The sequence below is a fragment of the Symphodus melops genome, assembly GCF_947650265.1.
Source record: "Symphodus melops genome assembly, chromosome: 1".
Taxonomy (NCBI): Eukaryota; Metazoa; Chordata; class Actinopteri; order Labriformes; family Labridae; genus Symphodus; species Symphodus melops.
Genome location: NC_136691.1, coordinates 2,542,769 through 2,612,367, shown reverse-complemented (window position 1 = coordinate 2,612,367; position 69,599 = coordinate 2,542,769). Strand labels below are relative to the sequence as shown.

Here is a 69,599-nt window from a genome sequence, read left to right as displayed (position 1 = left end):
GCTTTTCTAAATGATTTTCTTTCTCTTTAGGTCTCTTGGTGGAACAGGTTTAAAAACTGTAAGTATAAAGTAATCATGAACTTACTCAGATCAGTATTTTTCCAGCCTTTGTTGTTTAAAGGTCTCATATTATCCAGTGATTATATCAGTCTTCCAGGATGTCGCCATGTTGCGTTCGCGAATCTCAGTAATCGTGTGTTAAACAAGTTTTATTCTCATCACATCAACACAAACATATTTTAACATTGTTTAAGTTTTGTAAGATATCAGAAAACATATTGATCTGGTTTTTTTTTTTCTTTTCGCAGGGGTGACGAACAAGATCGCTTATATAATGTTAGGTGTTGGGGTGGTGGTGGGTGTGATTATTCTAGCATCCGTGCTTGGAAGAAAGCACGGAGACGAAGCTCTGGTTCCTCCCAACAATACAAGTGAAGGCCATTACTGAGAGTCAACCATCATGTGTTTCACAATCAAATGAAGGGTTAATGAGTAATGTCATGCATGTAAATCCTATTAAACAGACATAATTACAGCTGGATATAAAAGTGTTAATGTAGTAGTGTGCTTAGTGTGTACAGATGTTTAAGTGCTTCAGCTTTTTATCACTAATCTTTGATGTACCTGCAGATACAGGCCTTCATAAGAAAGCAAGCACGCAAAGATAGATAGATAGATAGATAGATAGATAGATACTTTATTGATCCCGAGGGAAATTCAAGGTTCAACTAATCTATAATCATGATATGTTCATTAATGAGGTTTTTGTTGGTTCCAATAGAAGTAGATAATGATAATAAGTTTTATTTGAGGGCGCCTTTCAAAAAAAAAACCACGGTCACCTGACATGCAAGGTTTTAAAAAGACAATAAAACATAAACATTAAAAGTAAAAAAAAAAAAAAAAAAAAAAAAAAAGGAGAGATTGAAAGATTTACATAACAACAATAGAAGAACAGGAGTGAGGTAAGCAGGGGCCAGGTTATGGAGGGCCTTGAAGATTTTGGAGGGCCTTGAAGGTTATGGAGGGCCTTGAAGGTTGTAGAGGGCCTTGAAGGTTATGGAGGGCCTTGAAGGTTGTAGAGGGCCTTGAAGGTTATGGAGGGCCTTGAAGTTTAGGAGCCATGTGTAAAACCATTGTTATGTTTCAATACTTGTAGGCTTTTGTTGAGCCACTAACAATGAAGTATTTTTCACCATGCAAGTGTTGAAATTAGTTTGTTTTTTTTGCTCTGAGTTTTACCTTAATGAAAAATAAACAACTATACACCAAGAAGAAGTTGATTCTGTTCATTTGTGTCGTCGCCCATCTGCGGCTTTGAGTGAAACACGATTTGACTGAAGTGTCTCGAGCCTGTGCCACTTTCTAACGTGAGGGGAAAAATAACAGGATGGCAAATGTAGAAATATACAGTAAAAAAAAGTAACTGCAGCTGATGACACCGTGCTTCGACTTCCTGAACGAAAGCAACGTGAGATATTCCAGCTGGTCTCTGTTGACGGAGCAGGAAACATCTCAACGTCAACAGGATGGTTGATTGAGAGTCCAACTAGCAAATACAGAAACAGAAACCTTAAAGTTTTCAACCAATCTCTCTTTAATGTCATTTCAACCAAAAACAAAGTGAATACATTTTGTCCATCCAAGAGTGTGACGCTACATTAGACAAGTGAGAATACAAAATTAAGAATTAAGAAGTAGGAATTGGACCAAGATGCACCTGAGACCAGAGTGCTCAGATACCAAAACATCCAGGGTTCAAGAGCGAGACAAGAACAAGAACATAAATAGAAAAAATGAAAAATCCTCACCGTGTGTGCAGTTGATTCTGAGATGAGACCTTGAAGAAGTAGTCTGGAGACCGGTGTATTTAAAATAATAGACAAAAAGGTGGTTATACATAGTTTAATGAGTAGCAAAGCAAAGGCCTTTGAAAAACAGTACAATCATTTATTTTTAGTTAAATGTTAGTGTACCTGCACTGTCGTTCGTTTGCTGCTCTGTGTGCCGTTGCGTTCCCCCCGGGAACAAATAAAGTTTTTTTGAATTGAATCAGGTAAAGTTGTAAATGCATTAAGGGACATTTTTGAACCATGACTAAATGTTCACATCACAGACGGTATATATTAAGATGGACAGAGAAACAGTCGCCCAAGAGGGAAGCCAAAATAATCAGAGCGCCCCCTGCAGACTGGTCCCTGTATCCCTCCATGTTAACAGATGGGACAAAATACAGGATATCCGTCACTGGTTTATGTCAAGTGTTTATTTAGAGTGAGTAGTTTTACTTAAATGTGTTATTAAATACAAAGAAGTCTGGAGGTAACATCATGATTGACAGCTCTGCAGCCTCTTAGTAGTTTAGCTTCACTGCCAGCTGTTGCTCCGTCCATCTTAATAAACAGTATTTAATCCCAATTTGATTTTACTTGGTGGACTTGATTTCGACCTTCCCTCTCTCTCTCTCTCTCTCTCTCTCTCTCCTCTTGATGACAGCTCTGCTCCGAGCAGAGGAGTTCTGCAGGGGTGGTGGGGGGGGGGATTAGTTGACATGAGGGGGGTGCTGGGGGGACGTGGTGTTAAGGTCACGCCTCTGGCCTAAAAAGGCGAAGCAGAATACCAGCAGCAGCGGGCTGCTCTAAGAATAACTCAGGGCCTGGGGCTCAGAAACATGGCATGAATGCAACATTTCCTATTTAGTTCTACAGTTTATTCAAACCTTTCCAATTTTTTTTTTTTGAAAATAGACTTATTGATACAATTTCATTTAGTTTGAAAGATTTTTAGCTGTGTGAAACTTGTCCACGCTGTCGTCACGTGAGTCCAGCAGCAACATTGGCTGCTGGTATACAGTTACCTTAAAGTTCTCTCTCCCAATCTCTCCTTCCCCTCCGTCAGTCCGTCACTCCCCGTGCTCGATCTAATTCTGTCAGAGCGGGCGCAAGGGGGGGATCCTGCTGCTCTATCTACAACCAGGCAAAGGGCAAAGACACTTTAAAGTGGTCTCTGTCCGTCAGGGTCCGTCTGTCCACCACGGCGGAAGTCAGCTCTCTGGAACACCTCGCACATATTTGGACCTGTACAAATTCTTTCATAGTTCTGAAACAAGGGAGTGAAATGCAGATTTAAGTAATGCGGGTGGAAAAATAAATGTAAGCGTTACCAGTGGTGGACAGATATCCTCAGCACATGCCGTCATATGAGGAGGCTGGATTGGAATTAAACGCTGGGATTAAATCGCTCGGAGGAGTTGAGGATCTACTGTAAAATTTTTACTTTTATGGGAACTTAATCTGCACAAAGGATTTTTACCTTCTTTAAACTATGACCGAAGCAGTTGAAGGTAAAGTATCTGCTGCCACTAAAGCACCTGGTTTCACTGTGTATATGAGGCTCTTGTCTTGTTTTGTTTTGCACACAGCCCCTCTCTCTCTCTCTCTCTCTCACGCTTTCTGATGTGTTGGGGGAATTTCATGATTGGAAGTTTCTAAAAATATGCTGCTATCATGTAGCGGCTATTTGTAATGCAGCTTTAGGACCTCTGTGGCATCAACCGAGCTGTGAAGGATCAATCAGCTCCAACATTGTGCTTCCTGTTGCATTGAAATCACCTCCTTGATTTTTAATCCTTTTCCTAAGTGCGATAAATGAAACCAGCTAAGGAGCCTAGAGCACAGTGTTGTCGTTTGCATGAACGCTATGCCCATCTTTGGACTTCACAGGAGAGCTTATCAACCAGTCTGGCTGGATGTTTAAAGATATGACTTTATTGATCCCCAATGGGGAAATTCGGGCCTTTAATTGGGAAAACAAGATGGCCGTTTCCAGACATTTCTGAATGGTCAAAACCCAATATTTTATGGAAGGAAGTCTTACTTCTCCAACGATTTGAAACATGTCCCAAGTAGTTTATCATTAGATTTGAGCTGCCAACAACAACAACTTCACCAACTCCACGCTTGTTGAAGCTCTGGATGGAGGATTTAATTTGTGGAACATCTAAAAGAAACATCCAACAACAAATAGCGTCCTCTTGTGATGTTTCCGGGATGTTTTCCACATTCTTTATCTCCAACAGCTAGCTCATCGCCTTTTGTTATTTCCTTCGTGCAAAAATCAGGCAAAAATCAGCATCAGAAACGTTAAGAATTTTATCAGACAATTACTTTGCAACCAAATGGAAAACTTATCAATAACAGCACAAAATAAAATATAAATAATAGAGTCCAATCAGTCAAGCCAGGGTGACATCGTTTACAAGATGATCAAGATCTTTTCTGCATTTTGGCTTGCATATTAAACTTGGCTGATACGCACCAATGAATCTAACTCTAAAAAGTTTTCAGACTTGCTATAATACCTCGCTGGATTTTCTCTGAAAATGTTCAATTTGCTGTTTATGGCTTTTGCATTTTCAGTTTTCTGTGAAGCTTTTGGCAGCAAACGTTCTTCAGAGAGTTTGTGGCAGTTTTGTGAATTAGCAGCTTGGCCAGAGTTTGTCGTCGAGTGATATTGGAGGATTTTCCTGGGAAACAGTCCATACTTGGTGATGTGGTTGTCCATAAGCAGACGGGTAGATCAATGGATAACTATAACTTTAAGAAATCAAGTAGAAAATGTTAAGATAATCCTACTTAAGATGTTTTCATACTGCTAGTTTTATCTCCAAGCCCAGTTTGCATGCATGAAAAAAATGTGTGATGCGTGAGGAAAATGCTCTCTGATTGGTCGGAATTTCTCGCGGGTTAAATACATAAAGACCAGTCGACTCCTGCCCGGCCTGTGGCTGCTCCAAAAGCACCTTCAAACTGCAAACTGAACAGACAACTACAGGGAATTATGTCGGCTTTGGTTATGGATTTTTATATTGTTTGCATTTATCATTGCAGGCAACCGATAGGCTACAGCGAATCCACGACTTGAAAATAATACGTTGATGTACCCACACCAGAGTTTGAAACAAAGCGAACCAAGACCCAACTTTTTAAGTGGTCTCTTTACGGTTGTTTGGTCTGCACAAGGCTTTGATTGACAGCTGTCACACCAGCGCAAACCAAACCAAATGGGTTGGGTGTAAAAATGCAGATAAAAGATTAGAGACTATATTCATAATTACAATACCTGTTTTCCATTTTCTCACATGAATATTTGCATCCAAACTGTTTAAGATACTAAACAAAACGTCATTAAAACATTTTCGCAGGTGCACAAGACTCATTTTAATAAACAAAAAAAAAATGCTTGAACGCAGCTGCAAACATGTCCGAACAGCTGAATCCTCGGGGTCTCTGCTGCACGTAGTTCAGCTCTGTGAACATTTGAAGTAACTGTTATGACTACACTTCTCTGTTTTCTGACCGAATAGGCAACAACTGGCCCCAAATGACTCCTCTGAGCTGAGCTGCCATGGATACCCAGTGAGGGTAACAACAGAAAAGTCATCCTCAGTGTGCAGACAGGTCAGCCATAAAAGGAGGAATCATGCAGGGATGGATGGTCAAACCCATTTAGAGATGGGCTTTATACCCCGTTGGCCAAAAAGATTAAGAAGTTATTATGTCTCACTAAAATGTACCATCGTTTCACAGTCAGTGAAATGTTCCTGTGGAAGACCCAACTTTGTTTTATATCAACTTAAATTGAGGAAAAACATGATTTATTCACAATCTCAGGGTAAAAAAACTACAATTCACCAGTTTTGAAGTGGCACAGAAAATGTATGCCTAAGAAGCCTCTTGTGTCTGCACACACTCCTGATAATTCCTTCATCTAAACACACCTAAGATCTTTTTTTTTTAAGAAGTGTTGTTCACATAAACAGCCACCGTCAGTGCCATGACAATAGTCTCACACCAGCCACTGGGAGGTTTCGTCTGGGTCACTCTTATTTTGAACTGACCTGGAATCACAGTGATGACGTTAGACAGAGATGTGTAAGTGTGGTGTGTGTGTGTGTGTGTGTGTGTGTGTGTGTTAGGAGTGCTGTTTGAGTCAGCAGTAACAGAGTAACCTACAGTAGCTGCCAACAGTGAGCTGAGGGGAGTCAACAGGTGGCCTGAGCTTTCCCAACACACCCACCCAAGACATGAGCAAAAACACTGCAGCTGATTTTAAAAGACAAAACTAAACCACTACGTATCTTCATTTAATCAAGTGAGAAATAAAAGGTGATAAAATTGGTCAACAAAACAGTTTGTACAGGACGCCTACAAGATAGCTGAAGCAACAGACAATACCACTTTTCTTCTGATTGATTAAGTAACAGTAGGCAGGCAGGGCTGAGTTATCATAGATATCATGATGGGACCAAGCAGCAACCTCCAGTGTTGAAAAAACGAAGCCAATGTGAAGGTGCAAAAATCCTGCAGTTCCTCGAGTGTCCACTTGAGGCTGCAGGAACACTGGATGTCACAAGTTAACATGTTTACAGTAAAAAAAAAAAAAAAAAAAAAAATTGTTATTGTCATCACTGGCACAAACTGTACTGGGCGATTTTATTTTATTTTTTTAAAAACTGCTCCATTTTGATTTTAAGAACAATACATCCATAGTTAGAAATGTAGCTTGGATGATTGACAGGTGGGCGTGGTTCATCAAGAGGCTTAAAACCCGCCTCATCTCCAGCTCTCAGTTTGCCGTTCGGTTCGACTGAAAGTTGCATCTCCAGCATGGCGCCCCCTGCAGGAACAGATTGGTGACATCACTCAGGAGTCAGCCATTAATATTTACAGTCTATGGTTGGGACATATTCAAATAGTATAAAACGTATTGTTTGACACTTTCTTTGGGCCATGTTCAACTTTAGAGTGATCTTTTTGGCTTATTGAATTATTAATTAAAGTGCTTTGAATGTACCCTGCAGTAGAGAACAGTAGGCTGTGATGTGTAGCTGATGTATCTAAGCTAATTTCAGATTTGATGTTTGGTCTAATCACAGTGTTTTTGCCTCTCAGCTCGGTCGTCGACCACCACGATGGTCATTGACGGTAAAAGTGGCGACGCCGGTTCGCAGCCGGCGCGAATCAACAAGAAAACTTTCACAGAGGACCTCCACTCCACCTTCAGCTCTCCTCTGGCCTGGATCTTGGTGCTGGCTCTCCTCATTACGTGGACATGTGTTTTCGTAATCATGTTTGACCTGACAGACTACAAGACCATTTCAGGTAAGAAGAGGTCGTCCGCTGTTCATTTGCAATTCTTCCCATCGTCTGCTCTAGTTTTGCAGGCTCTGATTCAGGTGATTTCATGAGGATTTAAAACTAAAAACGAGCTGTTAAGGATTTGAACGTGTATGTAAATCTACTGTATAATTTCTTACAGGTGGTGTTCATACAGGGACAACTAGCGTTAGCAGATTGTAGCGTGGCGTTAGCAGATCTGTTCTGGCCCCTGTGGTCCAATGATGGCTGCTTCTGGTTCATTCATGGCGGTCAGATTTACTCAGTTTTAAGCACTTTGACGTTGGGTGAAATTGATATCAAATTTAGCATCATCAACTGCACTTAAGTTGCCAGTGTTTCTCTGCTGCTGCTCCAGCCATTGGGTTTGCAAATACAGATCATTGCTTGTGCCACACTCAGCGTTCGGTCACTCTGGACACCAGGTTCAGGTTACGTTCGTTGTACCTGTAGGTACAAATAAAGTATATATATATATATATATATATATATATATATATAGGTATATTTGGTTGCAGGGAGAGTCACTCAACACAACACAGACCAAACATGAAACATGCAAAGTGTAAATGCACGGTACACGGGTAGAAGTGTGGAGGTTCCAGTCGTATGATTGATAAAACAAGTTGATCTGTAAAAGTTACATAAAACACCAAAATGAAATATAAAAACATGAATTAATGCATATCACACAAGACGTACAAATGTCTCTTAATAATCTGTGTAAATATATGTTGTTTACTTCCAGGTAGAATGATTGATGTGATATGGTGCAGATTTAAAAGGTCTGGTTTTAAAGTGCATACTCATGTTTAAGGATGCAGGTTAGAAAGAGATTACTTGTCCTTTCAACAGTGGTAGTACAGCTCTCTGGTGCTCAACTTTTAATGATGTCAATGATGATCCCTGTTGGACGATAGCAACTTTTAAAAATACTTCAAAGTTAAGCTCTTTGTGTGCAGGTTTCCCCACATCCAGCCCAGACAACCTTCACCGAGAAATCAGGCCTTCCAAAGCTGGGGAAACCAACTTTTAAGGAATCAGTGACGGAAATGTTGACGTTGACATTTCCAGAGCAACTTTCCCAAACACTCTTCAGTGTTACGTTTTAGATCTGTACATGTACTCATTAAAGGGTGTTGGGTTGCGGAGTTAGACTCTGTAATACGTGCACAGGCGTGGGGCTGTCGGATCTAAAAGAAAAAGGAGTGTAAAGGATTTCCTCCACTGTGGGCTTAAATCTCTCTTTTGTCCCCATTCTCCTTTAATGTTAACCTGATTTCATTTGCAAACAGTCCAACTGTACGAAATGCCATTTTTTCTCGATTAAGTATGATTGCATGTCTTCTTGTTTATTTCTTTTGTGGCAGTGATTTACAGTCATATGAATCTGTATTGTACCTGCTCATAAGTTTCTCTTCAACAGTGATGTAACTTGCAAGCATTGATTCCATTTGTCTTCACAACACTAAAACAAACAATGCTTCCAACACGTCATTCATAGCCGCTCATTTCTATTTTACTTATTTTTCTAACCATAACATGAACATCTTCCTTTTAATTTCTCTTTCATTACTTACTTTATTAAAACAAAAATACAACTGCAATGTTGTTTACGATTAAAGGCAGGGTTGGTCATTTCCTCCAGATCCACTTTTTTCAGATTTTGGTAGAAACTGTCTTTAGGTCCAGACAGAAATTAATAACTCAGGTGCTCTGAAAATGAAAATCCGTCATCTGAAGCAGTTTGTAAGTCTGCAAAAAATTCGACCAATGTCTGTTACGAGGTACCGATCTGATGAACCAATCGTGAACCTCCCTGTCTTCCTGCTTGTTCTCCACCCCACGCATGCCCGAGCCCACACTCAAAGTGTGTCACCGATGATGGAGTTTATACTGCGAGTTTGTCATTGGCTGTTGTGACGGTAAAAAAGTCTTGTTTTTTAAAAATCTATTATGAGACTTGAGCGTTAACAAACCAATGAATGAGAAACGAGATGACGTAGTTTTTACACGATGCAGCAATGAGCTAAGAGGGGGCGTGGCTTTAGAGGGAGCACAGAGGGGAGGGGGCGGGTGCAGACGGAGAACTGAGGGAATGCTACTTTCAAAATCATGCTACTTTTCGAAAACTACCAACCCTGCCTTTAAGTCATGCTAGAACCAGCAGAACCAAAGACATCATTCTAATCTTTTATATTCACAACTTTACCTTAGAAAAAAAGGTGAAATTTAATATTAATAGAAAAAGCAACTTCTCCTTTACACTTCCTGACAAAGAGTTCTTTAAACATCATATTTAGTTATGAACTCACATGGAGTAAAAAAAGCTTGTCACATCTTTATCTTCGTCATGCCATTGCAGTGTGAAACACATCTCTTACTTACTTTCTGCTCCACCTCCATGCTGAATCTCTTTTGCTTACTGTGTTTCTCATCCAACCAGGTCGTCCTCCTCCTGCTGTCAGGAAGGTTTTAAAGGACTCAGGCCGTAGAGGCAAGACACTTTATCTGCTACTAACCCGTCAGACAACCAGCTACTGCTAATGCCGCTGATAAAAAAACACTAATCAGCTAACATTGAGAGCTAACTTCAGCCATCAATGTTAGAGAGGCTTTTAGCAAAGTCTGATGCTTGAAAATAAGGTTTCAATTTAGATAAAGTTTAAACTTTAGAAATTAGTTTGTAGTTCAAACAGTGTAGAAGAGGTATTTATGAAGTGACATTAGCATGTTTGTCAAATTTTGGGGTTCCTGCAGTATAATAATGAGGTAAGTTTTTTCAGGAATTTCCTCTTTAAGTAGAATTTTTTTTCATGAATGTATTTCTCGATGGACTTAAGTTCAGCTTGATTGGCAAAAATCTCAGCCTCAAAAGGTCACATATTGTTCTCAATAAACAAACCATGTCTATCAAACACTAATATGTCAGTCTGTCAACAAACCCCCCAATGATGAGATAAGTCCATCCTCTCCATTATAAAATACGTGCTTAAACAGGCCGTTTGGAGATTTTCCCTTTATGACATCACAAAGGGCAGTAGCCCCTCCCCCAGGTGGGTTACACTCCCACAGCTAGGTGTTTGTTCTGCCCTCCGAGTCTGCCTTCTCACCGTAAACAATAGGCCATGGAGCGAGAAAGCACCAAGTACACCCGAGCCCTTTCAGAGAGGGGGCGTGGTCAGACACCGCTCATTTACATATTTAAAGCTACAGACACAGAAACAGGCTGTTCTGAGCAGGAGGGCTGAAATAGAGGGGTTTATAGACATGATCAAATACAGGATCAGTTGATTTACAGCAAAGCACTTCACACACAAGTTTTGGGGAGGTCTGAGACTTTTTACACTGGTTGTAAATGGGAATACAGTATGTGACCTTTAAAATGCATTTTTTCATGACATTTGTTTCCTTTTCTGTACATTTTTTTTCTGTGTTAATTTTGTTGCTTTGTGTAGATTTGGTGTCATTTAGGGATGGAAGTATGCAAAACTATTCTCTGTGGAGAACCTCATCCAACATTGTTTTTACTTATAGTTTGATTATGTCTCTTCTGTTTCAAAAATGAACCATTTTACAACATATTGTTTCTGGCTGAACACAGCTCCTCTTTCATCAAACTGTGGCGGAAACACTGGAAGACCATATTGTTTTTATTCCGGCACAAAATTCCCACATATGATTAAAAAACAATTGAGTGACGTAGACTAAGATGACTAAGTCCACTTCTCTTCCAGTGATTAAAATTAAAAAATACCACAGCTTGATGAAGGAGGATTTCAAAAGCTTTTTGCAGAATATTATGTCATGTTGGTGTTTTGCTGTGGTTAAACTGAAAGGTGGGTGATCTGTGTTTGAAAGATTGAGCTCTTGGTAAAATCCAGACTTCAGCTCTTTTAGCCCCACCTCAGTTTAACCCTCTGCTCTGGAGTTTATGTTCTGTTTTTGGACATTCCCTCAGTGATGAGAGCTGGTCTGCACTGAGTCTGCAATGTAAGAGAGTAAGAGTTGAGGAGCTCTTACTGAATGTTTGGCTTGATCAAGAACAATGCAGAAAACAACAACCTGAGTCAAACTGAAAGTGTCTGTCCCTGCTCCACCAGGAGGCCTCAGTAAGATCGGCTCAGACCCCATGAAGGCTGTGAACGACGCAGTGGATGAATCGACAAACGTGATAAGTGCGGTGTTCAAATTTGCTGCAAACCTGATCGCTCCTGAAGAAGATGAAGGTACAGTCATTGCACACATGGTAGGAAAACAAAAGTGACGTCCTGTGAAGCTACAAAAAGCTATTTAATTTTTATTGACAAGGCGGGTACTCTGGAACTTTTTTTGTGACTGTCCAATCAGTGCTGATGTAAAACGTAGACGAGTTAGGCAGATCTTGCATGCTGACGAGGAAAGATGAGGCTCCTCCTTGCTAATGCACGCCTACATGTACCATGATGCATTGCGCACAATAAGTCCAAGTCCATCAAGCGAAGAACAACACTAAAAGGAGAATCCTCTTTTTTTTATACGTCTGCTACCCCAATATTTTAGGTTACGATTGAGTCCATTAATGATGTTGTTTTGTTGCAATACATTTAAAAAGTAGGGACTTGAAAGCAGAATTTGCATTTTGTTTTCCCTGTTGCTTAACGACAGAGGTTAAAAAATGTAGATATCTCTCTTTAAGTAGATGAAACATACATCCTTGGTTATGACTCTCTCTTATCAATTCCTGAAATTGCTTTGCATTCACTGATTTTCCTCTCTTCCTCTGCAGGAAATCTTTACGCAGTGAGAAAAAAAGGTTTGTATTAAAGCATTTTGTCAAAATGTTCTATTGCAAGTACAACTCTGCTGCAGAAATAAAGATGAAGAAGCATCGCTCACTGCTATGAGTGTCTTGTTCATGCTGCACTGTTGTTCATGAAGGATAAATTGAAAGGTAGAAATGTATTTGCCACATGTTTTTAGGGCCTGAAATGTGTCTTTGTGTTCATTAAACCTTTTTTAAAATGTATGTTATGCATAGAATATAAGCATCATTTTGCTTTTATTCAATGCACTCACTGAACTGCAACTTGCATAAAGCATTGTCTTTGCAAACTTAGCAACAATCAGCTAATTAAATGAAAATCCCAAAGATGCCACTGCAGCAAGCTTCTTTCTAAATCTACATACAGGCTATCTTATGATGATCATTTTGATCACAGATATCACATACAATGAGGGAAAAACATATTTGTAATAAAAAATGACAGTTTCAAGCTGACCTGATCTATGAACCGTCTCAAAGATTCAAGATGGGTGGAAGAGGAGAAAGAGGAAGTGGTGAAGAATAATAAAGAAAAAGGTATATCTTATGGTTGTTCTGCAAACATTTAGATTAACTCTAGATGGATATAACCAATCCTGTCCCTCACCATTTTAACAGAAGGTAATCCCCCTGCACTAGCAACAATTAAAATCACAGATTTCTTTCTCTACTACCACACAACTTTTTCTGCAGAAGCTTCTTCTTCTTTTCCCGCCAAAACATGTTGCGCTAACTGCTAACACTAAGCTACTAAAACTAAACCTGTATGGAAACTGGCACCTATTTATTTAGTTTGTTATAGTGCTCATTTATGTTTCTCTTTCTGTGTTCCAGGAGAATTTCTACCATCCCGAAGTAAAGGTACGCCAGATCCTATGATCTTTTTCATAGCTGCTACAGGAGTGTTAGCCTTCTCTTACATTAAAGATCCTGCATTAAGCACAAATCTAATTAAAGTTGCTAAGGTTTTAAAAAAGTTTTTTTTTTTTTTTACAAGTATCCATTAATACATGTTTAAGATGTTTAAAACTGTGCTATTTTAATGCTAACTCTCTATGTAGCATTGGCTCTGGGTGTAGCTTTATTTTGCTCTGATAAACCGACTGTACAAAAGATACAATAACATCAACCCTCTCTCTAATATCACATCAACAGCAGATCAAATTAGTGACGAACTGGTGTAAAATGAGGCATTTAGAGCTAGAGGTCAGCGTAAATGCTACAGCTAGTTCAGTTAGCTAGGTCGTGGGTGTTTCAAAGAATGGAGGCTGCTCAGTGGCGCATAAAGAAAAAAAAAATCTCTTAAAAAAAGGGGGGGGAGGGGACGATGACCTGTAGCAAAGAGCTGAGCTTGGTTTTAAAACCTCAGCTGCTGCGATGTGGATTATAACCCTCCGTACATGAGGCTGTCCAGCACCCCTGGTTGTGTCAATAGGTTAGTATAAGCTGTAGGAATGTATTAACTCAAAAGATATGAAGAGAATTAACAGCGTCTAGTTACCCACTACAATAAAAAAAAAGCATCAATCTTTTGGCTGATTTTAATAATTATCGGCACATTATTGTGCACAAACAGTTTCCATGACGGGTCAAAAGGTGAAATATTAACAGAGACACGTTTATAAATTGCACTTACTCATAAGAACATTAATAACTGAAAATCAAACACTATGTTTGTGTTTGTTACAGTTCTAGGAATGCAAGCAGAGTCCCAACTACCAGCCGTCGAGGTTGTGGAGGAGGAAGAGGTGGGAGAAGAAGGAGCTGAAATGGAGGATGCTGATGAGGAGGAGGAGGAGGAGGAGGAGGAGGATTATTACGAAGAGGAGGACGAGGAGTATGACGATTATGAAGACTATGAGGAGGAGGAAGAAGAGGAGGAATATGAGGAAGAGGAGGAGGGAGAGGAAGATGAGGAGGGGGAAGAAGTATTGGAGGAGGAGGAAGAAGAGGGCGCTGAAGCTGTGGATGAGGAAGAGGAGGGAGCTGATGAGGAAGAGGAGGGAGCTGATGAGGAAGAGGAGGGAGCTGAAGCTGTGGATGAGGAAGAGGAGGGAGCTGATGATGAAGAGGAGGGAGCTGAAGCTGTGGATGAGGAAGAGGAGGGAGCTGAAGCTATGGATGAGGAAGAGGAGGGAGCTGATGAAGAAGAGGAGGGAGCTGAAGCTGTGGATGAGGAAGATGAGGGAGCTGATGATGAAGAGGAGGGAGCTGAAGCTGTGGATGAGGAAGAGGAGGGAGCTGAAGCAGAAGAGGAGGAGGAGGCTGAGGAGGAGGAAGACGTGGATGAGGCAGAGGGGGAGGAGGAAGAGGAGGGACAAGAGGAAGCAGCAGACACTTCGGAGGAGGAAGAGGAGGAGGAGGCTGAAGAGGGCCCTGCAGAGGCAGTTGAAGCAGCTGCTGATGAAGACGAGAAGGAACCTGCAGCAGCTGATGTTGACGAGGAGGAGGATGATGATGATGAAGAAGAAGAAGAGAAGGCAGATGCTGCTGATGAAGAAGAAGATGATGAAGAAGACGATGACGCCGATGAAGTTTCTCCTGAACCCGCCTCCACCTCCGAGGACGACGAGTCAGCTGTGTCGCCTGATTCCGATGAAGACGACAAAAAGGACGATGAAGATGACACCAGTGACGATGCGTTCACTGGCTCCTCAGAAGTCAGTGAATCTGCACTTCTTTCCAGTGACGAGGAGGAGGAGGACATAGATGATGACGATGATGATGAAGATGACAAATTAGCTGAGGGTGCCACGACCTCTGACAGCGATGACATCATCACCGCTGACAGGGATGAAGACCTGGAGCTCGACCTTCTTCCTCTTCCTGCTGCTATTGAAGATGAAGAGGAAGAGGAAGATTTCAAACTCGATGAAGAGGACGATGATGAACACCTGGAAGAAGACGCCAAAGTTGCTGAAGAGACTCATGATGATGATGATGATGATGATGATCTGGACCAATCAGACGAGGACGTCTCTGTCGCCTCCTCCGACCACTTTGCAGATGATGAAGATGACGATGATGATGAGGAGGAGGACAGTACCCTCAAGGACCTCGACGTAGACGTCCATATTGATCTCGATGACGACGACGATCTCGAGAAAGTCGATGATGTCACCAAAGAGGACATCCATGACGAAGATGACGACGACAAAGAGGAGGAGGAGGAGGATGACCTCCCTCCCTTTGAGAGTACAGACAGCGGAGTCTTAGGCGATGAAGACGAAGATGACGACCTCGATCTTAAAACAGATGGCGAGGAATCTGTCGCAGAAACTGTCCTCAGTGAGGATCTTTCATATGAAACATTAGATGATGATGATGATGATGATGATGATGAGAAAGACGATGAAGATATCGACACCAGCTCGTTTGAGTTCACCTTTGACTTCGAGGAGGGAAAAGAAATCGCAGACACAATTATTGATGTAAAAGACGAAGATGAGCACGCAGCGGAGTCATCAGCTGGTGGCGATGATGACGACGAAGATGAAGATGAAGATGAGGACGATGAAGACGATGTTGACGACTTCCTGTTGGCAGGTACACTCCAGCATTATTTATTATTCTCCCTTTGATGACAGTGTACAGTGACTGATTGTTTCTGGCCTCGCTGGTGTCCATTCAAATTAACTTTATCGACAACAAAACCTGAAAAACAAAACAAAAGAAACGTGACATCATCTCTGTGCTCTGTGTGCTCGTCAGCCTCGGCTGCAGCTACGCTCACTGTCCAGCAGGAGGCAGCAAAGACCGAGGCAGGCGCAGACGAGGACCATGATGATGACGATGATGATGATGATGACATCACACAGGCTGCTGATGAAGATCAGTCTGAGGAGGACGACACAGAAACCATCGGTGGGTTAAAGTCATCCATTATAAGAAGATGGAGTTCTCTGAATGTTTTTTTATCCAGCAGGAGAAGCAGGCGGTTATAAACAGCAACATGTGAGACAACATTGATTTAGTGTGCAGTAGCCAATAAGAGGAGGAGGGTCATCATACTGGCTGCTGTCAGTCAACCAATAGTGTGAATCAGAGGAGATGTACAGTTTAGGGAGACAGAAAAATAAACTGTATTTCTGTGTATGAAAAGAAAAAAACAAAAATATCTTAAACATCACAAAACTTTATTCAAAATAAAATCCTGACTATCGAATAAAGTACATTTTATTTTAGTGTTTGGGACTCGTAAAGAAACTGTTGAAATTTGTTGTCACAAATACACAGACGAGGCTCTTTTACTCTCTGTTTATTTACCTTCAGTCGGCCGGTCTGCTGCTCCCGAAGACGAGGATGAGGACGAAGTGCCGGCCGCCGACGTGAAGAAAACCGTGGACGAACCAGAGGATAGGAAAGAGGAGTATGACGAAGACGACGACGACGAGGAGAAGGCCTCTGTGGATGTGAGCAAACCTGTCGCTGAGCCGGAGGAGAAGGCGGCGAAGAGTGAGCCCGCAGGTCAGACAGCGGCGTGAATAACACGCAGAGCGTTTGTTATATCTTCAGACTGAAGCTTCACCTTGACTCTCTGTGCTCTCAGTGTGTCCCTGCATGAACTCGGCCAAGACCGACGAGTCGGCGACCAAGACTGACCAGAAGAAAGGTTTGTGTTTTATTATTATTATTATAAACTGTTTGTTTGAATTTAAAACCTGTTTGGTATTTAGTTTCCTCTTATTTAAATCACGGCTGCAGTGGCGCTTTCACACCTCTCACAGCCAGGAGGTTCCTGGTTCAAATCCCAGTCTGACAGGAGCCTCTCAGTGTGCAGTTTGCATGTTCTCCCCATGCATGCGTGGATCCTCTCCGGCTTCCTCCCACGGTCCAAACACACGCTCGTGAATCAGCTCCAGCCCCCCCCCCAACCTCAATGGGATGAGTGGTAGATATAATGGATGGATTGAAAAAGACTTAAATCAACTGTGTTCATTGAAGACGAGTTTGTTACACATTTAAAAGTTCTTTGAGATTGAACGGATGATTAAAGCTTCCAAAACATATAAAAACAAAGTAAATAAAAAGCAGTGTGTAGCCAGTGTGTGGCATGTTCATTCATCTCGGCTTGTGCTACTTTTGCAGCTGCTGCTCCTTATTTTTTTTTTTTACGTCTGGAAACTTCCGACCCCAAAAGACTTTTTGTCTGACTTCTCTTGCCCTAAAGTCTGCATCCTGCTCGTAAAGCTAGGGATCTTCGTCGAATGCAGATTAATTACTCATCTTCTCCTGAGCTTTGTAGCAGACGATGCATCACTACGTCTGTGACTGTGTGTTTGTGTTTTTCAGACGCTCCGAGGAGAGTTTCAGCTGTCAGAAGGAGAAAAGGTACAGATAACAACGTGAAGTGTTTCATTAAAGCCAGCGTGCACAAACGTCTTTGCGAGTCTGCAAACAGAAACTATGATGTCAGAGTTGATGAATTAGTGTTTCAATGTCGTCTGCATCTTTTGGCCCGGCGTGCACTTTGATTGATGGAGCCGGGAAAATGCACATTATTACCTGGAGAGTCTCTGAGCGTCTTATTAACCCATCCACATGTGAATACAACATAGTGATAAATACAAGGAAGTGCTTCATATTTAGTTGTACTTTCTGAAATTTGCACGTTAATGATCTTTCCGTTTTGATTTCTCAGACCGTGACGCCGTGACCGTAGAGCCCAAAAGGAAAGGTAAAGATGAGCGCTGTTCTGTGCCAGAGTTAGCAAACACATGCACATCACTTATTCACATGCTGAGTCCTAAAAAAACACTCCTGGATAGGATGCACATGCAACACTGTGGCTCCAAGAGATAAACTCATGTATTTGCTGCATGCATTAATAAACAACGTTTGGAGCATGACCGGGCTCAGGCGCTCGAGAAGAAAAATCTTCAGGAGCCAAAGTGTCTTTGTGCATCATATCGACCATCTATGCCTTCAAATTAACAAAACAGCTTCTTCTACGTGTTTAATATGAAATTAAGTTGTGCGTTTGTGTCGCAGCTTTACCCAGAATTCCCGGCCTGGGGGCCAAAGTCCGGAGGATCAGGAGGACTCCTCTTCTCCTCAGAGGTTACTCAGACTTGACTCTTTCACGTTCTGTTCTTCTTCGGTCAATAACGTAATAATAATAATACAATAACATGTATTATTATTATAAGTAATAACAATAATACATTGCTTGTTCACATCCTCTGTCACAACTTGTATTCAATGGATGTTTGTTTGTTTGTTTGTTTTTTTCATTTTGACTTCCAACTAAAAGCGAAGAAAGCAGAAAAGGCCAAGACTGAAAAACCAGGTAAGAGAAGAAATGAGTCACTGACAGACGACATTTAGAGTCTTTCTCGCTGTCATAAGAGAAGGCAAATGTAAACACTACAGGCTAAGAGATAAATCACACAGCTCAGCTTCTCGCTCTAATGACAAACAAACAGAGGGTGACCGAGGTGTCGTTTTTCAATATGTTGATTTTGTCTCTACAGAGACGGAGGCCAAAAAACAAGAAGAGGCGCCAGAATCTGGAGAAGACGGTAAACCACCTGTTTGTTTTTCAACATTTGAATTGAAATCAATCGAGATACTCAACATTGCTCCAAAAGTAGAAAATAAAGCCGAAAGGGTCATTTCAAAATCCCATATTATATTTTTATCAGTTGTTGAAATCTACAGAGCAGCTTTGGAATGTAACACTCAATGCGAGTTTTTAAAATTGGGATCAGCGACTTTAATGGCGGTACATTTCACAACCCAACATGTTGTCTCTGGTGTGTGCCAGTCGGCCCTTGCAGACCTGCACCCGTCTACTGCCCGTCTCCACCCGGCTGGTACGGTAAGTTTGCAAAAATTCAGATCTGAGCCGATCTCTCCTCCCTTAACCTCAACATGCAAACCTGCAGAAACGACTGACAAACTCTTTGTCCTCCAGTTCACCACGTGGTCACAGACAACCCGTACCCTCCTCCAACAATGCAAGGTAACGCACACTTCAGGTATAATAAGTGGGTTCAATACCTGCAGTGGAAGTGACTGGAATCGTTCCCTTCTCCTTCAGCTCCTTCTGCTCCGGTCCTCACCGCTCACCCCGTCCACCCTGGAGCGCCACCTCTCTATCAGCAGCAACCTCCCCCGCACATGCAGCCCTTCTATACTCACTACCAGCCATATCCGATGCCCATGATGCAGCCTCCGCCTCAGGCAGAACCAGTCCAGCAGGCAGAACCAGTCCAGCAGGCAGCACCAGTCCAGCAGGCAGCACCAGTCCAGCAGGCAGCACCAGTCCAGCAGGCAGCAGCTATCTACTCAAACGTCACTGAAGCAGAAGCTCCATCTCAGCCTGAGATCCAGACTCCACCAGCAGCAGCTCCGGTCCAGGGTGAGGGGACTGGTTCCGTAGTTTAACCAATGTCCAAATGTATTAATGGGAGAAAAAAAAGACAACAGGAGCGCGTCTGATATCCCTCCAACCATTGGTGCTCAGCCGACGCTTATTGGCTTTCAACTTCTTCTGAAGACGCGTTGATCTTATTCAATTCAATATTATTTGTACATTTCATACCAACGTAAACCCATTCTGTGCTTTACAGAAGACAATAACAATAAATACAATAAAAACAACAAAAAAAACAACTATAAATGAGTAAGTGGATTCAAGAGTTCACTTTAAACCAAAAAAATTGGAAAAAAATTGGCATCGTCCTATACAACAAACATACAGTACATACACCTGTTTCTATAGATTACTCACAGGGACCACACACACACACACACACACACACACACACACACACACACACACACACACACACACACACACACACACACACACACACACACACACACACACACACACACACACACACACACACACACACACACACACACACACACACACACACACACACACACAGAGACAGACAGCAGGTAGTTTAATCCACCAAACTGCACCGTAGTGACTAAATGCATCCTAAGTGTCTGGACCTGCCTCCTGTTTCTTAGTCCTGAGTTTTCCTCCATTTTTTCTCTCTCAAGTTTTAACACTAGCAGCAGAATATGTGAATTTTAAAACAGTGTTCGATTTGAATGTGAGATGTAAATTTCACATAAAAACTTATCTCTGTTTTTGAACCAGAAGCTGTCGAAGAAGAAGTGAAAGCTGCTCCCGCCCAAAAAGGTAGAACCTGCGTTTGAAGGTTTTTTCACTTTTAACGGTCATTACTGCGGCGACTTATGAATAACCTGTGATCGTTTGACAGCTGAGAAGAAGAAAGTGAAGGCTGCTGATTCAAAGAAAGGTACTTGACTGCTTTGCTTACCAACAGCTGCATCATTTAACAGTGCTTTAGTGCATTGACAAACAAGGTGCCGCATGAAAGCATTCATTACGGAAAATTAACTCTCCGCTCGGCCGTTTCATTTCACTCTAATTATCTCCTCAGAGCCGACAGCCGCAAAGGAGAAAACAAAGAAAGGTAATTCACTCGTACGGCTCTTTTATTCTGTTTTCTATGGCGCTCACTTGAGTGTTGTTAAATATAATTGAAACACTTGCTCTGCTGCAAATACACAAACTGAATTACATAATACCGTAAGATTTCAATAACATGACTCAGCGCTTTTTGTCCTTTGAAGATGCTGCAGATACAAAAGAAAAAGCCAAAGCTGGAGCGGCAAAGAAAGGTGAAAGTAACCCGGGTTTAATTTAAAGGTCAATCAGGGGCGTGTCCAGACTTTTTTGAGTGGTGTGACGTGTACACAAATAATTATCAACTCTTTCTAACTTACAGACTTTACAGCACGAGATGAAGGGATACGTTAGCTTAATGTTTTAAGACACAAAAAGACAATTTGAGTCAGGACCACTTTGTCAAGAAAAAATCCTTTTATTGCAAATAACGGCTGGAAAGTTGCACTTGAACACACCGCAAAGACTGCAGCCGACGGCCAATCACCACGTACGATCTGAGCACGCATGAGAGGAAATAACTCTCCATGCAGGCAGCGGTAGTCTGTTGTTGTGACACGAGAAGACGGAGGCTGTCGGTCTCCACTCGGAGTATAGGAAGCCGACTAATTGTGAATAATTTGGGGTCTCCAATCCGATTTCACGCCTCTGGACACGCCCCTCTGTGTAATAATAACCTTTTACATATTTTCTGTTTAAGAACCGGCAGCAAAGAAAGAGAAACCCAAAAGTGCTGCAGTGGCTAAGAGAGGTAATGATCCTTCTGAATCCTTCTTTATTTTTTTAAGTTCAAGAACCTCAATTAAACACGAAAACATTCAGCTCCTTAAACACTCTTCAAATTAAGCATGTAATGTTTGAACAGCTGAAGAAAGGCTTCAGGATTTTACTCATTTCACATCTCTGAGTTAATTGAATTGATTTTCCTACAGAGCCAGCTGTGAAAGAGAAAACCAAAACTGCTGCAGCTGCCAAGAAAGGTACAACAACAATTTATCACAGAAACGTTAAAAATATCAGAAAATGATACAAAAACGTGCACAAACACCCTCCCTTCTCCACCTGAGGGAGTTTGTTATAATTCACGGAGAAAACCGACGATTCAGGCCAGTAATCGCGTCTCGTTCCTCGTTATTTTAGAGCCTGCAGCTGCTCGACAGAAAAGGAAATCAGCCTCTGAAAAGACAGGTACCTGCACACGCTGACACCTCCAAGTCAATCATCACACATCAGTGACTTGAAAGATGATTGGACCCTAATTAGCTGTGTCTATTTGAAGCAGCGCCTGTTAAAAGTAAAGCCAAAGCATCTGCAGCCAAGAAAGGTAAAAACGAACATGGACATTTCTTACTTCAGTCTTCTGATTTTTGCTGACTCATGATCCAGTGAAATAAAAACGATATGCTTTTGATCGAAACAGACGCGGATGCAGAGGAACGTCCACAACCGATCCGCCTGAGATCGAGACTTGAAGCTGTAAGGAGGGCGAACGTAACCGCTCAGGCGAAGGAAGAGAAACCTGCTAAATCTGCGTCTGAAGCAGGTGACATGACGTGACGGTGTCTTCAGGATTTCATTCAACTGTGACTTTTATAAAAACACATTTTAACGTCCTTTTAATTTTCAGCCAAAACAAGATCAAAGTTATTGGCAGAGAAGAAAAGTAAGTGTGTTGTTAAACTTGTGCATGTATTAACACGCACATGTAGACTGTATAAAACATGGACGTAGGTTTCTGAAGCAGCGCTATGAAGCCCAGTGATGGCAGCGGCCATGTTGGAAATACTGACTCAAACTAACAAAGGAAAATGAAACAGCTTCAATGCAACCGCCTGTTTAGCTCGACCACGCCCATAATTATGAAAATGATTGCATGACTCCTCCCCCTGGTATAATCGATATGATTAACGAATATGTTAAAAAAGCTGCATATATTAATGCTCAATGTTTTGATGTGATTTGTTTTTGGTTTGGCCTTTCACATCACTTTCTAAATGTGGCCTGTATCAGTCGACTGTAGGAATCTACCTGTGAAAGTCAACCAGATAAAAAAATAAAAAAAATAAAAATCAGATTCAGTCAATCAGAAGCAGTCACGCTAAAAGCATCAACAACTATAGAGTCAGATTTAAAAACATTTTAGCTCCCTGAGCTCCTTTACTTACTCTGCAACAGATTCCAGGCTGAGGGTGCAAAATTCCCAAACGCCCTTTAACCCAAAAAACATGAGCTGTGTCAGAAGGTCAGAATAATTCGACCCGGGTTCTTATCCGACCTGTGGCTTCTTTCCTGCATGACAATCCCCACTCTCCTTTTCCCTGATCTCCAACTATATCCACTGTCCTGTCTGTCCAATAAAGGCACCAAAAATCCCAAAATTAAAATCTAAAAATCCACAATAAAATCCTGTCCTGTGTTTTTCTGTGCAGATAGATAGCAGACCAAGAACTGCCTCACAGAGTTATAAAGAGGTGTACCAGCCAGAGCAGGTCATCGAACCTAAGTGCTCAGATCGCTTCTTTACTGCATATTCAAAGGAACACTATTTTGATTTCATCAATATTCATAAGCCTTCAACCTCGAGACTGGAATCAATTTTCTGCTCATGTTGACAAGAAGAAAACACAAGAATCAATCTTTGGAGGAATAAATTTAAGTCCAGTAGCTGTAGTGTTAAGTCTCTGCTGACATATTTCAGGACAAATCAACCGTGTTGGAAACATAGTCGGAGATTACGAGATTTAATGGGCTGTTTAATGCGCGATAAACACTGTAATTATCGACATGTCAAACTTTATTACTCTGAGAGGGGAATAATTATGCAGGAATATTAAATACACGGCACAGTTATGGAGAGGTTTTTTTGTGGCAGGCTGTAATATGTCTGTCTCTCCTCTTACAGGCAAAGCTGTGAAGGCTGAAAAGAAGTCTGTCAAAGAGGCTCAAGGTTCGTACGGAGTCGCGATTAAAAAAAAAAAAGAGAGATTTTCACATGTGAACGATGAGACGTGATGCTCACCAGTTTCTCTGCTTCTCATATTTCAGATAAAGAGAAACAACCAACACAAGCTAGTAAGTATCAGAGCATCAACATGACTTCACTTCTGTGCCAAAAGTTCTCCGCTAACACTTCTTAATTTATTGAGTAGGTTGTTTTGTTTCTATATGGAAGATGTGTCATTAAAGGCACACGGAGCTAAATAACAAAGCTACACGAAAAATCTACGCTAATTTAACCGTACGTGCACTGCATTCGCAAGCAAATGTTGCAAAGTGAGAAGTACAACCTGAAAGTCATAAATGTCCCTTTAAGATTGAACGTTTTTTTATTTTTTTATTTTCATTGTGCACAACAGCAACGCAAGGAATTTACAACAAACCAGAAAATGTAATGCCACCTCAGCAATTTCCAAAGTATCAACATACACATGCTAGTTGATATATTTGAATGAATTTGGTTTGAGATGAAGTGAAAAAAAACAACCTTAAAAGAAAAATGTGTTACTTTGTTTAAATGCACAGTATTTAAATTCCACCAACAGGGGGCGCTTAATTAAAAAAAAAAGACATCAAGGCTAGCGAGGAATCATGGGAGGGATTCTCTGTCCTGTCCCCTCGCTGAGAAATACAAAGTTGATACGAGGGGGGAAAAAATCTTGCAAGAATGACCACACAAGGATGACACGTGCAATCAGGAAACACGGTGAAAACATGAACCGAAATTAAACTCTCAGGTCAGAGTTATTAAAAAAACTAGACACAGGCGGGAAAAAAATAATCCAGCATAAACACGCTGGTTCAAAGATGTTCAGCTGTGCAGGTCTTCAAAAAAAAATACTCAAGAACCAAACGTTCCAGCTTTTCTCCCACCGTGATCACGACTGACATCTCTGCACATTTTAAACAAAGAAGTGTTTGTTTAAATGGATGTTTGACACCGTATGCTTGTTGTTATAGAGAGAGGAAGTAGAGCCTCCAGTAAAGCCTAAAGGTATTCGTTTATTTCCACTTTTATTTCCTCCTGGTTAACTCACTATGAACAGACGTCTGCGTTAATGACTTTAAGAACATTTAATGAGATGAGCTGATTGAGGCGAGACTCGTGTCCTTTTGAACCGCTCTGAGTCATCGGAAGAGATTACAGCCTTTTGATGAATACAGCAACAAAAACACTGTGCTGGATTGATTCAGTCTGTGAACCAAAACCTATTAAATGAAGGTATTAGTGTTCTGTTCTTAATGAGTCATCCAGCGGAGAGTCATCATTCCCCTTTCCCTTCCCCCTTCCTCACTTCCTCACTTCTTACTGAGACACAGTAGCTCCTGTTTCTAAAGGTGTGCTCAAACAGTTTTCATTTCACATCAACATGAAGAGGAAAGACAAAACTGTACAAATGTGTTTTCTCTTTAAGACGTCACTCCTTTGTGGATGATTTAAGCCAAAGAGTGTTGATAAGAAATGGATCATTTTGTCTCCCCATTGGTCAGTGGACTGCAGAGTTTATACAACTCAGATTTGGACTTTTGGCAGATTTTTCTTTGCCATTGGGGGGAACTTTTTTTTTTTTTTAACAGAATCCAGTTTGAGGTGCAGGAGCTTTGGGAAAAAAAGCTACGTTGGCAACTAGCCTCAGCTTGATTGGCAGCGTGCATCTACAGATTATTAGATGCTAGTTCATAGATTATTTAATTTACTGCTAGTAAAAAAAAATCATTATGAATTTCGTTGTAGGCAAACTATAAAGCATCAGATCAGATGCTTTATTATCCAGATGCCTGCCAAAAATAAATACAAATTTAAAATGACTTAAAATTACATATTTTGACCTTTTATTGTGAAAGGCGCATTTTTATTTTGGGGCTCGCTGGATGAAAAGTTTGAGAACTCCTGTCTTAGTTGGTATGGAAAAAAATTCATTCCAAACTCTCAAAATTGAGCACAGCACAATTTCAAGCTGTCTGCAGTTCAACAATGTAATTTGGCATGCTGAGCGTGGCTAACGTTAGTATTGCTAGTTCTCCCTGCAGATTGACGCCCACGTGCGTTCGTTAAATGTGGTTAATCATCGCTCAGGTCGATGTGCCGGTTTAACCTCACACAGCCTACGTACAACTTCATCTACATTTTATAGATCAAAATAATGCTACACTGTGCTGCAGCTATCAGATCCCACCTGGTCTCTGTGCTTGTTCACATCCCGGTACATCCTGGAGCTACAGCCAGCTAGCATTAAGGGCTAACATATGCAGATATTAATAGCTGGTTCAACTAGCAAGTGTGACTGAATCTTAAATGTCGTCATTCTCGCTGATAAACTTCAACATTTATGAAGATGAGAATAAATCAAAATAGGACATGCGCTTAGATGAGAACACATCTGAGAACACAGCTGTCAGCATGACGGATCTAAATATCTAATGAACTCATTTTCAGCCGAACGTCACATTTTCTGTTTGAATAAAACCTTTGATTTTACTTTCCGAGCTGTCCTTCCTCCTCCCCTCACTCAAATGCATGTTGACACTTTGCTTTTCCTCTCTTCCTCTCTCTCTCTCTCTCTCTCTCTCTCTCACCAACACACATTCAGCCTCATATAACTTTGTGTTTTACTGTGTTTCCTGCAGAAGAGCCCCAGACTGAAGAAAACACCACTGAGAAGAAGAAACCAGGTAAGAGGGGCTGAAATGTCATCAGACATTTACAGTATTGTGTCTCTCCCGTCTACACAAAGCGTCTTCGTCGCCTGCTTTTTTCACTCCGTAATTCTTTCACCCTTTCAGCACGAGTTCACACAGCAGCCTTCAGAGGAAAAAAGAATCCAGTTAGCTCCTCTTGGGATGTCTCATATATTTTAATCTTTCCTTCTTCCCTTTCTGTCTTCACAGGCCAGAGATACTTCCAGTGCGTTTACGTCCCGGGTAAAAACGCTCAGTACCCTTTACGACCTTTCAGCCCCGCCATGTCCCCCGCCATGATGTCGCCCACCATGATGTCGCCCGCGATCCGAGCCATGATGGAGCAGCAGAGAGCGACGAGGGCGGCGGGAAACTAAGACAACCTGAACTCTTTTCACCTCATTTCTAAAGTACTGTATCCTCCAGAACCAGCAGGGGGCGACGTTTTAATCTGTGCAATCCTTAAATCTTTGAGGAAAAACACAGACACACAAATAAGAGTGGACACAACTACTTTGTCTTTAATTTATTTGATGTTTTTTTTTGGATGTGGTCGAGCTCCTGGGTTTTTTTTTTTGTTGTTGATATTTTTCCTTTGAACTGATGCTTTGCTATGATTGCGTCAACGTGTGGTCCATACCATGCATTGTTGTCCACTTGGGTACAATATAAAATCACCAACATCCAAACAAGGACGTATATGTGACTCAGTATGATGTATATAATGTTTTTAACTTAGGCTGAAATAAACAAACACACGTTTGCAGGTTGTCTTCAGCTCACATTTGTAGACTACGTCATCACAAGCGTCCCATGACTTAAAACAAGACGTGCACTTTTTAAGGCGTTTCTTAGAAGTTACTCATCACACACACAACAAATTAACACACAATGGATAATGCACCAATTCAGCTAAAAATATTATTTTCCATCATTATGATGAAGGAAATTACATTTGCGCCATGATGTAGAAATGAACTTCCTTCCTAATGAGTTTGTTTTATATTTCAGATTTTCTCTTTAACTCTAAGAGCTTTTTTCAGCCCAGCATATAATTTCTTAAATACCCTGATGAGCAGCTTAAGCATGTTAAGCTGTCTCTTTTATTGGTAATCATAAATGTAATTCCTCTCTATCCCTCGTACGAGAAAAACGACCTGTTGACTTTTGCTGCTTAGCTGCCGCGTCTGCAAGGGATTAGCATGCTAATATTTGGAGGGTCAAATCCCAGGAGCTCCCACAGTTGATCCAAACAGCCTCCCTGTCTCTGATGGTGAGGGTGATCATCCATCAGTTCTCATCAACAACGATAGAGACTGTTGATGAATAATGATGAGACGTTTTCTTAAACTAGACCCGTGTGAGGACGCGGGTCAGTTCATGTCAGACAAATGATTATCATTTGCCATTTAAGTTAAAAGGTAAAATCCTTTTCTCATGTTGAAATGAGATTCTTTGATATTTAAAACCTAATCAAGGATGTTTTCAATTCCCACACCTGAATAGCTGCATTAAGAAGAAGCTGTTATTTAGATCAGATGTGCTATGCATCAAAGAATAAACTCATGTGTCATCTGCATAACAAATTATCCCGACACCTGTTTTACCTTTTAAACTATGCTGTGACCACTAGTGGCTGTAGGAGGGATTACAAGAGGGGACGTCTAAAGAAATAAAGCAAACAACTCAGAGACGACTCTCACGTGTGAAATGTCAATTGCGTAAAGAAAATCCTGTTGTAGTTACGTTAAAGCTCCTGTGAGGCGTTTTTTTTATTTTTTAACCTGGTCGTAAAACAGATTTTTTTTTCTTTGTTAACTTTTAATGCTTTGAAAGACTTCTTCGGGTAGCTGTCAGACAAAGTGAGCATGGCCTCTCTTTCCTTTTTCGGCGAAGAGATAATAGTTATTACTTTGTCCACAGGGGTCGCCAAAAACATGACAAACCCTGAGTTCTTCACAGGAGCTTTAACAGAAACTGTGTACAAATCAAAAACAAGAAACACAATCTTTCACTTTACCCTCTCGGTCATTTTTAGTAAATCTAAATTTGTTGTTTGGCCGTATGTGTTGTTCTACCTCCTACCAGTAGGGGCGATAAATTTGATGGGTTTTTATTGGACGTTTGGAGGACCCACTACAGTGGGTTACAAAAATTCAAATTTCGATTAAAATGTGTTTTCCTTTTGTGTCTGATCCACACTTTAGAATTCATTAATGGTAGGTCTGCTTTCTTCTTATGAATGGCTTTCAGTTAAAAAAAAATTTTTAAATCGTAAATTTAACCGTTTGAGATCAACACTCCTCGTCAGACGTGATTTTTCAGAGACAGGGAGTCTGTAAAAGGACATATTTGACGTGACCAACTAATGAGACGCTGTGATGTCTGCGACAGACTCAGTGGATAAATGTCATTTTATTTCATGTTGATGATCAGCTCATAGTTTTAGCCTGATGTCGTCACATTTCCAGATACCTCACTTGTTCACAGCTCCAGTTTTGTACTCAACCAAGAAAGTGTGAAGCGGCAAAACTGGTGCTTAGTGTAGTCGACAATTGACTGTTGTCAATTCTTACAGTTCATAAATTACCAGGGGTTCTGGAGTTTTTGGTTCCACAGTGTAAATCACTTGTACAGTTACAATCATCATGCACAGTGAAATACATGCATGCATACTGACTTTTCAACTCTGCTGACACAATGAATGCTGCAGTAGACGGTAACCTTTTGTTGCGTTGTGGCGTTCCTCGACACACCTGATTGTTTTTGGGGGTTTGAAACCACAAAGTTTTGAAAACAGTTTCCCGAAAGCAAACTTTTAAAAATCAGCCCCATCATCCCTGTCGTCGAGTAATCGGACAGTGTGCAGGTCCTCTGACAATAGAGACTTTTTGTTTGAGTACATCAAGCTTAATGTCAAAAACCACGAGTAAGTATAGATGGACTACAGCAACAAAAACAATGGCGGACTCCAGAGCTCTGTGCTGCTCATTCCATTGACGAGACTTAAACATGGCTTCTCCAGCAAAGTGTAGATTTAGAGCAGCATCACTTTGATCAGCGGAGAATTACTTACAAATACTGAATCCGCCTCTATGTCGGCACAGGGAAGCCAAATGGGTAATCAGCAGTCAGCCATTTTTGTATGTTTACACCTCACGGCTCTGTGGGAAGAAGAGCAGGAGTGCACGCCTGTGTTGTTATTACAAAGTCACATCATGGCACGTATACTGCAGCGTTTTTTTAGTTGATTTTGTAGATCCACGGTTATTATGACTGTCGATATCAAAACGTTGTAAAGTTGAACTGTATTGAGAACGCTACAGAAAAAAGATTTACGCCTTCAGTGGATTGTTTTTATGTGAATGTCGAGCAGGTATTTTACCTGTGGAATTATCTTGGAGGTTAAACTTCAGTGTGGAGCTTTAAAACCCTTTTACTAATCCCTAATGTCTGCAGAGTGATCCTGCAGAAGTCTTAAGGCGTGTTCGGATTAAAACAAAAGCTGCATGCAAGTGGAAGAGCGATGAATATGAAGTTTAAGTAAATGAACGATGGCAGATTAAAAGTAGGGGGTAAAAATGCCCTCACACAAACAAACAAAGGATTGATCCTACAGCTCGATGACACCACAGCACAGAGAAAACATTAGCATGCAGAACAGTTGGCATTTCTGTTGACCTGTAAAGACAGGTGAACTTCTTGCACATGCATCATTAGTAACAGTTGCTACAAGCTAACAGCAGAAGCTAGCCCCTGGTGAGTTTGTAATTAGCAGTTTGCTTCCACTAACATGCACAATAAAGTGCTCGCTCTAATTGCACCTTTAACACCTTTGATGGAGCCAAAGCAACGTGATAGCTAGCTGTTAGCAGTCAGTGTAATGAAGCACATCTGGTTTTAATTGTACGATCATTTCACCCTGAGCTGGAATGGTTAGTAAGTCTGAGTGGATGCATTCTGTGGGCCTGCAGGGTTTAGGGCAGCACGCCTGAAAAATGAGATCTGACCTCCACGAGCGGTAGAATCCTGCAGACTGGTTGGTTGTTTTGGCATTTAAAAGACACCTGACAATGAAGTTTACTTTGGGTGTAAACTTTTTACTTTAATGATGAATTACCTTTACGAATGGATTTTATTCCAGGGAGGGGATGCAGCAGCACGTTGCTGCTCTGTGATGTCTGAAGAACTTGAACCTTCAGGTGACAGATATGAACGGAGAAGAATTAGACCGTGCAGCTGCAGCTATTTGCAGTTTTTTTTTAACTCGTCTAATTTTATCTCTGCATCGACATTATCTACAAGAAAGTGTGTCACATGAATATGTGACTCATAAAAATGGTAAACTGGTTGGATTGCTCCAAAATAAGCAGAAAAGTTGTGGCTCTGTAGAGCAACAATGAGGATTTACAACTCAAGTAAATTTTGAAGCTTTTGCTGGATGTGAAACTGAAGGATCAGATCAGGATGTAATAGTTTTGGTTCTGCCCGTCAGTGTTTGGTTACTAAAGTAACTTTGGTTCTCTGAGAGCTGTGCCACATTTTATAAGCTCCTCAGAACGATGTGGCTTGGTCGTCACGTCACCTGATGTTTGGGTCATTATTTGCTAACAAGTGCATCTAAAAAACAAACATGAGTAAAAAAGTCTTCGGGCAAAATGACTCAAGTTTGTGGATGTGGATCAAAGTGAAGAGAACTGAAAGCTAAATGAACAATGATGGTTTTAAGTCCTTCACGTTCGCAGACCTTCCACACTCACATTTGCTTGTATCTGCTGTATTTTTGAGCATGGGATGTTTAAGTTAAACCAGGTTTAAGTCATAACCTGAAGAAGAACTGTGGAAGCTGCAGAGTAAATGTTGAAAACTTGAGAGAACTTCAGAAGTTTTACTGAAGTTCATAAAATCTCTTCTGTTCTCTTTATTTGTTTGTGAAGTTTCTTCACCAAACAGTGCCAGTTATCCTTGGCTTGTGTTATTTTTATTTTTTTGCCTTTTTGCCTTTTTGTAGAAAACAGAATAAGACTGAAAATGTTTCACCGTTTAAATTTGGTGAGGATGGAGATGAGAGGGCTGACATTTAGTACAAAGACCAACCTCGCCAACCAAAACGGATGGAGATTTCTGGGCTTGTGGCCTTCATCGGGGTCATCAAGAAACACATTGCAATCCTCCTTTAAGGGAACCACATCGATGGGTCGAGTTTAAAACGGAGTACTGATGGGAATGCTGCTTCCAAAATCATGCTAGTTTTGGAAAATGACCAACCCTGCCTTGAAATAGTGTTTGCAATGTGTTTCTTCAAATTGGCTGATTTGATCGGTCTTCGTACTTCAGGGTCTTTGACCTCTTGGGCCTTTCGCTCTTCATGCACCGTGGTAGTTGATGAATTTGTGCCAGAAAATCCCACTCTGCTTCCTCGTGTGTGTTGAGAATCCAACGATGAAAGCATCGTTCTTGGAGGAGAATTAGCTGAGCTGTGCAAACTGCACGAATGTTGTTCAACACAGTTTTGTCCCCTGAATAAAAGCGCCCTTAAGGTTACATGTTTTTATGTGTTTGTTTGTTCTTTGACGGTGTGATGATGTTATTCAAGGTACATAACGACAGTAGTATCATTAATGAGTCCTACATGCGTCGTTCTTCAGTCAAACAGTCAGATCCCTTTAAAGTCAATGTTATTTTTTTGTTGCACTCTGGAGCCTTCGAAGGTTGAACAGCAGAGAAGATCTAAATAAATTCACTCAGATAGGAGTTTGCAACGGGGAGGAAAGTTTCCGGTACATTTTCAGAAACTTTACATGGGAAGTTAAGCTTGGGAATTTTAGAAATATTCTAAATTGTAAACTTGGAAACCATGGGAATTAACTGGACATGAAGGTTAATTGTATTGAACTGTATTATATCTAATATATACATTTTGTTTTCTCCTAAGCAGACATTTATGCAAAATAATAATACAATTAAAAAAAACACTTCAACACATTTACATCACATTTTAAAATATATATTATCCCATAATATCATCAAAACCTGATTCCCTTCATGTCGTCCACAGGTATAATATGTGGCTCCAATTGTCTTGTGTTAAAATACATTTTCCCCAACTATATTGAAGATCTCTGTTCAGGGCCAACCAGGTTATTTTGAACAGGGGGCGCTGTAAAAAATCTTTTCTTTTTTGGACAAAAAAACCCCCTATGAGCCTATAGGCCTATTTAGAAGACATTCATAATATATACATTTAAATATTTTTAAAAAATATTAAGATTCACCACGTTATTGTTTTACACTCTTCAGTGAACACAGCCAGGGCCACACACACACACACACACACACACACACACACACACACACACACACACACACACACACACACACACACACACACACACACACACACACACACACCATCAGCTCTCAGAGGAATATCTGTACAATTACTTAAACTTCACAATAACACTTTAACAATGCAACAGGTTTGATCAGCTGACATCAACCTGAGTCACTGCACCGACATTTACGTGACGCGCACGACTCTATCAGCTCCTAAATCCCTTTACGCAGCGCAAAGACATAACCTCAGACAATCTAAGCACATTATTGAATAGCTCTCCACATTCATTACGCAAACACACGCACAAAATCACACTTTTTTTCTCCATCTCCAACCTTTTCACGCAAACCACAAGGAAACACTCTCAGACTATTTATACGTTATTAAACAGTTCTCCAAATCCATTACGCACAGAACACACGATCAAAATAACACTCAATCCATACCACATTGTAAAAATACTATAGCGTGACGTTACACTGCAGAGGTATGAAGGTGCGCGGCGGCACCATGATCTTACTTTGAGCTGCAGACACGGTGCCCTGGTTACAGGTGTCCAAATGTCCAGGTGCGCTCTGGGGACGTGGAAATAAAGTCTGTAATGAGGGGACGGATGTCCAGAGAGTTCATGATGTCTTGTGTGGGCATACATCAATTAATGGTGTGTGAGTCTTTTCTGGGTCTGCGTACCAATGTCTCCACAAGACGCAAGGCTGAGAACGTGCGCTCAGGTGAGGCCACAGAGACGGGCAGGCACAGACGGAACTCAATCAGTGTTTCTGTCTCTGAAAACATGGCTCTTGTTTGTTACTGGAGCTTACTCCAACATGATGCAACATCTTGAACTGTGACACTCGTAGACCGATCATGGAGCGAGCAGGGAACATTTTCACTTCACTCTGTGTCTGCAACCACGAGCCTGCCTGACGTAGACAACGTAACTTCCGTCAACTTGTGTTGATTAGGCCTACAAATAATTCAATCAAAATCAAGAAATACATGTAATAGCCTATGCGTGTCAAAATATTTTCCCATTCATAAAGGAATGGTGCAAAAATATTTTTAATAATTTAATTTAAAAAAAGAAGCTCCCCCTCGCCACTAGGGGTGCTGCAGCACCCCCAACACCCCCACTTCCTGCGGCCAACCTTTAATTTGGTAAATTTCCATTCATTCCCATGATTTACTGTTAATTCCCATGGAAAGTTTCCAACTTTGAAAATTCCCAGAATTTTGCAACCCCAGTCCCATTTTGGATGAGAGGATCATTAAATTATTCCATGATCAGTCAGGATAACCTTAGTTCATGTAAAGCCAGTATTACCACTTGTTGCATGTATAATAAAGCAGAGGATGACATAACGTGTTAAATATTTCAGGAGGTCATGAGAGACGTTTCACTCCGAGTATGTCTGCTGTGATCAAATGTAGAAAACACCAAAAATGCTTTTTTTTTTTTTTTTTGTAGTTATGTCAATAAACGTTTTCAGAACTTTTTGAGGTGATTTCTGTCTTTATTGACGTCTTTTACAAACTGGAATAACCAACAGAAGACACAAATGGGTGAAACCTAAACGAAGGCCGAAGCAGAAATGCCTGCGCTCTACCTCATGACCAGTAGGGGGCGAACAATTTGGTTGCAAAACACAAGCTGGATCTCAATTCGGGAATTGAAGGGCCAACTTGAAGATGGATTACCACGTGCACTGATGATGCCAAAGCACAACAGGTGCAGATTAAGGTCATCTGTGTGTACATGTTGTGAAGTTGACATGTTTCTCTACTATAATTAAAGATGTGCTTCTTTTTGGGGGTAAAACCCACAAAAAAAAGCATTCCAAATATTGTGTGTTTATGTGGATTGAGCTGCAGGGATTAGAGGAATGTTGATTTCAGTGGTTGTTTTTTTTTTAATTCTACAGGGTTTTTGGCTCTACATCAGAGATTATTACTGTTTCAATATTATCGAACCAAATCCCTTGATGTCAAATAAAAACTCCGAAAGTAGATTTGTCTCTCGAGGTCATTTTCTGTCTGAACAATTTTAATCTGGAACTGAGCAAAACCCCATCCAACTTCTCTTTGCCAGGAAACTTTGCAACGACAGAGTTTGGAGGCCTTAAAGGGCCGATCTGTAAAATATCAAACGACTGAAATGATAAACTTGATAAAAATATTTGGGCCTTTTGTTGACGTTGTGTTGTTGCTTCCCCCCTAGACGCCAGGTGAACAGGTGAGTGCAGTAACAAGTCGACCGTAAACACTGAACATAGCGAAGCTTCCTTTAAGGCTCCTTCAGTCGGGGATTCAAAAGTGTTAAGACACAAAAAGGACGCGAGCTGTGAGCAGTGAGAAACCTACATGTGTCCATATTTATTGAGCTCACGTTACATGATGCATTTCAGCAGACGTTCTCCGAGGACGTTTAAATACATTAAAACACCTGCTAACTGAACGCGTGTTGCTCCCATGATAAAGCGGCTCTTCAGACCACAGCTCGGTCTGCAGACAGCTCCTGCGTCACCGTCACGATACAATCAGAGAACAGTGATGTGAAAAATCAATTTATATCTAACAAACAGAGAGCTCTGCGTTCAGTTTCAGGAGGAATAAAACAATAAATAAAATGTCATTCAGTGTCCAAATCCTCAAAAAAATAACATGTTCACAAAGAAATACATTTTTAAAGTTTCGATGGAAGAGGAGGCTTCGGTTGAGATGATAAAAGTCAAAATGAAATGAATATTACAAGCTAGAAAATCAACCTCTTACAGACTGCAGTGCATGGACTGAACTCAGGAGGGAACGTTTTAATCTAATATGATGAATTACCGTGACGACAGCATGGAAATTAATCAATAAATCAGGTTAAGAGATGACAGATTACTTTAATATCCCATGTCTGATATTTGTAAATGAATCACACGGCGCCATGTGAAGATCTAAATTACCGACAGTGTGTCAGGTTTCAAACACAGAACAGAAATGAGACTTTTAAAAGGTCATTTCTTCTCTTTTTTTGGAGTCATCAAGAAGAAGAAGACGACGTTCTGGAAAACCTTGAGTAACCTCCTTATCTATTTATCGATCACTGGTGTCAGTAGAGAAATTCACCCCCCCCCCCCCACACACACACACACACACACACACTTTCATCCAATTTGCAGAAGTCGCGTTGTCTGCTTTTAGCTAGCATGCTAAGCTAGAGGGAGAGCGTGCATCTCGTTTGGGTTCTCCAAAAGTAAAGCTAATCATCATGTTTTCACTGTTTGACATACGAGCTTTCAAGGTCAACCAGAATAGCGGGAATTGGTGAAAGGGGGGGATATCGCCACCTGGTGTCGCAGAGTTGGAATTGGTTTTCTCCTGCAGTGTTTGTTTTCTGGGACAGGGACATTATTCCAGTTAAATGACTAACGTCCTGTGTCCACCTGACGTTTTGTTTTTCAAGGCAGAAAAACGCAGCCTGTGATCTCGGGAGTGTTTGCATGAAGTGTTAGTTCACTATCTCCATGACAACAGTCTGCTGACAAGACAGACAGACACGGCTCTGTTACTTTTTACTGCATGTTTTAGAACTGAGATTTTTTTTAATTTTATTATTATTTCCCGATCAGACGGGGAGCAAAGAGGATGCTGAGGATCGATCAACAGTGCCTTTCTGAAAAGTTTAAAGATTTTTATACTGTACGCTCAGGTTTAGTTGCTTCCACATTAAACAGTTCTGGAGACTTTTTGAAGAGGAATTATCCACTGCAGCACTACACACCATGTGGACTTTTCTTCTGTCTGAATTCACATGGCATGGTGCAGAGAGGAGCTCAAAAGCTTCCTCTATTTATTTATAAAAAGTTCTCAGAACTATAACCAGTAAAAAGCAACAGAGAAAAAGAGAAAAGACTCCTGGGTGGTCAAAACAAGTCTCGGAAATGTTTTCATGAATACTTTGGAGAAGCCGAATCAAGATCATTGAAAAAAATAAAATAAAACAAATACTGAAAAATAAAACAGATTCAAACTTCATAACTCTGTTTACAACACATCTGTCTTATGTGTAAAAGACAAGGTAGATCGCTCTGTTAAGAAAATACTGACCAAAAGAACATTTTAAAAGTCTTAAATGTGTGGCAGCTCTCCATAAACTATCCATAAAGTCTATCTGTAATAAATTAAAATCTGTTTTTCTGTGTGTTTATAGTAAGTTTTTTACAGCAGAGCCGCCTCGCTCGGATTAAAATAAAACCTTTAAGACAGACGAGTGAACCTGCAGGACGCGCCGTGTGAGAGTAAAGACTCAGATATGAAACATATTCAAGCTGTGTACAGATGTTTGCTCCATGTAAACATTGAATCCTAACAACTGGAAGCATCTACAGTGGCTGTGTGTGTGTAGGTGTGTGTGTGTGTGTGTGTGTGTGTGTGTGCGTGTGTGATTTAACTCTCAGACGTCACTAATGCACAGAAAGTCTCTGCGATCAAACCAAACGTGAAACAACTGATGCAATAACAGAAGCTTCGAACGGTTTCTTCATTATTTTACATCGACGGGATGAGTTTAGACAAAAGTTATCTTCATGACTTACTCGGGAATCAGCAGGTTTGAAATAACTTGTTTTAAATTAAAGGTAGCTGAAAGTTGTTCTTTGTCTTGCAAAAAAATGAATATGACTGTACGGGTCATAAGTTCAGCAGCTTCTTACAAATATGAATACTTAAAGTTAGAGTGAGACGGCCTCTTCGGGGAGGCGTCTCTGTTTTCATAGAAGAAGAAGAGGAGGAGAAAGACGGTGATTGCACGTTGCATTTTGGCTGATCTCTGAGTTTTGGGTTCCTGAAAATGCAAAGTTATAAAATCAGGTTTCCAGAGTGCAGACTTGTGAGAGTGGCATGGTCTCCGTCGTGGTGTAAATAGGAGGAGCTATGCCGTCAGCAGAGACTTTTTGCACACGCACATCACAGTTCAAAAGCCAAGCGAGAATAGACCGACAGCGACAACAACAACGGCGGACTCCTGAGTCCTGCCTGTGCTGTTCTGCCACTCTAATGAGTTCGACAATGCTTCTCCAGCAAAGTGTAGGTTTACTGCACCGTCACTACATCATTGCAAAGAATGTACCCTGTAATCAGCGTCAAAAACGAGAAATTAAAAGGTTGTCAAGGCTTATGAATCTGCCCTGAGAGGACAGACGGCTCACATCTAAATAAAGAGAGAAACATTCAAATGCAGCAGATTGGAACATTTAAGCAGCAACGACTGGATCAAACGACGAGCGATGGAAGGAGCCGCCGAGGCCTCGCTCTGCACAGTGTGCCGCCTCCGAGCTGTTGTGAGTGGGGTTGACATGTCATGTACGCTGGTGTGATAGTTTAACATTCCAGCTGTCTGCTCTGGTTGCAGCCGGCCACCTCACACTTCCCGCCCGCCGGCCTTTCTGTGATCTGCTCAGCTGCACGCTTGCCAGTCTGGCGGGGGTTTTTTTTTTCTCCCTGCCCTTTCTGCTGCCTCCGCCCGTCATTATCGCAGTTTTTTCCCCCCGTCTTATTGGCCTGTCGAGACGCTTAACGCTCGCCTGTCGTACCTTCTGCACGCCACCGTATAAACCAGGAGTCAGTGCGGATTTGAAAAAGCCTTAACTGGCGTGTCTGAAACCTTCAGATGGTGCCAGAAGAAGAATTTTTGAAAAGTCAGACAAGCACAAAAGAAAAACAGCAAGAGGAGGAAGCAGAAATAGTGTCATTAAAAAATAATGCTGTTTCTAGGCTGCAGCAGTGGCATTTCTAGGCTGCAGGATTTAATTAAAAATACAATATATCATGAAATACTGACATTATAATAATTGAAATAACACTTTTTTTTTTAAAGAAGACAGACAGAAACAGCTGCACAGAGGGAAACAAAAACTGCAGGTTTAAGGACCTCTGCAAACTGTTCCTGCAAATAAGTTTAAGCACACATACTGACAGTCATGTATTCAATAATACTGCCAAGTTGAAATGGTATATCGCTGTTTGTCGTTGGGATTTGGTTAATCATGTGAGTCGGCGAATGATTTGATTTAAAAAGTCTGCAGGTGTGGTGTGTTCAGGTGCTGTCAGGAAACAGGAGAATTAAAGGTGCCCTGCTGAGTTTCATGTAGTGCTCAGAGATTCAATCATCTCTAAGACTTAAATTCCTTTTCAATAAACGTTTCTAAAAAATAAAAAATAAATCATAAACAGCTGAATTTTGCAGTATTGTTAGTTTCACTTCCTGCAGATTCGTTTACAACCATGTTTGCAAGTTACTTCCTCACCGTCCTTCGTGCACGACTTCTCCTTTTGAACATCACTCTCACACGCTTTAACGAGACACTAGTGGCAGGAATGTTAATCACATCACAAAAACATTCAACATTTCATAGAAAAGAAAAAAAACTGCTCCAATGCGCCCCTAGTGGTCACAAACTCCACAGGACACCTTTAAAGTCTCAAAATGTTTTTTTCTTGTTATCAAATCAAAGCATCCGTTTTTTCCTTTTTTAAAACTTAAACGACTCTGGAGACTGATTAGACTCATGGACTGTATAAAAAGATGGACAGCATGACACCTCTCCAAAAGTGAAGTCAAAACATTTGCCCACAGTATGTATAGGTTTTAAGCTCCGCCTCCTCCTTGTTAACAGATGGAAGATGGGAAAAAGTACACGTCAAAATGTTCTCAAACATGGATTGTGTGTTCAAAGTTAGCTCTCGTTACGCTTTGTAACGACCCTGCCACACCTGTAGGTGTTCCTGTGCCGCCTGTTCTTCAGGGATCAGATCCCATCAAGGGATCAGCTACACCTGGACCAAGCGTAGTCCTCATCCTTATACTCCTCCTCTGAAAACAGACGTTTCATTCTGTGTGTTATTTTTTCAGAATCTGAGAGTCCGTAACAAATTGGGGCTCGTCCATTTTTTTGTCCCGGTGGATTCGCTTAGCTCGGGTCGCTCGGGGCCTGAGGGGCGGAGTTTGGCTGCAATTGTGACATTAAAAGAAACAGCTGTTGTTAAATGTGTTTTGTGAAGGAACATGCAGCTGATAGTTTGGAACTAATTATTGACGAATTTATGTGCAAGTGTTAATTTTTGCGCAGGATTAGAAGAACAGAGGAGGAGGCGGCGGCGAGAGGAAACGCGAACACAAGAGTCATTAAACTTTACAAAACTGAGTGTGACCGGAGGGGGCGGGGCTTCACTACTACCAGCTGATCCATACTGCACAGACTCTGACCCAATATCTCTGTGCTTGCTTCTGTTTTTTTTTTTTTTGGCTTCACTGGTGCACAATGGAAAGAAAAGTAGACGCGTCATCCATCTTTATATACACTTAATCTTACAGCAGTCTGATAGTCATTTTCTTGCGTGTTAAATTATTAACCGAGACTTATTTAACCAAGTCTGTTCAGAAATAGATGAAAGTGTGACGTGGTTAAAAACTAGCAAGTGAATAAAGATCATAAACTAATACCAATACTGATCGATACCTATGTACATTATAAAACACCAATTATGCACTGATGCAAATGAGGGAATGTTTCTGCAGCAAAATCACCAAAAAACATGCAAAACAAATGTGTGCTAGGTTTTCAAAGTTATAATACGCGTGTCTTAAAACAGAGGTCATATCTGTGGTAATGTTTCAGAAGTGAGACTATCAGTGCCTAAAGTATAACAAAGATGTCACAAAAATAAAATGCTCCCTTCTGTGTGGGCAACAATCTGAAGCTATTTAGTTTCTCTTCAGCCAAACACAAACTTTCAGGTGTGAAGTCAAAGTTTACAAAGAGGCTGCAGCGACTCCTGCTGGAGGGAGAAACACAGATTTCTCTGATGAATGGGCCTGAAAAATATAGAAATTCTGAAAGAAAAGAAACGTGTAATACCAGATTGAACTCTGTAAAGGGGTATGCTTTTCTGAGAGATAAAGTCGAGCGATGGTTCAGACGTCAGTTTCAACCTAAAGACCCCTCCAACAAGTTCGCTCCCACTAAACCCAGTGCCTGCCTGAAAGAGCTCCACGCCGTCGTCCCTTCTGCTGATGATCCTGAGCCGTGCTTCTCCTCCCATATGCTGCGTTTTCTTTAAATAACTGTACAAAGAACGAGAAATAAAAGCAAGAGCAGCTCGGGAACGAAGGTCCCAAACTCTCCACTTTTTTAATTTGCTCTACAGCTTGTTGCACCTTCACAACTCTCACAAGTCTCGTCGTTCTTGTTCTCCTTTCCCGAGGGGCTGGATTGTTTTGAATACGATAATTTTCAGTTTTTGGAATTGGCACTTGACAAATAACTAGATAAATAAATATGTAGAACACCATCAGCAGCTCTTTTGTTTGCCGTTGTGTGTGGCAGAAGCATGTCCTCGTTTCCTCCTGTTTTTCTGCGTCAGAGAATTTTCCATTCCCTGGAGTTCAAGAGACACAAGCAGCAGCATTTTCTGCAGGAATGTTTCCGTACGCTCGTGCATTTTCCCCCACAGTATGTGCACAGGTAAAGTCGTGTGTTTGGGTGTTAAATATTGACTCCAGTAAGCGTGTGGTTTAGTCCAGCGAGAGAAGCGGTTGCATGTTGTCTTCCTCGCTCTTCACTTTGTCCGGCCGTTTCAGGACACCTGGTTCAACGACAGACTGAGACCTGCAGCCACACAAGAGAGAACATGATGAGTTTATTTTATCCACGTTTAAACGTCACATGTAACCAGAATAAACGTACCAGGTAACATGTGTCTCTAGTCTGTCTACAAATCCCCCCAGTGATGAGAAAAGTCCATCCTCTCCGTCTTCTGCCTGCTCCACTTTTCAGAAAATGTGTGCTCAAACAGGCCGTTTGGAGATTTTCCCTTCATGACATCACAAAGGGCAGTAGCCCCTCCCCCAGGTGGGTGACACTCCCACAGCTAGGTGTTTGTTCTGCCCTCTGAGTCTGCCTTCTCACCGTGAACAATAGGACATGGAGCCAGAAAGCAGCGAGTACACCCGAGCCCTTCCAGAGAGGGGGCGTGGTCAGACACAGCTCATTTACATATTTAAAGCTACAGACACAGAAACAGCCTGTTCTGAGCAGGGCTAAAATAGAGGGGTTTATAGACATGATCAAATACAGGATCAGAGTGGATTTACAACAACACACTTCACACACATGTTGAAGAGGAGCTCTGAGACTGATTTACACTGGTTGAAGAAGAGGAGGAGAATATGTGACCTTTGTTGCATATTGAACTTGATTATTATTGATCATTGTGCAGATCTGCAGTGACAGTCTGGCATCTCGGCGCTTTCTTGTTGTCCGTCCTCTTCAGTCTAAATGTCTCTGAGAAGAGTAAGCTGGTTGTTACAGTGCAGTCAGAGGTTTTCTGTCACATTGAATCACACTGTTTGGATGCCTATAGGGAGAATGATACTCTGTGAAATGTCAAACATGCCTCACAGTCACAAAGACACACTCTGCTTAGCCGAAGACGAGGAACTAGACACAAAGTTCCTCCAACAGTTTAATGCCCTCGAATTTCACAAACACTATTATTCAACATTGCACTTAAACTGGAATTGTTGAAGAGCATTTCGTAGCGGTCTTAACGACGTCCCTTAACGAAGGGTTTGCATGGTCAAATCTGATCGGTCAGCTCATTCCTTTTTTTTCTTTGCGCTCATTGTTCCTCACTCTCATTGGTGCATATTCAACCTATTTGTCTTCTAGATTTGGAATAAAAAATAATATTCTATGATAAGACCTGATGAATCCTTTTTCTAAACACATAAAGGTCCACTGTCTGCCAACGCTGTTCCAGATGCCGTATTTTCAGCTCGCTGAATGAATTTATTCAACTGTATTAGATGAAAATGGCGGCTGCACTCTTGGACTTTTACATTGATGGATTCAAATCTGGGCCGCCTGCTTTGAGGACTATGACCTCAGTACATGAAGCATGTGCACTAACAAGTAGGCTACCAGCCTCACCTTGATTGATACGACTATTTTTGCACGTGCATGTATTTGTTGCTTACTCTTGGATGCCCAATATCTTTTTGAAGACGCGGAGAATGAGGTGTAAAAATTGTAATAGAAATTGTTAATAAGTAATATTCAGGCACTTGCACTTGCAAAAATTCAAACCCTGCATGGCCTCTACATTTTAGGCGTGATAAAACGATGACAAACACTTCGCTTCTTTGGAGTCGACTTTTCATTAATATTCGAGGTACAGAAATAAAATAAAGAATCGTTAAAGGTGGGTAAGCTGACCTCTTCATGGTCTTCGGGGACAAGTTCTTCTCCAGGTCTCTCTCCAGGTCTTGTACTGACAGGGTGTAGGACTCGGGACAGTAGTCCGTGTCCTCATCGTAGGCGTGGTCCAGCAGCGTCCGCGCCCACGTGCCCATATCGTACGGCGGCATCATCCCGCCGAGCTCCGAGGGTAAGATCTCCGGATGGATGAGCTGGTGGAGGCTGTTCAGGTTGTTTCCGTGCATGAAGATCTGCGGAGGGAGAGCATGAAGAGACACGACGTTTGACTCTTAAGCAGTGTGATTGATCGAGTCGGCTTTCCGTGTCTCTCTTACTTTACTTCTTCCGATCTTTGGAGCAAAAGTTGGTATCATTCAAATTTAAAAGTAGCATCAAAGTATTGTTTTGACATGTTTGTACATGATGTACAATTAAAGTCATTACGTCGCTAAATGGAAACAGATATTTTTATTTACCAAACCACTATACTGTACACAACATGGACGTAGTCTCAGTGACATCACCCGCTGGTTACTGATGGGGACGTTTGAAGCCTGTTGGAGGCGGTCACCATGTTGGAAATGCTGTATGAACTAACGTTTGTTCGGCAGGTGAACGAGGTGGAGCTGAGGAGGGGCTAAAGCCTCCTGACACACGTGATCAGCCACGTGCCTCATGATTATTAACTCTTATCCTTCAATAAAGATGCACGAGTAACTTAAAAAAAAATCATCCCCTGTAGCACGTGTGAGGATTATGAGAATGTACGATTCAGACCAAACTCGAGTTTTGAACCAGCCATGTTCATTTCTGCTCCAACATTTGACTTTTTTTGAATGTGTGTGTATGTGACTTCAGGGTCTTTTCCAGTCAGCCTCTAGTGGACAAACGAGGAACTTTTTTTTTGTTTTTTACTTCTGGATGGCTTCAGATGTTGCTACTTGCTTTGACCCCCCCCCGCCAAAAATAAATAAAAAATTCTGCAACTCCTGTTGTTTATCCCCACAAGAGCCGCCAAGGAGCCCAAAACTGAAAATCTTCATAATGTTACTGATTCACAAAATATTAAGCGTAGTTTTTTTTAATGTAATACGTTCTGTTCTTACCCTCTTCCTGGTCTTGTCTTTGAGGAAGGGTCTGATGACGGTGTACAAAGCGTGGATGTACCAAGGCTGGTTCACAAAGTGGATCCCTCCGAATCTGGCAGGAAAACTGTCCTGTAGGCAAAAGACACAAAGCTAAACAGGTAAATGAAGGCCACAGTTACATCACCTTCGTATCTAACCGACCTCCTGAGTCTGAAGCTTTTTCTGACCAGATGATTCACAGACTTTATGCCGTTTTTATGTCTTTTGAAACGACGAGTCGGTTCCAATCAGGAGGATTTTTAACGGTCTGCTTTGACTTCCAGCAAGTGAAAAATTACCTCTGTGAGTTTCCTGTCCCTTAGCATTAGATTAGTTCTGTAAATGGGCTCTAATCTTATCGTCAATAGGAAATGGTTCAGTCTATTTTGGAGTCAGCGCGGCACAAAGCCGGAGGGAGATGAGTCCTTGTTGCTGCAGGTTCGTGTTTGTGTGTCGTCTGGGCCTGAAACTGTGTGTTTCCTCGAACACTGGACACAATTATGATAATTACACTGCACTCTGTGTGAGTGTGTGTGTGTGTGTGTGTGTGTGTGTGTGTGTGTGTGTGTGTGATTCACATTTTGGCCGTGGTCCATCAGTATAACATCATGTTGTGATATAACAGTCTGGCTGATGAAAAAAGGCTCTGAGAACATTTAAAACAGACGCAGACACAGAAGAGTCTTTGAGGTCAGGATTGTAAATCAAGAGTTTGATCGAGTCGAATCATAAAGTCGCAGACACTCGCTTTGCTCAGCTGGCGGCAATGTCAGCTACCAGACTGTCAAATGGTTTTTGTGCAGACCGAGGTCGTTTTGTCGAGACATCTCGAGCCATCGTGAAGACAAATTTGATGTGAACATTTTTAAGTTCTTAAAGAAAAATTACTGAATAACTAGCGCTAATGAAAAGGTCGACAAGTCGTTAAATAAAATAGAAATGCATGTTAGGTGGCTCTGCAGGCTGGATGAAAACCCACCTGACTTTAATGGGCTTTTTTTTGTCAGACTAAAATAATAATTTGTCAATGAGTTTAGTTTAGTTTTTCTATTTCGAACATCATTATAATGGAAATAAAAAAATTAAAATAATAAGAAAAGTTATTTTTTCTCTCCAAAAGATAAAACATAAAAAATAAACCAACAAATACATTTAAACAGTCTAACATGTCCGAGAAGGAGCTGTCAGAAGAATAAACTTAAAGATGTGTAAAAAAGACTTTTATATAAAGACAAGTGAACAGTTTAATCCCGACACAACGAGGACGAATACTTCGGGAAAAATCAATCAATCAATTTCATTTGTTTTAGTGCCGATCCACAACAAATGTTATCCCGATACACGTTACAGAAGACCCAACGTTTATCCATCGTTAGCATAGCAACATTTAGCAAGAAAAAAACTTCCTTTAAGAGGCAGAAAATCTTGGGCGGAGCCAAATTCATGTCAAATAAACCAAACTGTGCCGGGCTCGATAAACAGGAGAGCAGGAGACGAGATAAGATGCAGGAAGAAGGATCGGGATAAACCACCAGATGGGATGCATGAGACTCCGCCCTCGAGTGTTGATTTAGAAACCCTCATCTTTTGAAGCTCATCGTTTTAATGTTTTGCTGAATAATTACCAAAAAAGGTTATAGTCATTATTATTCTGCTTCACTTTCACAAAAAAAACAACAACATTTTACCAAAATGGAGGAACAAACGTTGAGTTTAAAAATCCAAGAATCCAATTAAAAGATAGTGGACAAATATCAGCCTGATCAAATCTGACTAACTCAGAGCCGAGAAGCTTATTTTGGTTCGACCGTCGTCACACACCCCCCCCCCCCCCCCCCCCTCGTCTGTCAGATCTTTGAGTCTGGACCTCCGGCCTGCGCTCTGCTCACACGTTCACTTTGATGAAGCGACCTGCTGCATTATACATGAAACACCCAAAATGGAATTTGAACCGCCGCGTGGCCTGAGCTGCACCGGAGGGACCGCAAGGCGAAGGAAGAAGGAGGAGGAGAAACAGAATCCAAAGGTTTGATGTGCTCTTACCCGACTGATGTCTGAGGGAAATGGAAAAAAAAAAAAAAAAAGTTGTAAAGAGAAAGAGTTCAAAGAGAGGCGGACTCGTACGAGGGGAAGTGAAACATGTTCAGGAGCAGGGAGGTGAAGGGAAGAGGAACGCAGAGCACCTTTTAACCCTTTGACGCCTGAATTTATTTCCAAGTATTAAAGATTTTGTTAACATGTGTTTCTGCTTTCAAGTCGATGCTACATTAAGTTGAGAACGTTTATTTGAAAACAGCACATAAACGGATATTACATAATAATAGCACATCAAACAGATGTTCTGTCTCCGTCTGATCCTGTGACAAACTCATGCTTGCTAAAGGTTCCTCGGTGTGTTTTGTATTGAAAATGCATCAACCAGCAGTGGAGGAATGCGGACGCTATTTTGGCTGCGTTTGGAGCGGAAGCGGTTTGATGCGACAACAGGCGTCGAGGGGTTAAACTTTCACACCACAGCTTTGGTTTTTGGCGGCGTAAAAAAAAAGGTGAGGTTTTATTTGCTGCCTGTCTTGGACAGGAAACAAAATATAGTTTAATTTCAATCAAGAGAGACTTAATTAATATTGAACAATTATGTATTTGACAGTTTAGGAAATAAATGTGCAGAATCTTTAGGGACTAGATTTCATGACAACTCCCCCCCCATAGTCTATAGATCCGGGTAAATGTTTGTAAAATCTGTCCAGGGACAACAAAGGAAAATGAGCCTTTTGGCTAACTCTGATATATTCACAGATTTCTTTTTTTAATATGCATCGTCCCTGTAAAATGAAAATAAAATAATAATTTGTGGTGGTGGATGCATGTGATGAGGAGTGGGTTTCTGAGGTCGTATCTGAACTCTGCTGAAGTGGACTCGAGGTGAAATGACAAACTGACAGTGGATGATTTGAGAGGGAGGGGCTAATTTAAATGAATGAAGAAAAACTGGATAGATGTGAGACGAGACGGTCTTCCTGCTTGAACTTTCACTCCTTGAAAACGTGAAAAATATAAAAGAATCAAAACCAGTCAGTACATGCGAGTGAATCTGAAATCCAGGCGTTCAGAGGATGTGTAACCAGCCTGCTCCAGAAACAAACCCCCCCCCCCCCCCACCCCCCCACCCCTCAGCTCGTTCTTTGATGTTTGGCTTCTGGAGGCAAATGTGGACGGTAAACAAGTCGACGACTCGTCGGGGGTTTGTATCCTGTCCTCTCACGGCAGGTCTCTGCGGAGCGTGTTCGGCTCCAGTGAAAGGTTGAAGAGAATTGAAGGTGACAGAAAAGTCTGTCAACATCTGCAGGACAGCGTGTCGAGAGTGACGAGTCATCTTCAAAAAAACGACTTCGCACACCGAAGCTCGTCCGGTTTGAAAAAGTTTCTCCCTCCGCCCTGCGGCTTCACTGACGAGGATAAACACAGCAGAAGTGTTTTTTTCAGAACTGCAGCTACGTCCAGTTCTGTGTCTCTGAGCGAAGCCGCCACCCAGACCAGAATCTAAACTTAGAAGGAGGACATATTAAGTCTTAGTCCATACAGATTTATCTGTATGGATTTATCCCAAAAAATTATTTCCCTGCGAAGTTTTTAAGAATAAATAAGTGAGATAGTTTTTTTTTTTTTTGCTGTTGTAGCCAGCCTCAAGTGGACACTGCAGAAACTGCAGCTTCATTTCTCTACAGTTTGCCGCAAGGTTAAAACAAATTTAATTTGGCATCAATTTGTGCATTTATCAGACTCAGAGAAGCAGCACCTGCTCGAAGCTCTCACAGCCCTAACACACAACATCACACACACTTATTCAAACACACTTCAGCAGCAATTCTGGATAATATGTGGAAGAAGTCAGGGATCAAAAAGACGATTTGCACAAACTGTATTCATGCAATCGTTCCCAGATTACATTTTAGGCTTCACTGTTTTCCCTTCCCACGACATGAGTTCAGCCTCGGTGCAGCTTCTCGTGCTGTAAGGGGGGGAAAAAAAATCTCGCAGATCCAGAGGGGACACAAACCGACAGGCTGCCACCAACACTGAGGGTTAAAGAGTGAGAGCGTAACACTCAGCGCTAACAACATGCGACGTGTCGACTTCCCCTCGCCGGCCGAAGGAAAGAACAGACGAAGGAGGCCAATCATCATCATCAGCTGCTGCTGCTGCACAAAGTGTGCACAGCTGAGCGACGTAGACAGCGTTCAGCAGTTTTGATGGATTTAGTGCATCTGTGGATAAAATAACAGACTGCTTCATCGGATGGTTCTGAAGAACGTCTTGAATATTGAAGATTTTAACAGCCTTACGTCTGGTGTTTCACCGGGTTATGATCGGGTTTCAATGATGAAGCTAAAGCATAAAGTAGGGGTGCAGATGGCCTGGTGGTTAGGTCACACCCCCATGTACAGAGACTCTGGTCCTCCAAGAGGGCGGGACAGGTCCAAGTCTGGCCTGCGACTCCTTTCCCTCATATCCTTCCTCCGATGTTCTTCTCTGTCTGCTGTGCTGAATCAAAGCGCTCCTCCAACCTCTGCAGAATCTGAATCTCAGAATCAGTCTGCACAGAGAGACGTGCAAATGTTGTGAATAAAGTTCCAGAGTCAGACGGGCTTTAAGAGCACCATGATGACGGCTGACGATCTGAATCTGGCCCACAGATGGTCTGCTTACAGTGCAGCAGAGTTGGCGAGTCTAAATTTAAAAACCACCAAAAACACTGCCAAAAGACATCAAGTGATTTCAATGGACACATTAATAAAAAACCAAATCGAGCTGTGAAAACATTTCACTGCACGATAAAGAACAGATCCATCAGACACTTCTGAGTTAAACTGCAGCAGAGCCAGGGGACAGGAAGGAGAGGAAGTGTGGACGACAACATGAGCGAGCGAGCGAGAGAGAGAGAGAGAGAGAGAGAGAATAGATTGACTCCTTGATTTGTTTCTTTAATCAAATGAGCAGCCATGACAGAAAAGGAATAAAGAGGGCAGGTGGACAGGATCCGTGAAGACCGCATCCCGTCCTGTCCCAGTCGCAAATTACACCAAGAAATCCCAAAAAAAAAAAAACAACTCAATCTGAAAGGTCCAAAAGAATAGATAGAACACATTTCCCATGCTTGCATGACAAGTGCTGCTAACGTCTGTGGAAGTGCCTTTGAGTCCTTTCGTGTGAGATTGCCTCTCTCCCCTACTTGATATAAATTGAACCTGATTCAAGGAGCGAGGGTCAAATGGGGCGTGAGATTGACAGACGGGATTGTTGCGGGTCTGGTTGTCGGGAGGAGGCGAGCTGAGCCTGGAGGCGAAGCTTTCAGTTTACCGGTTCATCTTCGTTCCTTCTCTCACCTGTGGTCGGGAGCTTTGAGGGGGGGGGACGTGACCGGACGAATGAAGTCAAGAATACGAGCGGCTAAAATTAGCTTCAGCCTTAGACGTAAAGGGGGAGGAGCTCGGGCGTTAAAGTAAGACTCCTTCACATTGAAAGCAGCTCGTTGAGGTGGTTCAGGTTAGGATGCATCCCGGGTGGCTCCCTTTGGAGGTAGACCCAGATCTCGTCTCAGGTTCCCCGAGGACGAGCTGGACATTGCTTGAGGGAAATCATCCTTAAGCGGAGGAAAATGGATGGAGGGAGGAATCGAATTGGGATGTTTTTGTTTTTTTTAAAAAGGATCAATAATGATTAGTGATGATGAAGAGAAGACTTCCTCGAAGCCATTAAGTCGATTTTACATGATAGGTTTCAAAAGGTTACACGAGTGATGGAGGAAGTCCCGACTTATTGACAGAAGGGAGGTGAAATCTTTCGTCTCCTGGTGTTTGATTCTTCCATTTTATTCATGTAGCACGTTTTTCATTTAGCTTTGTTTTGTTGTTATTGATTGTGTGTGCATGTAAATGTAATTGGGTATGCATGTATATACGTTTCCTCATTGGATGCGTACCGAGGTTCTATGTGGGGTGGGGTCCAAGGGGAGGGGTTTGAGAAAGGAGGAAACAGACTTAATGGTTTTCTTTGATTTATAATTTTATGCCTCCATTGTCCAAATAAAAACATTTTATCACAAAAAAAAAAAAAAGACAGGAAGTGTAGAAAACTGAATCCTTGACTCTTTTTTGGAGTAGACTGAACCCTCGTGGTCTTTCATTTTTACGGGTCCAAATCAGTAGACTGAACATTTCAGCATGGCGCAGGATAAACTCTTATGGGTATTAAAATATATTTTCGTCGCTTCACGTTGCGCCTGAAAAATCAAACCAAACGAGTGTGGAAAAAAGGATGGATTCAGTCGTTTTGGGTGTCGTGAAGTTCGGTTTGATTAAAAAAAAGAAAAGCTTTAACTTCTGATATTTGGGTCGGACTAAGTGAGTCCATCAGAAGTCCTCCAGTGAGCAGCTGATGTTACAAACATCTGACGTGTCCCGTGCTCCTCTCTCCGAGTGCGTCTGAGTCTGCGCTCGTACGTCTTCTCTCTCCCTCAGTCTTTGTGCGGCACATCAGGTCGATGAGCTCCCCCCCTCCTCCTCCGCCTTGCTCCTGTCACTTCACATCCGCAGCACCGTGACTTAACGCGACCTCCAGTTTAAAAAGGGGCAAAAAATAAATAAATAAGAAAAAAGGAGTTCAGGAATAAAAAGATGACCTCCTTTTTAGTGCATTTTCTCTCTCTCTCTCTCTCTCTCTCTCTCTCTCTCTCTTCCCATCTCAGGACATAAAGTGTAGCCTGGAGCGAAGTCATTGTTTGGCTGCCGGCCTGTTCTTTATAAAAAAGCACCTTAATGGAAAAAAAGGATGAATCAACAGAGTGTCTCACGGCTGAAAAGTCCTGCTTCTCTTCCGGTCAGAAAATCCACAAAAAATGTCAAAGATCAGCTTTTGAGTTCATTCCTAAAAGGAGAAATCTGCATCAATCTCAGCGGTGACTTTCTATCTTTACCTCCAGCGTTTTAGAATCTGCATCGCTTTTATTTTTATCTACTTCTTGATGTCTTGACCATCCAAACCCAAAGCCTCTTCTTCTGCAGTTTTGTTCAAACATTGGGACATTTTCAGCAAAAGGTTTCTACGTTTTTTTACTCAGCAGCATTTTAGTTTTTCATTTTCGTGTTACCCTGAGCGTCATATCTGTGCTGCATGTACTATATGACCAATAAGGTAAAAAAAAAAAAAGCACTGTGAAACATCTTTCCCATATTTGAAGTGACTTCATATTTTCTCTCCTGTTTCAGCTCCGTGCTGAGAGGAAGGTCACATCGATTAAACTGCAGCCGCCGCAGGATACTCAAATAGTGCCAACGCCACGCTGGAGCTGTGAGAGGCATCGAGTTCCTCTCCAACTGAGACACGTATTAAAAGGATTCAAATGTATGCGTGCAGGTTCTGATGTTGGCATCCATCTCTTTAAAACATGCATTACTAAAAACAAAAACAATCTGAACATGAAAGCTTTCATCTTTCACACGCTGTCCCTCGCAGCGGGAAGATCCACCTGTCGGACCCCGGCGTAAAACAAAGGCGTGCAGAGATGGCAGACGAAGCCGCAGCATCCGTACGCGTGATTGGACGTAATCGCAGTTTGAACACGAGAGCGGAGAGGAAACACAATCCAGCAGCTTCATTAAGTGCACAGCAGTTTGGGCTGCAGGATATCTAACGTCATCGGCCCTGCTGAGTATTACCTGCTGCCTTCATACATAATCTCATCCTGACCTTTGCGGACATTTTGCCAGGTGGCTGGCTTGAGATATTCACCATGAAATCAGAAACTGTTCGGCTGCCTGCAGGTAACAAGCAACATGCACCACACGCAGCACAACTGAGAACACGGGGACGTTTTTAGGACTTTTAGTGCACGCAGTGATTAACTTCATCAGATCCTTGTTTGTCAGCAGAATATCACAGACAATATTTCAGATTTGTGATCAACTCTTTTTACAGCAGGACTTCTCAAAACGGCGAGGTTTCTACCCCGCGTCTGACTCCCCGTGTTCATCCTGCGTGTGCACACAGCGTCCAGTTTTTGTCTGAAGCTCAGCAGATTTGATCTTCCTGCCAAACACAGAGCGAGCGAGCGACAGAGAGAGAGAGAGCGAGAGAGAGAGAGAGCCTCCTGTCTCATCACTGTGTTTATTCCTGCAGCTTCAGAGCAGGAAGCGAACACACAGCTCATCATCATAATCAGCCCAATAAATCTGTTCATGTTGAAAGTTGAGTTAAATGTGAATCCTTAAATCCGGCGAGGAAAAGAAGTAAAATAGGTCGGTCACGTGTGTTATGGGAACAATATTTTGGTCCTGCAATCCAACATTCAAAATATTATTTTTGTGCGTGGAAAAGTTTTTTTGGGGGGGAGGGGGTGTTTGAGGGACACGGGTCAGTTCACGCCGGGCGGAGAGGGAAGGAAGGCGTTTTCTCGAGGGAGCGAAGTCAGAGAGTCAGCCGGCGATCCATCCACCTTTGTGTTGTTGTCTGAACCTCCGATCAGCTGAGCTCGCAGACATCCTTCACCTCCCCTCCGTTCTTCCACATCTGCTTCGATACGATTTTAAGCTGACACGTTCAGAAAGTGAAACTCGTGAGCTGCTCCTTTAAGTTAAGGCAACTATGGTGTTAATGTTGGCAAACGATCGAGGTCATGGTGCAATGAAGAGTTAGGATGCAAATCCCTCATGAGAGACTGCAGCACAACAACAACAACAACAACAACAACAACAACAACCTCACATGTCAGTAAAGCGACGCTGCTGGCTCCTGGTGAGGACACGAGCAAGACGACATGAAATAAGCAGATCTTGAATATTGGCAGAGAAAAACAATCTGCTGCTTGGAGCTTCTTTATAAACCCTGCTGTGATCTTTGTTTCTGAAGAGGGCCGACGGAACGCGTTCTTCTTCCAGCTGCAGCGAGGAGATAAAAGATTAAAAAAAAACGTTTGAACCAGTCGTAACCAGGTCCAAATCCTGTTTCCTCAGAACTCTTCTCAGCTTGTTAGAAAAAATCAAAGAAACACGATTGATACGTTCACGTCCTTGTGATTGATTCGAGATCGACGGCGGAGGAGAAAAAAAAGGTTTCTTACAAGTTTGGATCGTAACATTTCAGAAAAGCAATAAAGCCTCGTCAGCGTGTGTCTACAGTAAAATGAGTAACCATAGCAACGGATGTGAAGGGACTCAAACCGTAAACAAGCCAATATTAAGCTCCATCAGTGACAGGACGCTGAACATCATTTTAAACTTTTTGATTGAAATGGAAAAAAATAAATAAGATGGAAGTGAAAGAAGCCCTGCAGTACCTTTTATGACCACAAGATGGCGTCTGACAACGAGAACAACCTCGCACTGACGCTTGAAATAAAACCATGATGGCATGTCGCCCGTTATGCAACGTATTGATGGTGGTCTGTTGCTATGGTTACTTAGTTTAGATCAATTTTGACGCCATTTTGAAAATGCTCCCGCCGACGATAACTTGGCACAGAAGTGGAGTTTCAGGGCGTTAAATGCTTGAACAGAGTACGTGGTCGTTTTGTCGTCGCCTCACCTCAGCACATCTTTCAAACCCGTTTCTTCTAAACCGACCCCCCCCCCCCCCCCCGTTTTACAGCGTATTATAAAGTTGCAGTCTTTCATGGTTGAATGAAAAAAGGCAGCTCAGGAGCTTTTCTTCATTTATTATGCATGATGCTGCAGGATTTAGCAGATCTGACTCGGACCAGACAACACCGCTTCATTAGCGAGGCCGCATTTTGCACACGATTAAAGAAAGTGAAAATATTAGATACAGTAGGTCAGATTCTCTGGTGTGTTCGCTGCACTCATTGTTGGCACAGTTTCCTCCGGAGTCCCAGTTATTCTGGAGCCGTCTGTGTGTTACGTAACGATGCTAATGCAGAGTGAGTCCACGGAGACGACACCGACTGAAACTGTGCTACTGTATGCTCCAAATATCTGCAGACATCCAGGATGGATTCAGAGAGGGAAGAACTGCCTCCTGCTAAAAATCTGATCACAAATGAATACGTAGAAATGGTCAATGTTTGACATTTTGTTTAAAACTGATTTATTTATTATCCTGTTTTATTGAAATAACTTTTATAAAATTATACAAAAAGGATGCTCTGTGCTCGTTTCTTTTTCTGGCTCAAATCAGAGACTAGTCAGATTTCTTATGGAGTTGCACTGCATGCTGAGAAATAGATTAGAAAACGTTTGAATCTCAAATAATGTAATACTAATGTCCACATCGTCTACCTTTGAATGTGTTGACTCAGCTCAGCCCTGTTTAAAGGGGACATGCTCTGAAACATGTGAAATAAATCCACCCTGTCCTTTGTTTGTGGTCTGTATAAGTCTTACAACACAGAGGAAAACGCTTCGTTTTAAATGTGCTCTCTTTGTGATGTCACAGTGGGATTCTGGTTAAAAAAAAGTCCCCTCCCCCTCTTCTGGTATCTCCACCCATGGACTCCACCTCCAGCCTCGAGCAAAACTATTGCATAAGTACGCCATTTTCATTCTGGCAAGTGAAGGTGGGATGTCTATCAGGAAAATTCAAGGGGGCGGGGCTTATTGCATTTAAAGAGACGCACACACCAAAACGGAGCGTTCTGAGAGAGCTGGTTTCTACAGGGTCACAAACCTCCTCTGCTGCTTGACTCATGTTATATTTGGACCAAAGCACAGAAACACAGATGTTTCATTTAGACTACAGGGGGCGCTGTTTGAAAAGGTGGAAGAGATGAGGAGAATATGTCGTCTTTAAGTGCTATAATCTGTGAGTCAGGAATAACAGACCTGATTATCATTCATCTTTTTTTGTTTATATGATGAATGTTCTCCATCAATCAGCACACATTTGCAGATATAATCACAAGCTTGCACTATTTGGTGGTGCGTTCACTGACCGACCAAGCGTCTGTCCGTCTGTGTGTCTGTGAATATCTTAGAAGAAGAAACGAGAGAGAGAGAGAGAGAGAGAGAGAGAGAGAGAGAGAGAGAGAGAGAGAGAGAGAGAGAGAGAAGTGTGCGTCTGCCTGAGTCACAAACTCACACTCTGACACACAACAAAAGGGAGCCCATCTGGAGGAGAGGGCGGAGCAGATAGAGCGGCAGGCCAACGTGTTGCTGTGGCAACGCGGCCAGGGTGGGATGTAGCGGGAGGGAGGGTGAAGGAGGAGGAGGAGGAGGAGGGTGAGACGAAGCACATTGTATCATTACATCACCTTTAAGCTGATGAAGATTTCTCGCACGGAGGGTCGTTTTTGAACCTTTTTTTTTTTTACTTTTAGACAGAGCTGTAATTTTGCTAAAAGTTCATTACCTCAAATCGATACTATATATATATATATATAAATATATAATAATAAAAGGTGGTTATTGGGGTTATTTTTTTATCAAAAGGATGATTAACAAGCTGCTGTTTATTAAGAGGGAAACGCTGGATTAACTGTCGGCCATTGTGGTCTCTGTTTGGACGCTGAACAGAGAGAGTGAGAGGGGAGAGATAAGGGGGAAGGGGAGGAGGATGATGTTGTTAAAGAAAGACGCGAAGGGGGGGGGAGGGTAAAGAAAACAAAAGTGAAAAGGGTGGGGAGGCCAGCAGGGACGGAGAAGGGAGGAGGAGGAGGAGGAGGAGGAGGAGGAGGAGGAGGAGATGCCTGGACTATTCTCTGTCCTGTGTCTGTGTCTCTTTTTGCAGTTTTTTTGAATTTTCTTCATGAACATTTTTAAAGCGACGTTTGATGTTTAAGCATCAAAAGCTCTGAAGCCGTATTACATAATTTTTACTGCTGTTGGAAAACTGTTGACTTGACCCTGACATTAAAGAAACAGATGAGTTATCACTCTTTTGACAGGTGTTTCATCCAACAGACATGACGGTAAAAAAAAATAAAAAAACAGAAACGGATCCCTTTATAGTTTATTGGGGTCTTTTTTTTGCCTTCAGTGTAAAGGACATGTTGAGGGCAGAAAGCGGGGGGGGGGGGGGGGGGGGGTGATGTGCAGAAAATGGTTGCCAACCTGCAGCGGTCGCAACATATTGCTGCAACTACGGCAACGAGAGCGCACGAGAGAATGAAGAAACATTTCTCTAAGTATCTGTCAAAAGAAATAAATTACTAACAGATTTAATTTGATTTTAAACTGATTGGCGATAACGTGCCTCATTTGGAAACCATTTCAAAGTGCTTGGTTTCTTTAATTGTCACTTTCAGTTATTTGAGGTTTATTATCTTTGTACTTGTTTCTGCAGATTGAAATGTGTATAAAATGAGCTTTAAGTAAAAATAAACACTTTGCTTTTATGCTGCATAGAATCTTTTTGGTTGAACTTTTAGCTTTTCAAAAACTCTTTCATGGCGCTCAATGTTGAGTTTCATTTCTGAACTGTAAAACACATTAAAGGAATAATTCATATTTTTGCATGTTCTTCTCTGCCTTGATCATCTTTACGTAAGTTTGTTATCTGAACTCGTGAACTCAAACTGTTTTTTTTTTCATGTGCGGAGCCCAATGCACTTAAACACAGATGTTTGTTTTTTGTTGTTGCTCTGAACCTCTTTTGAAAAAAAAAAAAAAAAAAAAAATCATAAAACTTGTTGAGAAAAAGAAGCTGAAAGAAGGTTCTGCAGACTTAAAACTTAAATCCCTCTCTTATATTGTAATCCTGCAGGATTACGACACACGGGCTCACCTCCCTTAATATAATCTCTTTTATGAGAGTATAAAGAAGTGTAAGAATAAATCTGGTAAAGTGGAGCATGTGTTGTACTGCGCTGTATGAACCGTGAGTAACCCCAGACAACACAGTCTGCTGCACAAACACTACACGGCGTTAAGCGAGAGAGAAGGTCGATCAAAGGACGCTGAATGTTTACCTCACACACTACAGCGCGTTTCACAGTTTTCTGATTAAAAAAACCCCCAAACATTTCAATATATTTGATCTACTTTTCTGAAACGGGAGGAGCAGGACATCCGTTTGAATTTGGCTGGTTTGAGTTGTTTTCTATTTTTAGTTTCAGGATGAATTTCTGCTCGATCAGCTGTTTTTACTCTCTGCGAGTGGCGAGGTCAAGACGAGCGGATGTTTTCTGGCCTGTCAGACGTTTTTCCCTCGTGACGGCTGTCTGAAAGTACGAAACATTTATACTCCCATTCTTCTCTATCTGAAAACATTATTTGATTCAATATTTTTACACTTCTGTTTGGGTTTATTTAAAGTTTAAATTTTTTTTTTGTTGGTTTTATTGTTAAAAAAAGAAAGAAAGAAAGAGGGCGCTGGTGGCGCAGCGGCATGTCTCTGACCGCTCTCTCCCCGATTTCCGACTCTATCCACCTTCCTCTATCTATAATAAAGGCAAAAGGCCAAAAATAAATCTTTAAATAAAAAAAGAAAGGGTTTGCAGTCGAGATGCGGACCTGGATGACAGAGTTCATGTAAGGAGAAGTGTTTGTTGTTCTGGGAGCGAGCAGCGAAGTTTTAAATTCGAGCATTAGCTGGGAGCCGGTGAAGAGAAGTGACATGAGCTTAATTAAAGTTTAAATAAATAAAGAACAGAAGACTGATTATTCTTTATCTTCCAGCTGTAGATATTGGAAAGCTGTAAAGCTGGACCTCAAAATCCCTCCGATGTTCTCCGCAATCTCTGAGCCCCACATTTCCTTTCGCGCCTCTCGACTGAATCGAAAAAAAAAAAAAAAAAAAAAAACCCCGGAGAAAAACAACAAAGAAAACAACAGTGGCGTACTCTGTGCTGTAAATAACCGGTGCGTCCTCTCAGGGCTGCTCGCAGGGATCCACACACGAACAGCCTCTCCGTGCTGCTGTGATCTGCGCAGCATACTGTGCTACAAATTTGGCTCCCAAGGCATGCGGCCTACATGCTGTTTGTGTTTGCTTCCAAACGAACATTGTCGGGGGTTGCCATGACAAAGATTTAATCACAATCGAGGCGGCGTGTGCAGCGCTGACACGCAGGAGACAAAAAGAAAGACACGAAGATGAGTCACAAGAGGAAGAAAAAAAAGTGAGGATTTATGGCGTCTTGTTGCAAAAACCGACAATGCGGGAATGTCTCATTATGTTGTTGAAGGCGGTTAAATCCCTTTTTCCCCCTTATGGAGGATAAATGATTTTGTCAAAGCCAATTTGAGTCAGAGTAAAAACTTTTTAGATCTCGATTGGTCATAGTATCATATCCAACTTTCCTCTTCCGCTGATAAGAAATAAGCGTGCAGACGGATTACATGGTTGTCTCCCCAAATCCCACTAAAGATAGGTTGGCTTATTTCACCAAGGAGAAAAAATACATTAAAGAGACTGTAAACTGAAATCTGCAGCATACGTATTATTAAGGGTCCTACGTGCATTAAACTTCCCAAAGTTTCATTCCCACAGGTTTGCAAACCACTTAAAAGTAGGGAATTAGCATGAACGCTAAAATCACATCTTCATGAAGGAACTGATTGAAATGAACGACGGAGGTGAGCTTGATTTGCTGCATCAATATGAGCAGAACGTGATCAGACTCTAAACACTTGACTGTGCATGTTTGTAATTTACCACATTTCTGTCACTTCACAGAGACGTCAGAGAGCCCTGCACGGGATGAGAGCCTGACAGAGCAGCAGCAGCAGCAGCAGCAGCAGCAGCAGGAGCAGTGGAGGATATGAAGTAGCTGATGCAGACAGAAGTTAACTGAGTGATGCGTTCAGTGTAAATCAGCCATCAAACTACATCAGACCCTCATGCAGAATAAAACTCCGTCTTTGCCCCCAGATACGAGTGAGTCAGCTGCTCTTGAAACACTTGCTGGTTTTCTGCTTCAGAAGCAGACCTGCTCAGGATGGAGTGACTCACTGAGGCTGTTTAACAATATTTAGACCTCAGCGTGTGTCGCGAGTGTGACCAATGACTCAAATTCAACAGTCTCCATCTCTCTTGTGCAGTGCATAGGGTGGAACGATAAAGCTGATATCTGCGTCTAATGCATGCATCTGTATCTCACTTTCAGGGATGTCACCAACGGCAACAAGCGGCTGTTGAAAAATCTAGTCGGCGTGGTATTATAAAAAACCTGCAGTTCCACAAGTGTCCACTTGAGGCCGGCTGCAGAAGCCCCTGAAGTCACATACACACCCATTCAGAAATGGACATGTTTACAGCCTGGTACGAAAAACGAAATCGGTCAAGCTAAATTAGCCCGTGTCCTTCTCTGCACACACACACACTCTGCGCACACACACACACACACTCTCTGCACACACTCTGTACAGGAGATGCATATATACGTAAATGTATAAAACTTTTTGGGACAAATGATAATAATAGGTTTAGCTACTTTGCACATAAATTCAATAACATGTTGATTTGAATTTAAAAAAAAAAAATAATAATAATAAAAAAAATCAAGGACACATGTTGCACACTTGATCCCAAACAGTTCGGCTTCATTTCACAGGAAATGATTCAGTCAGGCTTTCTCAAATTGTTTTTTTTTTTTTTTCCCCTTTTGTTTTAATTTGAAAACAATGAGGAAGTCAAGCTCATTATCGCCCTCACAACTAGTTTCCCTTCTTTGCAGTCTGCAGAAAAACACTTTGGATGTATTGGCACATCCTTAATGACCTCCATAATGTGTTTCATGCATTTTATTTGTCTAAACAAATTTAATCGCTATCATTATGTTTCTTTCTTCTGCTTTCAGCTACTAATGCTGGGACGTTGCACCGCGGCTGGAAAAGACTCAGGTCTGGGCTTAATAGCTCCCATCAATAATTCAGCCTCTAATCTGAGAGTGGAAACCCGTCTGTGATGTGTTATATATGGACACGTCTCAGTGATGCACTGTCTCCGGTTTAAACTTGTTCCCCCTTAGTTTGAAAAAGGAGACGTTCCCCCTCCCCCCCCCTTACATTTCCAACTTACCACCTCGTCTCTGTGCTGACACTGCAGAAAAAGGAGGACGAGGAGGAAGTGGGAGATTGTCGAAAGCTTTAAAAATCCTTCCAAAGTCGACGTATTTGAAATTGAATGATAAAGTGACTGTGAAGCGATTCTTCTAAGAGCTGCATACGCTTTCTCTTCTACGCCTGGGGCACGGAGTATTTTGGTTACTAATTAAAGCGTGAAAAGGTCAATATCTCAGTAAAACATCACTGTTGTGTCTGTGAATGTTATTTTAAATTATTGCAATGCAAACAAACGCAAAACAATACGTTCTCACATCACCGTTCAACAGGAAGTAAAGGTAGGCATCAGTGATAGAGAAACATTTAAAGGTACACCGTTACCACTTTGACCACTAGGAGTGCTAGAGAGCAAAGTTTTTGCACAGAGTTCCTGTTATTATATCAGGTCAATGACGCGTGTGTCGGCTCCTGTCTCTTTAAAAGCTGCTGTGTTCGCTCAGCAGGGTCGGGTAACGTCGTCTCAGGTAGATTTGGAAGTAAGAAGACGGTCGTTGTTGGCGACTCTCAGCGATGACAAAAACATCCACAGTTAGCAGGACGGACTCGGTCTGCGAGTGGTTGCCATGGTTTTCTTTCTGCTTTCTGTTGGATTTACAAACCAACTGTGTGCATGCCGCCACCTGCTGAATCTGACTGTGCACATACACAATGTGTGCTCAGGCACGGAGCGATGTCGCTAATGTCAACGCAGACCAGCCGGGGGGAAACGGCAAGGAAGAGAAAATGTGCAAAAAACGCACTGAATTTTTCTCCCCAAATTTAAGGCAAAGAGTTCAAAACAAACAAAACGTGTGTCGTCAGTCTGAAAGTCTGGCTTCCTTCCCCTTAGAAACACTTCCTGTTAGATTTCAATTTGACTAATGGAGCGCAACATGAATTGGCAGATGACTCACTGGGATGTTGAGAATGCAATGAAACACCTTCCTAAACACACACACACACACACACACACACACACACACACACACAAAAACACACACAGATTAGAAAGACACTTCCTCCTGGGTTTGGCCTGTTACCAGAGGAGCCTTATCCTCACCGTTTATGCTAATAATGACATTTAAGGAGTGCTGATGACTACCAGCAGTAATTGCGGCATAAAAATATTTGCAGATAAAAATCCAATGCGCTCTGCCAAATTCATCTCATCGCTCATCTCTGAACTGAAACGCACTCATCAGACACCACAAGAACCCGAAGAAAACCGAACAGACGAGCACTGAAGCTCACTTTTTTTTTTTGCATCGTCTACCTGCCCAACGAGCCTTGACGTTAGCAGCCAGCGGCGTGTAATCACAATAGAAAAGTCATTACTCCCTTCCATTGCTCTTTAAACAAGCTCACGGCTCTAACGCGGTGAACGAGTTGTTCTTAAGTGGAACATTTTTTGGCTGCAGAGTGGCTGACGGCGAGGGAGCTGGAGGTTTAGAGAATGAAATAGTCATTTAAAGTCAATTTAGGACAAAGATTGTGTTTTCTTTTCCCGCTCAGCTGTGACGGGAAACACGAGGGAGAAGACCGCAGGTTTGCATCTATTATAGAACCGTGAACTCGTTTAGTGCAGAACTAACTTCGCCTTTTCTTCAGTCTTCAATCAACAACGTGTTTGAAAGCTTTGGGCGAAAAGTTCTCAAGAGAAAACCAACAATCAAAAGCCCAAATTATTCCATTTCTAATTTAAAATGTGGGAATTAGAAAAACTATTCAGACCAGTTTAATTCACTTAGCAAGTTTGGTTTCAAGTCAGACAATAAAAGGGAAAGATGTTGTGAAGAGAATAGCAGAGAATTCGCCATTTATGCTTTTACTCGCCTCTCATGTGCAAACGATACCTTTGTTTAATCCAATGTTTGGGGCTCCCAAAGACACTGATGATTCTTTAAAAGGTATACAAAAAACCTAAACAAGTATACCGAAACAATTCATAAAGACAGGTCTGTCAATGTGAAATCCACCGACACATCCAGAGCACGTTTACCTGCAGCCCCTCGATGGCCAGCCTCAGCATGCTGGGAGTCAGTTTGGACGCCTGCTTGAAGGTGAAGTTACTCCAGTCGATGATGAGGATGAAGCCGTTCACCTGCAGCTCGGGGTCTTCGATCATGGACTCCAACGACAGCAGGATGGCCCGCAGTATGTCCACAAAGGTGTATCTGAGGTAAAGAAGTGACACATTTAGATTGAGAAGTGCTGATGTGCCAAAAAGTGACTGCAGTTCTTCAAATGACCACTTGAAGGTAACGCCAAAAGCGAGTCAATCCCCCCCAAAGAGAACCAGGTTAAATCCCCAAACGGTCAGCAGCATTGGACATGTTTACAGCCTGGTTCAAATATAATCCAACTAACCACAACAACTCGACTCTCAGATCTTATCGGATACGATGTTTGGAGCAACGACGAGCAATTTTCTTCGTTGTGATGGACAGAGTGGTAACTTCGTGGAAATGACAACAACCTGTGAAGTTCAATAAAACTAAAATAAAAGGCCAAAGATCAGATAAGAATTGTTCTACTCGTTGGGCAGAGCTGATCACATGTTTTTGGTCGATAGGAATTTTAAAAATGAAGCGAGTCAGTCACTTGTCTTGACTGTGTATCTGAGTTAATGAGACATTTGTTTGAGTTGTTAACGTGTTGGGAGATAAACACACCAGCTGGATGTTTGCAGGTTTAAACAGCTGGGACCAGGTGCTGCTGGTTGTTCTTTTTCTGCCTCACTGGGTTTACATCCTGCTGGGTTTTTTTGTTTTTTTTGTTTTTTTCTCCACTGTTTGCTTTGACCCTCATTACCTCGTCTCCCTCCTCGTGTTCCTTTGATTCTTTATCGGGAAACCTCTCACCTCCCTCTCCAGACGATAAATATTCTGTCTCAAGTTTCTTAATGGGCAGATAAACAGATGTGAACGAGTGCAAGCACAAAGTGGGACAACAGCAAATGCAACTCTACGTGCAGTTTCCACTCGTACTAAAATAATATAGACGTATAAAAATGCATTAAAAAGCACAACGTGAAACACCTGATCTTCAGCAGGTGAGTTACGACCAGCAGCCGTACTATTAAAAAAACCTTTTCTGCATCATTCTTCCTCTTACATAATGACTGTTCATGGACTTATACAAAGGTAAACAATGCTTGATTTGAAGAAAATGGATTCAACCAAAAGTGTCTGTAGGTGTGAGGACGAGATGGACCCAGGCGTGTCTCAAAGTTATCCCAGAAGGATAGAACCGCTAAATTGCAAGTGACAGATCGTTAAAAGGGGGAAGAAAAAACCACGTAACCGTAAAGAGCCACAACAGGCTTCCTAAAGTAAACAATCCCCCGATAATGGTTAACTGACCTGCTAGTTCCCTACTCTACCTCACGACCACTCCGTTCATCAACCCTCAACCTTCTATCCATCCCCCGCTCCAATTTATCAACAACAGGCGACCGTGCTTTTGCTTTTCTGGAACAGTCTCAGATCATCTGACTCCATCGACAGCTTCAAGAGACTCTTAAAAACTCACCTTTATAAACAGGCGTTTTGCTAAATCAGGACAGGTGTAGTGTGTATGTGTGTGTGTGTGTGTGTGTGTGTGTGTGTGTGTGTGTGTGTGTGTGTGTGTGTGTGTGTGTGTGTGTGTGTGTGTGTGTGTGTCCATGTGCTGGTGTGGTGTTTTAGTCACTGTGCGTCAGAAAGTTTAGATCTACATGTTGCAACTGTTTTTCTCTCCTTGTTTTCCCTGTTTTGTTCTACTTCCTTGTTGTGTTTGGCACTTGGTAACATGTTGTTTTAAAAAAGTAGCTGACTGTAAGTAATAAAGCTTTACTTACTTACTTACTTAACTAAGACACTTGACAGAAAACCAAAATTGTCCAGGAGACCCAGAAAACACAAAACGAACAGGAAGGGCTGCGAGAGAGAGAGAGACCGTCGATAACACGAGAGGCTGGAGTCAAAGCTAAACCATCCAAGATGTGAGGTTGTGTTTATATTTACACAAAGACAACTTAAGGAACCTCTCACTCCCTCTGAAGGTGAGATAATGAGTCAGCACACCTGGACTTAATCAAAGCCAATCAGTGCCACACACACCTGATTGCAGTGAGCTGATTGGCTCCGCTCCCTCCTTCCAGTCGGGCTGATTTTGGAAAGATTACCTGGCGTGATTCTTGTGTGGTGTGAGGTGTGTTCTGAGTGATTTCTTATCTGGACAGTGACTCCTGGAGGATTGTTACGAGGCCCTGTGTTTCTGTTGTGTGACAGTAGAGTTACTTCATCTCCTCTTAATGAAATGAAATGAATTGTGTTTTTAGCTGTCAGAGTCTTTATTGGCTTGTAGCTGTTCAGAGTGCTGTTAGTTGTTGTCGTTTAAAATGTCACCTGATGATTTTCAGATTTCTGTTTCTTTTTTTTTGCTTTCATGACTCAAACTGATTTGACATGTCTCCAGTTTGCTTTGGTAGTCACTGACTGGCCTCCACAGAGCCCCATGTTAAACTACTGACCTGTTTCACTGTTGGTCAAACCTCCACATCTCACGGTAACCGTTTACTGCTGCTCCTTCTGTCCCTGTTTTTTTTTTTTGGAGGAAACATTCCTCCAAGAGTTAAGACTTCTTCTCCTTCATATTAAAAAAGGTATTTTAGGAAGATTTCTTCACCTGAATTAGAAAAAATCTAAGGTAGGGATGCTGGTTGTTGTTTTTTGCTTTACTTTAAAAACTTTAATTAAGCCTATTCTATGATTCTGTGCGATATTAATCATATTAATCCATCACACTCCTGTGGCTTTACACAAAGCCAGACTACAGGGCTTCAATGGCTGAATGGTGCAGCTGTCTATTGACTTCTCTTAGAAGGAGAAAATCTCGAAGGCTGAAAGCAGCTCATGATTCTTCTTTTCTCTTTTTTTTGATCGACTGTGTGGTGCTGAATGGACAGCTCCTCAAACCAAAGTTCATACATCGCCCTCTCCTGTTGAACACCTGTTTTTATTTTCAAGTCTGAACAGATAAAACAAGACTTCACAGACCTGTCACCCGCAGTAAAATGCCCTCTTTGTTACCTGCTTTGGTCCCAGTTGGCTGCGAACAGCACCAGTATCTTCCTGCCGTATCTGTCCAGATTGGAGAGCACACCAGGGAAGCCGTCCTTCAGGGCCTGTTTGATCCCCGGGTCTGTCGGCTTCAGGTTCTTGAACATGTCGAGGTTCTGCTGTCGGTACTCAAAGTACTGAGCCAGCAGCCTGAACGCCTCAAAGTGATTGAACTTCCTCGCCCGGAGGAATCTGAGGATGAAGGCGTCGTCTGTCCTGAGGAAGCCGATGTCCGGCCGGGTGATGATCATGTCCCGGACCTCCTGGATGTCCTGGTGTAAAGTCTCCGGGTTCTCTTTCAGCTCCACCTTGGCCTTCTCCAGGGTCTCTGGAGAGAGGCCAGCCTGCAAGTGAGTCATCTTTTGCAACAGCTGTCCCTCCACGGGGGACCACGCCAGAGAAACAGCACGATCAATTGTTACCTCCAGCAACAGGGCAAGGAATATTCTCTGCTTTTCTTTTCTCTCCTGATCAGAAGCTGGCTTCAGATGGAGGCCTGCTGCTTTGTAATCCACCCTGAACTGGCACAGACGCTGCTGCTGATGCTGCTGATGCTGTGATGCTCCTGTGTTGCACAATCATCATACGTGCACAGATCACTTTTACGCACAGAACAAGAGCAATTACAACGTAAAGATATCAACTTTATTGGGATTTTACCGCCGTGTCTGTCATGCCTCGGCTCCTCCAGACTTCAGGCGGCACATTCAACCTGCTGATCCGGGCGGCCTGAGCTCAAACAGCCGCTCACTCCCTCCATGTCAGAGCCTCTCCTCTCCTGTCTCTCTCTTTGGCACAATGACGACGACAGCATCACCCGTCTCCCCGGTGTCGCTCACGGCGGCCAGGCAATGCGGCACGAGCCTGCAGCACCTGCCTATAACATCACCAGCATCCCTCCGCCTCCATCTCCATCTCCATCCGCCGACCGACTGATGCTGCTGCTGCTGCTGCTGGTGGCGCCGCCGTGCACCGCTCCGTCACCGTGGAAAAAGAGGTGGATTTTTCTCGCTCGTTTCTGCGTCTACATCCCCCTCTCAAACACCAACGCTCCTCACTTTTATCATCCACAATTCAGGTGTGAGTTCAACTCAAAACCAGCTTCAATAAACCCCCCAAAAGAGGTATCCAGCATCACAGGTGTCCCGCGAGGTTTTGTTCCCTTCCTGCCGCCGGTTCTGCTTTTTTTTTTTTTCCTATGATAAAGGGGTGGGGTGGACTGAGAGGGTGGAGGGGGGGATTACCGACTCCGCTCCTCCTGCTGCTGCTGCTGCTGCTGATGCCGTCTGTAAGCTGGGAATGTGACTGACAACAGGAGAGTGTGCACTCTGGTCGGAGTGTGGACGCCACTGGCTGGAGGAGGGAGGGTGAAAAAGAGGTGGTGACCGGGTGGGAGGAGAGCGATGAAAAGCCAAAAAGTGTCAGCGTGGAAAGGGGAGGGTGGGGAACAGGGTCAGAAAGATGGAGGATAGACAGGAAAAAGTGAAAGGGGAGAAAAGGGAGAAAGGAGGGAGAGTCCCCCGGGGTGGAGGGGGAGGGTTTAAAGATGAAGCATAGAGAGAGAAAAAAAAAAAAAAACGGGGGTCGACTGGGGTTTTAAGGCCTGAGGCAAAGCTGGGGGCCTAAATATCCCCCTGTTCATCGCCCATTTCCCTGCTTATCCTTTCAAATATTGGCATGAAATGTGCTCCCAAATGATGTCTTATTTAACTTTTAACATTTTCATAAACCATTTTTAATAGCAGGTCACAGATTCGTGCACATTTGTGCATTTTTAGCCAAGCGCTGAAGAAACTGCAGTTTCTAAAGTGGCCACTAGAGGCTCGCTCCAACCATGAGTCAACTCTGGCCTTTTAAATTTTAACAGCCTAGCATTGAGTCTAATTTTGAATGAATCATTAATGAATAGGATTTTAATATGGATGTGTTAAGGGGACTTCTGGGCTTTTCTGAGGCAGCCTCCAGTGGACAATCAAGGAACTGCAGCTTTTTTTTTTTGCACATTTTGCATTTGCTTCATTTATTAACACCAGAGGTTAACATTTGGGTTCCAGCAGCCCCCTTCGTCACATGACTTGTCTCCAAATGACTTGACGAGCGCTCGATGTGAGCACCTGTCGCGAGAGTATTTTGGCTTCACTATTTTATACCACAAGTAGACACGAGACATGTTGTCCATACACGTGTTCATGTACAGACGATTCATGTGTTCTTGCCTTCTGGAGATATTCAAAGCATTCATTCAACTAGTCTGTGCTGCAGTGGGTAAAGTCCATAGTATCACTTCTTTTAAATATGGTGACATGTATTAGTGGAAAGTTGTCTTACCTGGTTATTAAGTTGTTAAGTCATACACTGATGTATTTCAGGGAGAACATGCATGTGACTCAGGTTTGTTGTTGCCTTTTTTATCCTGCATAAAAAACGCTGCAGGCATTAAGTGAGGACAAGTCTATTTTAAGAAATGGAGTCGTGTTCATCACGCAATGCTCTCTATACCAGAAACAGACTTTATTTATTTACTCTATAAAGGAGTAGGTGAATCTCCCGTCAAGACACTTAACACGTAAAACCTGCTTGCTGCTAACAGATGCAGAGCAGGTCTTTATAGGATTGAAGTTTTTGCAAGTGCATCCCCCTGATTATGAGTCATTAAGATTATGATTTATTGATCGGCAGCTCTGATTTATTAGAGAGCGTCTGAAAGCTGCTCACATGACGTGTAGCTGCATTACAACATGAAACAGAGAGGTGGCTCTATGAAGGGATGGCAACGGGGGGGGGGGGGGGGGGGGGGGGTGACATGAGGGGTGGGGGGGGGCAGCACCTGCTCAGTGGTGAGCAGACAGCTGCACTTAAACATGCTGAATTAATTTCTATTGTTATGTGTCCACTTATCTCCGCTCTGCGTGAGCGCGTCAGAGCACACGGCCGAGGGCTGAGTTTAAAACGGCTCAGTGACGTCACTGCTGGCTGATAAAACTGACCACAGACGTGTTATTGAGACGTACACGAAGTGGAAGGAAGAGGGGAACTAATCAAGCTGCTGTGGTTGTGTTTCTTCTTTTCTAAGTTGGAGAAGAGAAAAGAAAGGAGGGAACAAAACAAAGTAAAGGAAAGGAAAGAGAAACACGAGATTAGGAAAAGAAACTGAAGAAGAAAAGAGAGACAAATTGTAAGTCAAAATAAGAAAACAAAGAAAGGTAAAGATATGAAAGGAGAGTGAAGAAGAAGAAGAAGAAGGAAAAGAGGCAGAAAGCAAGAAGAGAAATGAAACAGAAGAATGATCTAAAAAGAAGAAAAAAAAGTATAAAAGCAGGAAGGAAAGAAAACATGAGAAGAAAAACAATAACAGAAAAGACAAGATAAAAGAAAAGTTACAGTTAACGGATCCTGCGTAGTTTCAATTCTTGAGACGAAGCGGAGGGGTGGAGGGGGGTTAAAATGAGTTGGTATAAAAATGATTAAATGAATTGTGGACCTGCGTGTTAAATGACCTGTGCTTTCACAGCTGTCATTTTCTCTGATGAGCGGCTTCACGTCTGATTGAACTGGACTCAAGAGACCATTTCATCCCGGTTACTGAGGCTGCAGACAGTGGCTCTGTTTAACTACAGAGAGGAGGTTCTAGACCTGTCCAGGGTCCACAAAATGATAGAAACAGTTCAGCAAACACTTGAGGTACTGTGGCGCCCTCTCCTGGCAACATGGCAGTGATGCAACGTAACAATTTTAAAGGTAGTGGCATCTTGAGCTTAACTACTTTGCTACCTGATGTTTGCATATGAACCCGTGTCGAGTTAGTCATGGGCGGCTGTGGCTCAGCTGGCAGAGTCAATCATCTCTCAACTAAAAAGCCGAGGGTTCAATTCCTCGCTCCTGCAGAAACATTTCCATTGTTTGATTGGGCAAGACACTTAACTCCGAATTGCATTTAAATGACTTAAATGACTTCTGATTGGCCATCACGGGGCTGGCGTTGAGGAATCAGAAGACTAGAAAAATGCAATACAAGTAAGACTTGCTCCCATCACTCCTCAGATTTCTGCATGTAAAATAAAACTGTCCTGTTGGCTGCATTGTAAAGGTTTGACATTCATCACGTGGGTCATGTTGATGTTTGCTCGAAAACATCAGCAGATCCTGACATCAGGAGGACATCTTCTGTTTATGATTCTCAGTCTTTCAGAATCATGTTTGAGTGTCATGGTCTAAACAGCAGAGAGAGAGAAAAGCACTGATGATGGAGGAAAAAAAGAAGCGAGTGGTGAGTGGTGTGACACCGTCTGTGAAGGCCAAGTCATTTCTGACCATTGAAGGAGTGAAACGAGGAGATTATGATTCCTGATTATGTTTGCTGCAGAGTGAGAGCTCGTCTCAGGTGTTTCTGTTGTCAGGGGTTCGGCGTGCAGAGGAGTTTGAAGACGTGGGAGATGAGGAGGAAAAGTTTGTTTTTAGCCCTACTGCTCATGTAGATACTTAAATTCTCACCAAACGACTTCCCCTTCACTTCTCAGGCGCTCTTTAATGTTGAAACGTTTGCTGCAAGTCGTCTCACTGACCAAAAACCTGACTTCTCCTTTTTGTTCTGAGAAAAGGTGTCAACACATCTCGGACCACTAAAATGACTTCGGACATTCAGAGTTGTAATGAGGAGGACGAGTCTAACTTTACTCTCTGCAACTCT

At 42.1% G+C, this 69,599-nt stretch overlaps 3 protein-coding genes across 9 annotated transcripts in view; 2 read left to right on the top strand and 1 right to left on the bottom strand.

Moving 5' to 3' along the window:
* Window positions 1-1,268, top strand: part of LOC306832264 (uncharacterized protein) — a 3,474-nt gene extending 2,206 nt beyond the window's left edge. For both annotated transcript variants that reach the window (XM_079356809.1, XM_079356810.1), the window contains exons 5-6: window positions 31-58; window positions 309-1,268. In XM_079356809.1, coding sequence (XP_079212935.1) covers window positions 31-58; window positions 309-448 — 168 coding nt within the window. In that variant the 3' untranslated portion in view covers window positions 449-1,268. The remainder of the gene's footprint in view (window positions 1-30; window positions 59-308) is intronic.
* A 1,407-nt stretch (window positions 1,269-2,675) lies between these two features.
* Window positions 2,676-38,663, top strand: LOC306832109 (uncharacterized protein). 6 transcript variants are annotated; one of them, XM_079356538.1, is made up of 33 exons: window positions 2,677-3,343; window positions 5,366-5,459; window positions 6,954-7,163; window positions 9,625-9,675; window positions 11,282-11,407; window positions 11,947-11,973; window positions 12,817-12,843; window positions 13,672-15,528; window positions 15,694-15,846; window positions 16,255-16,449; window positions 16,532-16,594; window positions 17,275-17,313; window positions 17,624-17,659; window positions 17,974-18,042; window positions 18,236-18,271; window positions 18,456-18,503; window positions 18,749-18,802; window positions 18,899-18,946; window positions 19,025-19,345; window positions 20,102-20,143; window positions 20,226-20,264; window positions 20,409-20,441; window positions 20,602-20,649; window positions 21,135-21,185; window positions 21,367-21,414; window positions 21,575-21,622; window positions 21,714-21,758; window positions 21,855-21,977; window positions 22,062-22,097; window positions 23,337-23,381; window positions 23,480-23,506; window positions 26,060-26,104; window positions 26,321-38,663. In XM_079356538.1, exons 3-33 carry the CDS (start codon window positions 6,974-6,976, stop codon window positions 26,485-26,487), a joined length of 4,137 nt encoding a protein of 1,378 aa, XP_079212664.1. In that variant the 5' UTR covers window positions 2,677-3,343; window positions 5,366-5,459; window positions 6,954-6,973; the 3' UTR covers window positions 26,488-38,663. The 6 variants fall into 6 exon arrangements, with proteins under 6 accessions (XP_079212662.1, XP_079212663.1, XP_079212661.1 ...); XM_079356536.1 differs by lacking the exon at window positions 5,366-5,459 and having other exon boundaries at window positions 2,676-3,343; window positions 20,105-20,143; XM_079356537.1 differs by lacking the exon at window positions 5,366-5,459 and having other exon boundaries at window positions 2,676-3,343; window positions 21,717-21,758.
* Window positions 38,664-39,561: 898 nt separating this feature from the next.
* Window positions 39,562-66,297, bottom strand: clvs2 (clavesin 2). Its single transcript, XM_079356702.1, has 6 exons — window positions 65,573-66,297; window positions 64,883-65,477; window positions 61,810-61,984; window positions 43,798-43,908; window positions 42,710-42,942; window positions 39,562-41,101 (listed from the first exon to the last, which is right to left on the bottom strand). The coding sequence occupies exons 2-6, from the start codon at window positions 65,269-65,271 to the stop codon at window positions 41,008-41,010; spliced, it is 1,002 nt and encodes a 333-aa protein (XP_079212828.1). The 5' UTR covers window positions 65,272-65,477; window positions 65,573-66,297; the 3' UTR covers window positions 39,562-41,007.
* Window positions 66,298-69,599: the final 3,302 nt, after the last annotated feature.

Bases quoted from the DNA above. Each gene is read 5' to 3' on its own strand.
- LOC306832109 (XM_079356535.1), top strand. The intron at 18,043-18,235 runs GTTACTCAGACT...TCCAACTAAAAG, and splicing joins GACTCCTCTTCTCCTCAGAG to CGAAGAAAGCAGAAAAGGCC. The intron at 20,144-20,225 runs GTAGAACCTGCG...ATCGTTTGACAG, and splicing joins AGCTGCTCCCGCCCAAAAAG to CTGAGAAGAAGAAAGTGAAG.
- clvs2 (XM_079356702.1), bottom strand. From the start codon at position 65,271: ATGACTCACTTGCAGGCTGGCCTCTCTCCAGAGACCCTGGAGAAGGCC. The intron at 61,985-64,882 runs GTAACAAAGAGG...TCTTTACCTCAG, and splicing joins GCCAACTGGGACCAAAGCAG to ATACACCTTTGTGGACATAC. The intron at 41,102-42,709 runs GTCAGCTTACCC...GTGTGGCTGCAG, and splicing joins TCCCCGAAGACCATGAAGAG to GTCTCAGTCTGTCGTTGAAC.